Source organism: Lepidochelys olivacea, assembly GCF_965140295.1.
Source record: "Lepidochelys olivacea isolate rLepOli2 genome assembly, chromosome: 8".
In the NCBI taxonomy this organism is placed as follows: domain Eukaryota; kingdom Metazoa; phylum Chordata; order Testudines; family Cheloniidae; genus Lepidochelys; species Lepidochelys olivacea.
Window position 1 is genome coordinate 35,540,183 of NC_140418.1, and position 72,089 is coordinate 35,612,271.

Here is a 72,089-nt window from a genome sequence, read left to right on the forward strand (position 1 = left end):
ACCAGCTCACTTGAACTAATGAGCCATTTCCTCAGGTTTAGGTCTCCAGCTGGCTTGCAACTGTCACATAGGAGGAGGATCCTTGCAAGGGAAGTATCTTCTTCCTGAAGCACCATGGTGGCTCCCTTGCAGAAGGACACCACTAAAGTAAGTAGTGATAGGATTGCATGCCCCTAACCAGAAATCATACAGAATCAAATGGTAAGACCAATAAAGCAATTTGATTGTTTTTCTTTTCCTTATGCAAATGTAGTGACTCATAATATATAATAAGTCATGATTTCCACTGTTAGTGGTGGAAGTGCTAGGATCACAGAAAATATCACAGAAAAATCATATCTGATGAAGTGAGCTGTAGCTCACGAAAGCTTATGCTCAAATTGATTAGTCTCTAAGGTGCCACAAGTACTCCTTTTCTTTTTGCGAATACAGACTAACAGGGTTCCTACTCTGAAACCAGAAAATAACTGTTGCTACACAATCAGTTAAAAAAAAAATATCAGATACTTCCAGCTAGGCAGCTGGTTAAATAGCTGGAATTGCTGTTTTATTTCCATACAGCACATGACAAAGCTGAGAAAATACCTAGTGGTAGCCATTCTTCTCCAAAGCTGCTGATGACAAATTGTCCATGCTATAATTTAAACTATAGCAGCACTTTCTACACTTTCAACTGGACTTTCTCTGCCTTGTGTTAATTGGCTGTTTGCTCCCTCTCCCTCACTCTTCACCTCAGCTCCTCTCACCTGTCCCATTCCCCACCCGATTACCTTTTCATTTAGTTTATCCCCTCCTAAGTAAACCCATCCCACTCCAAAAATCACAGAACATGACACTTGCTGCCATCACCTTGTTCACTCTCCGTGCATGTCCTAGCCCTTCCCTCCCAGTGCAAGTGTCTTATCTATTTAGATTGTTAACTCTTCAGGGCAGGAATTGACTACTGTGTTTGTACAATGCCACTGGCCCTAAGGCACTGCTGTAATAAATGAGATGAATTACTGTTCAATAATACTGTAGAACTATGGTTGAGAACAATTTGCCAGAAGACTGAGTGCCACATGGCTTTCTGTGTGTATTTAACAGCTCAAACTTTGCTATGAATTTATCCCTTCAGGTACTCAATTGCATGATTTTTAATGTGTTCTTTTAACTCATTTTAAACTACTTGCAAATACTGATACATGGCATACTATGAACAAGTCACCAAATGTACATCAAAGAGGGCAAGCAACAGAAAAGCAGGAAAAGGAGAGGCACAGAGAACAAGAGCAACCCAAAGATGCATTCTTCCAGACATTTCACATTTTTTCAGCTGAGTGGCAAGAAATTATGCTATGTGGAAGAAAAGATAGCTTCTCAGCCTGGTCTGCATGATGACAGGCTCCCCTATTCCTGCTTTTCCCTACTGCAAGGTTACCTACAACCATGGGGGGAGGGGTAAGGAGAAGAACAAACAAGTATTATTACAGCCTTTAGAACATACATTTAAAGATGAACCTCCTCCCACCCCCTGTCCCCAACTAGGCCTCAAGTCCTTTCAGTACTGCCTGTAGAGCAGAAAGTCTAGACTTTCACAGGACCAGCCTTTGTGCAGACGCCCATTACTCCTAGAGACCTCCAACTTCTCCATTCAGCTGGACTTTCAGAGAAAGTCTATGAGAGGATCTATCTCCCTTGTCATCTCCATGGCTTAGATCATGTTGTGGTTTACCAGCCAAGAGGGCAGGGCCAAAGGCTTACCATTCAGAGCCCTTAAGGGGTAGGCCAAAGTGCACCTGACCTTGCCCACCAGCACCTCTGGGCACAGGCCCTGGCAGGAGCCAGGGGGAAGGAACCCTAGTGCATGCAGGTACTTGCTCAGGGAGCTAGAGCATGGCCTCCAGCCCGAAAGCGAGGAGCAGGGGGCCAGGGGGAACGGGGAAGAGGGGAGCGGGGGCAGCACGGGCCCCCTGGGGAAAGGCAAGGGAGGCAGGATGGTCACAGGCCCAGGCCACAGAGAGGGGACAGGGGCAGGGAAGAAGGGGGGAGGGGCGGCACGGGCCCAGGCCGCAGAAAGGGGACGGGGGCCCTGGGGGGGGAGAGGCAGCACGGGCCTAGGCCGGAGAGAGGGGACGCGGGGGCCCTGGGACGGGGTGAGGGGCGGCACGGACCCAGGCCGGAGAGAGGGGACGGGGGCCCGGGGGGGAGGGAGACGGGGGGAGGGGCGGCACAGGCCCAGGCTGCAGAAAGGGGACGGGGGCCCTGAGGGGGAGAGGCAGCACGGGCCTAGGCCGGAGAGAGGGGACGGGGGCCCTGGGGGGGGGAAGGGAGATGGGGGGAGGGGCGGCACGGGCCTAGGTCGGAGAGAGGAGGGGACGGGGGCTCCTGGAAGGGAAAGGGAGACGGGGGGAGGGGCGGCACGGGCCTAGGCCGGAGAGAGGAGGGGACGGGGGCTCCTGGAGGGGAAAGGGTGGCGGCAGGGGCATGGGCCCAGGCCGGAGAGAGGACGGGACCTGTCCCCGGACGGGGAGGAGTCGGCTCTCCCCTTTCCCTGCAGCGCCAGGTCCCGATACGTACTGCAGCCATGCGCGCGGCTACAGCCGCCAACCGGCCCCCGGCCCCCCCGCACCGCGCAGCCGCTCCAAGTCTCTCCGCTACTCTGCCCCTCTACTATCCGGAACCTCTTTATTTCTCTTCTCGCGAGCAGTTACTTCACTCCACCCCCTTCCCTCCCTGATCGTATCCTTCCGCTTCTCCGAGCCCCTTTCTGGAGAGTTCTGTGTGAAAGGAGAGTGAGGAAATAGTCCCTGTGCCCGAGCGGGCCCCATCACCAGGTGCTGCTGCCCCTCCGCCCGGCTGCCCCGCTGGTGACTATTGGGATGGTGGCGGAGTGATACGGCCTCGGAGGCGGCAGCGCATAAAGGGCCCGCGGTGTGATGCGGTAGCAGCTGCGGCAGCGAGCGAGAACCCAGCGGCTGCCGGGGAAACAGAGAGTGAGGCCCGCCCGCCGCACCGAGATAGCCGCCGCGCCGCCTCCCAACAGCGCCGCCACCGCCGCGCCCCTCCCCCCGCGAAATAATCCCGAGCGAGCTCCCCTCCCTCCCCCGCACCGCCCGAGCCGCGCGCCCCCCTCCCCGCGCCGAGCCCCTCACACACACAATGGCGCTGAAGAGAATCCATAAGGTAAGGGCTCCCGGGCTGGGGTGTCGCGCGCAGGCAGGGCCCGGTCGGGCTCCGGCTCGGCCGCCTAGGAGAGCGGCTCTCTCCTGTTCCCGGCCGCCACCTCGGGCTTCTCGTTCCCTCTCGGCTGAGCTCAGGCCGCAGCTAGGGGCTGGGCCTCGGCTGTGCGGTAGGCCCCGCGAAGGGCCTGGCCTCGCCCCCCGGGGAGCGCAGGGATCCGGCTCCCGTGTATTGGGCGGGGGGTGCTCCCTGGCTTCCTCCTTTGCTCCCCATCAGGGGGCTGGAGGCGGCCTCGTGGGGAGGGAGGCCGGGTGGGGGGCAGCCCGCCCCCCCTTACGTAACCTCGCTGGCAGGGGCTACCCGCGCAGGAGCTGGGCCTCCCCGGCTGCCCGTCGGCCCGTGTGAGCTGCGCCGAGAGGGAGCCTACTCGGGAAGGGGCTTCCCGCAGCCCCCGAGCGGGGCTCCGCGCAGGCGGCTCTGAATCGGGAGCCAGCCGACTGGCGTGGCCGAGGTAGAGGTGTTCGTTGTCGCTGTCAGCCCCGCGGGCTCTGGCTGGCCCTGGGCCGTCCCTTCTCAGCCATCGCGAGGCGAACCGGGCTGGCCTGAAGGGACCCCTGCACGGGGCGGTTTGGGGCTTTTGCATCTCTTTGTTGTTTGGAGTGTTGAAGACCCAAGTAGCGAGAGAAACGTAGCCTAGAGAGAGGAGTGACATTGTTAGAGCAGAAAGCGAAAGCTGAAAAAGTGACGCTGAGGGATTGTAGCCAGACTCCTCAAACCTGCGTTTTTATCAACACGTATTTAAGGTCAATAACTTTTCTTGACTAAAGAGAGCCATTATTAAATCTTGAACGCTTTGCCTTCTATTAGGGGGTTAGTGCTCAAATATGCACCCACAGAAGCTGAAATTTGTAATGGTAAACAAGTAGAAAAACCTCTTGATCTTTTATGAGTTGAAGGACCAAAATCAACTATATTTTTTTTAAACTGGGTGACAAAATCTGAGGCAGAAGAGAATCCTGTTTGCTCACTTAGTTACATGATCTCTGCGTAATCCTCAAGTGTAAAAAGTAAACTAATTTTGATTATTAAAGTTAAACAGATAAAACTCTAATACAGGGAGTAAGAATACTGAGTAAGAAGGCAGTATTTTTTAGTCACTCTAAGCAGAAAGCCTGTTAGGATCTGAGGAAGGCCCCAAAAGTCTCCCTCCTCCATGGAGGACATGTAAGGTGCTGCCCAGGAGTTTTCTTTTGAGGGTGAAGGTAATCCTTTTTGTAGGAGTTGTTATCTAACCCCAAACCCTGGAACTCAGGAAGTCCTTCACAGGTGTAAGTTTGCTTTTGTTTAACTTCAGTGTTGAGTGTGGCAACATTACTTGCTGTATGAGCTTGTATTTTTCCTCAGCTGGAAAATTTACCCAGTAAGAATTTTAAACCTTCTAGGGAAAGCCTTAATTGAGCTTTGTAACTGTTGTATCTAGTATATTGTTACTCTGCACAAACATTTTGGGTCTGCACAGTTTCAGTTTTAATTTCTGTTAATCAGAGGCTACGCTGTATCAGATTCTTGTATTTTGGAAGGTGGATTTTCATAATCTATTCCTCCCTTTTCATCCCCTATACCACTACTGGGTTGTCTGTTAGTGGAGGGTGAAGTGACCATAGTTGTCAAACTGATTAGCTGAATTCATTCAGCTAGACATAATAGTACAATGCTATTGTTCGTTTACAAGTTTAAATTCTTAAGTAGTCATCCCCATAGTACCTAATAAAGATCTGCAAAGGACAGCTATCCAAGAGTAAACTATTGAGGAATCTTTTGCTACCCTACTTAGTCTGCCAAACAAATGGAACACTTCTCCAAAACAAAATCCAGCCCTGAACTGACTTTTAAGTCCAAGCCCCATGTGTGCAACCTTCCTGTGTGTTTTCAAGTGTGGATTATGTGTTTCAATTCTAACTCAAAAGTTGGATAAAGTGTATAGCTGGTTTCAGAGTAGCAGCCGTGTTAGTCTGTATCCGCAAAAAGAAAAGGAGGACTTGTGGCATCTTAGAGACTAATAAATTTATTTGAGCATAAGCTTTTGTGAGCTACAGCCCACTTCATCGGATGTATTCAGTGGAAAATACAGTGGGGAGATTTATATACACGGAGAACATGAAACAAGCCACAAGTCCTCCTTTTCTTTTAGCGTATAGCTGGTGGCTGATGTGGAGATCTTTGATGCCATTTCTGTTCTGATGCATCGAGCAGTGGACTTGCATCACAGATGCAGACTAACTTTTTTCTGCTGTCATTGCATGGCATTTGTAAGTGTTCAGGAAGCTTTCTTTTAATGTCTTCCATTGATCAAATTAAAGTAGCTCATTGAGTGCCAAAAAGCACCACTTCGAAAAAGCTTGTAAGCTTAAGATATGTCTACATGGGGAAATTTATTGGCATAATTATACCAGGTTACCTACAGCAATATAATTCCCCCATGTGGACCTGTACTTAAGGAGTAAGAGTGCCTTCTTCTGGTATAGCGTATGTTGCTTTGGCGGAACTTTTGTGTCTTAAGATAACTTGGAAAAAGGCACTCTTCTTCTGGAATTAAACCACTATAGTTAGCTGATAATTTCCCATGTTGAAAATATCTGTGACTTTGCAGATATGCTAAGGGTAGCACTGGGTCTACGCATGTTCACCAAACTGATACACCTGTCAAATACCATTTGGATTACCTTTGCTTTCAGCTGGGTTAAATTCCAGTTTAATTGGTATCATTTCAGTCTGCACCAGTCTAATGCCCCTGTAGAAAGCACTAAAATGACAAGTGGTTCAGACAGTTCTCTCCCAGTGGCCTTTTCAAAGTCTCCTAGACTCAAGAGTCCACTGTCTCTGCGGGTTTGTGCCAGGAACTGAGACGTACCCAGAGGGAGTTCTGGCCAACTGTAGAACAGCACTAGCGTAAATATCATGCAGAACACTAGTAGGCATGGTTAGTGTAGACTTTATCATTTGTACTTGGCACTTTCAATGCTGAAGTCTAGGCTGAAGTGGTTAGGTCATAACATGGCTCATTCACTCAACCTTTAATTCTTTGTGTTTTAACAACTCAAGACTTGAAGAAATTTCAGTCCTTGTTACAGATGGAAGACTGAAACTGAATAACTGTTGTTTCATCTGTTCAGGAGGGTGTTGGTATGGTGGCTGCCCATGAATGCTGGTCTCATATTCCAAGATAATTATAATTTTGGGGAAGGATGGGGCACTTTAAAATAGCCATATAAGCCAAATGTTGGCCATAGACAATTTATCTCTATAGCAACTAAAACTACATATAGCCTTTTTATTCTAACATAGGAGGCATTCCAGTAGAGTGAAATGCACATTCTAAAATGCTAACTTTAAATAGGGGGTTGTTGGGAGGGAAACCAAATCCCTTTGTGTGGGAAGGGCTCCTAAGCCATAAATTTCTACAGAATTCAAGCTTCTATTGAAAAAGTTTCTAGCGCTTTAAAATATTGTGACGCTTAGGCCGTGTCTGTAGTGCTTTGCAGTTTGGACCATGGGGAGTGAATAGCAGTGTGCGCTAAAGTGCTGTGCAGTAATTCCTGTGTTGATGCTGCAGACGCTAACATAAAGGTTTGTACTTTGCACTGAAGTAGTCCTGGAGAAGCAGCAGAATTCTTCATGGAGAAGACCTCCCTTAAAAACCACCTCAGAAGCTGGAATAGCAAATTCTCTCTCTCAAACTTTACTAGAGGAGAAAGTTGTGAGAAGTGGCTAATGTAGCAGCAGTCCATAGACTTTGGAGTATGGGGTAAGGAAGATGAAAGTTCTTAGCTACATTAGGAAATAGGGGTATCGGTCTCTGGCCTGTAGAAAGATGTTCATTGTAGGTAAGGTGCTGTGAACTGGGATTTGAGATATCAAGGTTCAGTTCCTAGTTCTGCCACAGAATTTCTTTGTGACACTGGGCAAAGTCAATTTGTCTAATTTGTCCTTGCCTTGAAGCGGGGGGTTGGGTGGTCAGCTCACTCATGATACATTCTGATACTGTGGGGATGGGAGTTACAGAAGTACTTATGTTTGTGATCCAAAAGTTGAAGCCACTGATCAGTTTACAAGGACAGTCCCCTGGTGGGGTTATGGCCTGAGATGGCCTCTTGGGAGTCGGGTCACTTCAGAGGGAAAAGCAAAGTTGCTTGAAGTCGTGACTGTCAGGAGTTGTAGATGCTCCTAGAAGGTCTTATATGAAGTATGAAATCCGATACAGTGTTCACATCTCATTCAGCCCGTATCCACGAGAGAGACTTGCTTTGGAGTTCTGTATTCTCTAGTCAGAGTGCTTTGAAGAAATGTTAGTCCTAAAACAGATGAAGTCTTGGATAAATTAAAGGCTATAAGATAAACTGTCAGATCTCTTGGGTTGTGTTAGTCTGTTCCTTGCAGAAAATTTTCCTTCAGGTTGCACAAGGGGCAATCTCAGCAGACCTTATCTATATGCCTGCTGGCTTACATATCTAGAAAGTTTGGGAAGCACTTCCCTGTTGGAAGAAGCTGATCTTAGGACAAACCTGAGAATGTGCAGGATGACCTCAAACTGGTCAGGAGATCCAGAGTCTCCTCCTTCCTCCCCACTAACTGGGGAACACTTGTCCCAACTCTTTCAGGCAAGGGAAAATATTTTGCTTGACGTCCTGTTCACAGTAGTGTGCCAAATTCTAGCTCATCTGCTTTTCATGGATTCCTTATGGGAAACATTGAGAAATGATCTTAGTTCTGTTGAAGAAAAACTCTAGAAGCGATGCCTGAGCTTTACAAAGGGAAAGGACTTTTATTCTAGTATTTCCTTATCCCCAAGAGGATCAGTAGTCTGTGGCTAGACTCTGGATCACTGCAAACATCTGAAGAAATCAAAATCTGTAGCTTCTTTGCAGAGGATAATACCTACAACCCACCCGAAGGACAGCTTTAGGGCATCTCTGCTTTGGAGGTAACTTATCAACATGTGGAAGCACGGAAAGGCTCAAGTACCAGCTCTGATTCAAAGTGGACAACAGTAATTGCCAGCACAAGGTGCTACCATCAGACCTTGTTGTAACCAGAGAATTGAATCACTGGTAACTGAATGAATTGCTTGAGTTAGCTCAAGCGCAAATCACTGTGTGCACTAACTGTGCTGAATGAATTTAAATTTTGTCCTGTGTTCACACTATACTCAAACACTTTCACTTGTAATACCCTGTGGGTACTTATCCTACAACTCCAATTCTGCTCCAGAAGCAGTGCATTTTGGGAGACTTCAGAAGGCCACTGATGTATTGTGGGACAGTAGTGGAAGGACTAAGTGAACCATATCATCTGAACTGGTGTCAGTGTGGATTCAGATAAGTCTGTACTGGTTAAGCATTAACTGGTTATTTAGACTTCAATTTTATTAAAATTCAACACCAAAGGGAGACTATATAAAGCCATGTGCATTCTTGACATATATTGAGACCTATACAAGCAGGTAATAAAATTTAAAAACGGACCAAAGCAGCAGTATTCATCAAAACAAGATGTCTATATGGAAATAATCTGTTCTTCCCACTCCTCCATTCTGGAATCCAGGTCCAAAGGCATTTACAGGTGTAGAGTAACTTGAGTCAGTGGGAGAAGGAAGGTTATTTGTTATACCCTCAACCTATAGAATGTAGGGCTTGTCCTGGTAATGTGCCCATATACTGTCAACTAATAGTCGATGTTCTGTGGCCAGGCACATGAAATAGTTTCTGTACAAGTAATACGACTGGTATGTAATCCCTTATCTGTTCTTTCCAGAGAATATGTTTTTCAGAAAGTTGGAAGTTGCTCTGACCAATTTTAAGGTACAGGCAAGTTTCCTTCACTATTCTGTTTACCATACCAGCAACTTTGCCTAAACTTCACACTTGCCTAATATTAAATCCTTAATGAGAGCTACTCTTTACTAAGGCTGTGTGGGGAACAATTTAGTTATTTTGGCTGCATAACTTTAAACAGCTGCACCTATTATCTTCATAGATCTTGTTTAAATTCTGTTAAAGTGAACAGTAACTCGAATATCTGTGGGGTTGAAATTCAGTAAGTCAAAGCTACAGATGAAGGTGAAAAGAGAATTTGCTTTATGTCCCATGAGGGATGTTTCATGGTGATCATGAGCTATGACAGCAAACTGTAAATTTTCTGAGGTTTATAGTACATAGTACTTTAAAGCTTTGCTGGCAAAGCTGGTAGAGTTTGAAAGCACACAGAGAAGTAGATATGATTATTGACAGCTAGGCACATGCAGAGCTTATAACTTCTACGAGAAATAAATGTGGTTCCTAACTCTTACAAATAGTATATGTTGGCAAAGAAGCTCATATCTCCAGCTGATGGTATTAATGTGGTTTTAGCAGCAAAACTGGTGGACCCTGTGACTTGCATAAGAACGGCCATACTGGGTCAGACGAAAGCCCAGTATCCTGTCTTCTTATGGTGGCTAATGCCAGGTGCCCCAGAGGGAATGAACAGAACAGGTATCATCAAGTGATCCATTCCCTGTCGCTCATTCCCTGCTTCTGGCATACGGAGGCTAGGGACACCATCCCTGCTCATCCTGGCTAATAGCCATTGATGGACCTATTCTCCATGAATTTATCTAGTTCTTCTTTGAACCTTGTTATAGTCGTGGTCTTCACAACATCCTCTGGCCAAGAGTTCCATAGGTTGACTGTGCATTGTTGAAGAAATACTTCCTTTTGTTTGTTTTAAACCTGCTGCCTCTTAATTTCATTTGGTGACCCCTAGTTCTTGTATTATGAGAAGGAGTAAATAACAATTCCTTATTTACTCTCTCCACACCAGTCATGATTTTATAGACCTCAATCATATCCCTCCTTGGAAAAGACGACTAAGCTGAAAAGTCCCGGTTTTATTAATCTCTTCTCATACGGAAGCCGTTCCATTTCCCCTGATCATTTTTGATGCCCTTTTCTGAACCTTTTCCAACTCCAATATGTCTTTTTTGAGATCGGGCTACCACCATCTGCATGCAGTATTCAAGATGTGGGCATACCATGGATTTATATAGAGGCATATGATATTTTCTGTCTTATTATCTATCCTTTTCTTAATAATTTCCAACATTTTGACTGCCGCTGCACATTGAGTGGATGTGTGCAGAGAACTATCCAAAATGACTTCAAGATCTTTCTTGAGTGGTAACAGCTAATTTAGACCCCCATAATTTTATATGAATAGTTGGGATTATGTTTTCCAATGTGCATTACTTTGCATTTATCAACATTGAATTTCATCTGCAATTTTGTTGCCCAATCACCTAGTTATGAGAGATCCTTTAGTAGCTCTTCGCAGTCTGCCTGGGACTTAACCACACTGAGTACTTGTGTATCATCTGCAGATTTTGCCACCTCACTGTTTCCCTCTTTTTCCAGATCATTTATGAATATGTTGAATAGGACTGATCAAAGTACAGACCCTTGGGGGACACCACTATTTACCTCTCTCCATTCCGAAAGCTAAACATTTATCCCTAACCTTTGTTTCCTATCTTCTAACCAGTTACCAATCCGTGAGAGGACCTTCCCTCTTATCCCATGACTGCTTACTTTACTTAAGAGGCTTTGGTGAGGGACCTTGTCACCCTAGTTAGAGGAGAGACACCACTATTATGTTTTTGGGGCTTGGGATAGGACTGTACGACTGTGGGTTAAGTTGCAGAATACGTCTGGTCTTTTTACATCTGTTCTAGATAGACGTTAACCTTGATCAAGCTCTTGATGTTTTTCAGAAGTTATGAGGATTTAACTTAGGACTAGTGGTTCATGGAATCTCTTGCAGGTGAGCTGGCAGAACTTGAAACCACATTCCTCCTGGAGGCTAGAGGGTTCTTAAAAGGTGTTATAAAGATGAACTTTATTTCCATCAGCCCTTCATCTGAGGGTTTATTACACGTAGTGCAGGTAAACTGGTAGAGCTAAAACAATGAGGAGTCCAGTGCCATCATTAAGACTAACAGATGTATTTGGGCATAAGCTTTCATGGGTAAAAAACCCACTTCATGAAAGCTTATGCCCTAATAAATCTGTTAGTCTTTAAAGTGCCACTGGACTCCTTGTTTTTGTGGATACAGACTAACACGACTACCTCTCTGCTAAAGCTAGTAACCCTCAAGAACCATTTGTCAGGAATTAGTTTTAGAATTAGTGTCAGCAAGATGGCAGATTTCATTATTCATTCATCTTGGATCAAGGTGCTTAGAAACTGCTGGAGGCTTTAGTGGGTCTTGTATCACATGTAAGTCTCTGGCATACGTGGTGACAATTTTTGTGCCAATTGACCCATAACTGAGTACTTTGAGCATCTCGAGTTAAGATCACGCTTTATAGTCTTGAATCATTCGTTTTAGGTCATGGAAGCCCAAACAGATTCTCAGACTTGAAAAGTCAAAGGCATCTAGAAATGATGCACAGATTCTAAATTCTGGAACTTTGCTGGAAGTGCTTTTTAAGTATTGTGCACCATGTTTTCAAAAGGCAGACAACCACTTGGGGCAGGCCCATTTCTTAAGTGTGCCAAAAATATGAGCACCCACCAACACTGGTTTCATGTGCAATTGTAACTGCATGGGCAAATGCAGCTCCTCTCAATTGTGGGGAAAATGATTAGTGGAAATCAAACTGCCAGCATGCTGGTACGAACACAGTGGCACATAAAGATTACTAGTGCCTCTGCTTTCCCAGCAGATCTTGTAATCTTAGTCTCTTCAGGGTTCAAAGTCAGTCATTTGCCTACTGATGTTAATATGACCAGATCTCTAAAGAGAATGTCTTGTGGACGTTAATTCCTCATATTTATCATTCTAAAGGTTCAAGAACTGTGATATTACTTTTTGCTGAAGCAAGGTCTGAAATAAAGGACTTGGGTTACTTACATTTACCAGTTTCAGTGAATTTATGCATCAGACTGCCCCAGTAGTTTATGGCCTGTATGTGAAAACTCAAATAAGGCGTTGTAGTTTGTGAGGGAGGTATAGTAGTGGTCCAGCTATACAAGTGCATAGCTAAGATGGAGTAGGTGGGTTGAAGAGTGGTAAGAGGGAGGTCTAGTCTGGGGTAAAAGATATGGTTGTGGGGCTTAATTTTGAGTATGATCAGTCCTAGATTGGTTTAGTTACCTCATTCAAATAATGACACCATCATGATATAGACCCCCTGTCACTTTAAAGGTATCTCAGTCTTTAGTCTTTGTTTTGGGTTAATATCTATTTCAAAGTGAGATAGTCAGGATTGTATTAACCCCTAGGGTCCTCGCTGGGATTGGGGTCATGGGGTATCATCACATACAGCCTGAATGGTGTGGATCGAGCCCAGTGCTTGCATCAGAGCAGTCTGCAGTGCAGGAGGCCTGGGTGGCTCAGGCATTCAGCTAAGCACTTGAGACTTTGAGGGCTGCTGCTGCAGTTACAGTGGCTGGGGCAGAGTTGTGTGACGCTGCTGTTAGGGTGGCAGGGGCATGCAGCCACTAATACTTATAGGGCTTTATTGTGGGCTGCCAACACTATACCATACAAGCATTGGTGGTTCTGCTGTAGTGGTGCATAAAGGGGCCTTTCTTGTACAGGACATAAGAATGGCCATACTGGATCAGACCAAAGGTCCATCCGGCCCAGTATCCTGTCTACTGACAGTGGCCAATGCCAGGTGCCCCAGAGGGAGTGAACGTAACAGGTAATGATCAAGTGATCTCTCTCCTGCCAGCCATCTCCACCCTCTGACAATCAGAGGCTAGGGACCCCATTCCTTACCCATCCTAGCCTTCACAACTTCCTCAGGCAAGGAGTTCCACAGATTGGCTGTGTGAAGAAGAACTTCCTTTTATTTGTTTTAAACCTGCTACCCATTAATTTCATTTGGTGGCCCCTAGTTCTTATATTATGGGAACAAGTAAATAACTTTTCCTTATTCACTTTCTCCACACCACTCATGATTTTATATATCTCTATTGTATCCCTCCTTAGTCTCCTCTTTTCCAAGCCGAAAAGTCCTAGCCTCTTTAATCTCTCCACTGACAACAGGCAGTGGGTTTTCTACTGCTTGTCTTCAGGCTGGCCGGAGTCCCTGCAGCTCCCTCTTCTGTCCAGTCAAGGAGATGGAGGGGCAGGGATGGGACCTCAGTCCCATGCGACTCCAGAGTTGTTTTCAGACAGCATGAGGTGCATAAGTCCTTTTGCTGGCATGGAGTGGGGCTGAAGCATTGCTTTTCCTGAAGGGGCACAAGCTTGATGAGCAGCACATCTTGGAAACCCCTCAGCCTGGCCTGAGGAATGGTTGTAGGCTCCCCAGCAGATGGTAGAGATCACTTAAGCAAACTACCACTGCCCCAAGCACAAGTGGAGCCATGGGAGTCCCTGTGTAGGTATGTACATACAGCCTAGGAGAGACTTAATCCAATTTTGGAAGCATTTAAACTGTGGAATACTTGAGAACAGGATCTGATCTAAAAGCCTTTATTTGCCCCTTGTGTTGCAAAGTCACAGTACAGAAATGAAACAGCAAGTAAATCTAAATAAAGCTTCACTTCCTTTTGTTAAGTAGTATATTTGACCCTTAATTAGATGTGGGCTTTGTTAAACTGCCTCTCCAAAGATGGTAGGTAGGGGATAGATAGGGATTTTAAAATGTACTTTAACTTTTGAAAAGGTATTAGCTATATATCCATTGGTGGCATTTACATTGCAAGCTTTCCTCCCATTACAGCTACCTATCTTGATTCTTGCTCTTCAATACCACTGTTTCCACATAGGCCTCAAATACTGTCAGTGATCTGACTATAGATATTCAAATGTGGGTTAGTCCTACTAAGAACCAGAATGAAAGTTTTAGTGGAGCCAGTTTTGATTCAAGGCCTCTTTTTAAGGCTTGTGTATAAACCCTGGCAGGCTGTGCTATGGGAGGTAGAAGTTAAGTCATAAAGGATTTATTTTAGAGACCTATTCTAGTGACATTTATAGAGGAAACGTGCGTAAATAGGTTACTGTAAGTAAATCTTTGATGGAACTGTTTAATGCGAATATTTCTTGATTTATTAGATGACTGGTTTCAGTTCAGTTGTAGCTAAAAATGTAATCCAGTGTCAAAGTATTGATTAGATTAAAAACCCACAATACACCTCTACCCCGATACAACGCAACCTGATATAACACGGGTTCACATACAACGCGGTAAAGCTCCAACACGCTGTTCTGAGCAGCATGTTAAGGGTGCTGGGCCGGGACCAAGGGGTTGGCTAAGGGGCAGACGGTGTTGGGGGCAGTCAGGGGCTCTCTTCCCCTCCCCACGCCCCCAGGGCCTGGGGGGGGCAGTTTTGGGGGCCCCGCAGTCCCAGAGTGGCCCAGGGGATTAGCGGGGGGCTGGGAGCAGTCCGCTTCGCTTCCCTTGCCCCGGCTGTGTCGCTCAGGGATTTCTCCCCCCTGCACTCATCGGAAGCGGAGCAGCCTGGCCCCAGCCCACTCCACTCCGCCAGCTCCCAGCTGCTGTGCTCCGCTTCCCGCCGCAGGTGGGTGTGGAACCTATCCCCAACGCAATTCTCTCTCACACCACCACAACCACCAAGTGACATGGCTGGGGCAAGAAAAGCAGAGCTCCGCTTCCCACCGCCGGTGAGTGCAGAGGTCTTCCTTTCCCCAACCTCCCTGCACTCACTGGTGGCGGGAAACGGAGTGCTGCAGCTGGGAGGTGGCGGAGTGGAGCGCTGCTGGTGAGCGCCTGTTGGGGCGGGGGGGGAGGTGTAGATAGGGGTTGGAGCAATCAGGGGGCAGGGTGTGGGGGGTTGGGTGGGGTCCTGGGGGTGATTAGGGATGGGGGTCTCTGGAGGGGGCGGTCAGGGAACAAGGAACAGGGGGACCAAAGCAAGTTGGATATAACACGGTCTCACCGTGAGATTTTTTTGTCTCCTGAGGACCGCGTTATATCGGGGTAGAGGTGTAACTTCTGGATTTGCCAGAAACTTGCAAATAGTAGAAGGTTCTTAAAGCTGAGTTTCCATATGAATGCTTCCTGGGCGATGCTTCTTTTCCACTTGTTCTTGGCTGTTACAACCTGAACAATACTTCAGCAAAAGATGATTTATATTCTGTAAATTTCATGGAAAACTGTAAGCAGCAGAGGTATAACTGAATTTCTGAGGAGGCACAAAACCCTGGATGTGAGGAGGAAAGGAAGCTCTGTTCCTCTCCCCAAATTTGTTGTCATCCAGAAAACAATAGTCCGATGCTGCACTTCTCTCAGCAGTAGGGGCTTGGGAGCTCTGAGTTTTCCAGACTTGGGTATGAGAAGGAGCAGAAGTTCCAAGGGGAAGACTGACCTCTCTTTACACACACACACAATGAACCCTCTGTTTATGGGGTAGGGTAGAGTGTGCTGGATCTTGGTACTTGGTTAAGCATAGTCTGACTAGAAAGAAGCGTGGTAGATGTTCCAAATGGAAAATAATTTCATGATGTTTATGTAGCATTCTAGGCAATAAACCAATGCTGCCAAAAGTTAACTAAAAGCACAATACCCTAACCTAAAATTCTCAAAACCACCTTAATGCTTAATCAAAACAGCTAATTTATAACACCTTGAAATTAAGGAGTTCAGTAAATGCAGGGAAACTCGTAACAAGAACCCCTTTTGGCACTAAACCTCTCCAATCTACCTAACACCTAGCTCATAGCACCTTTCTTCAGTAGATCTGAGTGCTTGACAAAGGAAGTCAGTATCTATCCCCATTTCACGGGTGGGGAAGCTGAGTCAGAGACCTAAGGTCACCTAGCTTGTCTGTGGCAGAGTCAGAAATAGAACCCACATCTGAGTTTGTTAGTAGCTCTGTCTACTGGGCGGCACTGCTTCCTGCTTAAATCCCCAATACCCTGAACTGTAAGAGAAAGTGTCTCAAACACAGTAAGATGTCTAGGAAAATCTAGTGGGACCAACTTGTTAACATTTGGATTATCCATGATAATCTATTACTTACATAAAATGTAAATCTGTAATAGTCATTTTTGGAAATCTTCATAAAGCATGCAACTTTTAGGATTTTTTTATTTGTGTTCTGGACTGAAGTTCAAAATTCTGTGGCTACTTAAAACTGTATTGAAATTCCTTCAGAAATGTTCTGAACCATGAAACGCTGACTCCAGCGCCCATGGGAGCCTGAGACTTCCAAAATGAGAGTCTTCAGTCTAACTTGACCATTGGTTGGGCATTTAGTACACACTCTTTACTTTCTTTAAGTTTGAGGGCTACATGCTTGTCAGCAACTTCATGCATAACAAGTTCAAATTCTGAAGATAACATTCTTTCCCTAGTCTGTGGGAGTGAAGGAGGATGGGCCAGCAAAAAGGTATCTCTGTCCTTAATGCTGTAGATCGTGCAGGGAAGGTACTGCTACTTCATACACTGAACTAATAGCTGCTGGTCACTACAGCAGAAGCATGCAGGTAACTTTCATTTCCCTATTCGTAGGCCATTTTTACCTTTTGGGTAAAGGTCTGATTTTTGGGAGGTCTGGTATGGATTAAGGCTGTGTTCCTAACGTCCTTTTTGTTACATGGCCCAGGCTTAAAAAGTGGGATTTAATGTCACCTATTTTAACTTTGTGAACATTTAAGAATGCCCTATCAAAGCACAAATAGCTAAATGGAAATAACTTGAAGCAGGATAATCGACTTTTCAGACCTGATTAGTTTCTATATTATCTGAGATCCTATCCCTAATTTATTAAAATGGTAGAGAACAATCTAAAGGAAGGAACTGAAGATGCAAGTGCAAGGAATTTAAGGCTAAGATGGAACATGGTCTTCTGAGTATGTTGGCTGAAAAGGAAGCTAGTTCAGCACTGCTTACAGGGGACAAAAGATTGATGTCATGAGTGTAGGTTTTGGTTAAACTTCAAAACCAACTTCACATAGTAAGAAATTATCCTCACCAGATAAACAAAGTTTCATTTGAAGTTTAGGAATACACCATTGAGGGAAAAGTGCTGCTGAAGTACCACTGTCAGTCTTTTGTTAGGGAGGCAAAATGTGATTTGATTTTTGGATTAAGTGAAACATCAACTGTCCATCCATTCTTTCTTTTAGGAGTTGAATGACCTGGCACGTGATCCCCCAGCACAGTGTTCAGCAGGGCCTGTTGGAGATGACAGTAAGTACTGCCTGAGTAATAAGGCATCTAGCATGCACATTCATAGGCAATACTGGCACTGGCCTCCACTTTCTTATCTCTAAAATGGGAATTCCTAACTCACAAGAGTACAAGTATTTCCTGAAGCTGGAGAAAGTCTTATCTGAGTGGAAAATCGTAAATAATGCTAGATGTTACTCCATGTACGCTTCCAGATACTACTCCAACACCTTAATATTTTTCTCCTGGTAGTGGAGATCTTCCAGTCACTCTTTAATTATTGCAGACATCTTAAATTCTCTTGTATGAACAGTGGAAAACATGACTTACTGCTACAACAGCAGGTAAAATGCTGGAGTAGCTATCAGAGTTCCTATCTAAACCAGCAAGATACCCAGACTTAACATCTCTTGTGATGCGTTATCTGCCTTTATATAGAGGATGCAGTCAGGACTACGGTGTATACAGGAGCAGCTTTGAAATAAGGTTGTCACACTAAATATAACCCTTACATAAAATAATATAACCTTTGCACAAAAGATGCATGACAAGAATCTTGGCTTAAAAAAACCCCTTAAAGCATTAATAACAGAAATGCATTGTTGTAGTTTGATACAAATTGCACATCCCCAGTTACCTCTACTTTAGCCTTGAAGAGGGCTCCATATCATCCTCTCTGAGGAAGAATGTGAGGGCACATTCTTAGTGTGGTCAAACAACTTAGACACCGAAAGAACCTCCATCCTCAATCTCCACATCAAGCTATGGTTGTATTAAGGGGATATCTGGGTCATACTTGTGTTTTTTTGTTTTGTTTTTTAAAGTAGGGAAGAAAAATTGGGGATCCACCATACATATTAAAACAGGATGTTAACATCTAGGAGTCTGACTTCTTTTAGAGCAGTGGTTCTCAACTGGGGTATGTGTACCCTTGGTGGGACGCAGAGGTCTTTCGGGGGTATATCAGCTCATCTAGATATTTGCCTACTTTTGCAACAGGCTACATAAAAAGCACTAGTGAAGTCAGTACAAACTAAAATTTCATACAGTCAGTGACTTGTTTATACTGCTCTATATACTCCTGAGGGTATTCTGTGCCAAAAAATTTTAAATTCTGCACACCATATTTTAAAATTTGACAAATTTTATTTGTCAGTAAATAAATGTGGAGGCTCCAGCATGGCAGTGGGGAGCACAGGCCACTGGCTCTACACTGGTAGATCACCCTGTGCTCCCTCTTCCCCCTCCCGGAACATGGGTTCAGTGGTAAAGTTGCACCTGACCCTGACACAGTACAAGGACCAGGACTGTCCCAGAAACACCCTGGGGCCCTGCCCCTCTGTGCCAAGCATGCTAGATGCAGGCAGGCAGGCTCAGCCGAGCAGGGTCAAAGTATGGATGGGCTTAGTGAGGGGAGATCCGGGTGACCGGGTTCTGTGTGGGGCAGTATGGCTGTGGGTGGCCTGGTGGTGGTGGGGTTCCAAGTGCGCGGGGAGATCTGGATGAACGGGCTCGTTGGGGGTGGGGTCTGAGTGCAGACACAATAGGGCTCTGCAGGAGGGTCCTGGTGAAGGTGGCTGGGGCTTGGTGGGGGGTGGTGTCTGGGTTTGGAGGGCTCAGCTGAGGGAGGGGGGGTCCAGGCACTGGCTTGATGAGGTGCAGGTCTGGGTGCTGGCTTGGTAGGGTTCAGTGAGGTGGGAGTCTGTGTGTGGGGAGCTAGTGAGGGTCATCCAGGTGCCTGTGGGATGGGACTTGTTGGGGTGGGGGTTTGAGTGCAGGGGGCAGTCTGGCTGCAAGGTGAGGTCCAGATGCAGGGAGGTAGGGCTTGGCAGGGGTGGGAGGGTCTAGGTGCAGGGGAGCTCCAGATGCAGAGGGTGAGGCTTGTTGCAGTGTGAGTTCGGGGTCAGTGGTGGTTCTGGGTGCAGGGTGTGAGGCTTGGCAGGGCAATCTGGGTATGAGGTGGGTCCAGATGCACTGGGGTTGGGTGGATGGGGGAGCAGGTCCCCATACAGTGACCCCCTTCCCTCCCCCCCCCCAGCTGAGGAGCGATGGGGGCAGGACAGACTCCTGGACAAATTCCTTTCCACACAAACATACACATTCACAGGAAGGTAGGATATCAGACTAATGGTGGTCTAGTCCAGTGTCCTGTCTTGAACTCTGACTAACATCTTGCAGAGGAAGCAAGAAATGCCAAAGAGAATATTTTATTAAATCTCCTGTGTGGGAGAAACTTCTTTCTAACCCCATAAAGTTTTTGCCTATGTCCTACAGCATGCGGTCTTATATTCCTTTATAGCAGGGTTTCTCAACCTGAGAGTCACCAGCTGGGCTCCCTACTCTGAGCATTGCGACCTGTTGCACATAGTTGCAGCGCTGCTTGGGTTTGGCCAAGCTCTCTCTCTGGCTCCGCATCATTATGAAAATCAGGCCAAATTTGTGTGAGTGGTGCTCTGACCCCCTTTGCCAGGTCACAATGCCACTCTCATCAATCCAGGCCTAGCCAGCTCCTGTCAGGGGATCTGGGTCAAACCTGAGTGGTGCTGTGACCTCAAAGGTTGTGATACCTGAAGCGGGGAGCTGAGCCCACCCAGACCCATGGGACAAGAGCAAGGAGGGGGCAGCTGGGAAATACTGGCCCCGATGTAACCCCTGCCCTGCAACCCTGGCAGTCTTCCATATGCCTGCCCCCATCCCAAGCCCCTGAGGTGGTTCTCCCTCATAGTTGGATGATTCCTTCTGTCATACCACCTCTTTACCCTCTGCCCCCATGGGCCTTATGTGGGGGCTGTATTTTTTTGGGGAGGAGCTATTGGCTCGCCACCTCTTTGCCCCATTCCTTCTCCAAACCCACAACTCCTTCCACACTATACCCTAATCTCCCCACTTCACCTCCAGGTCCCCAAATCTCACCTGCCCCATAATGCCATTTGCTTCCCTGGGCTATGGGGGAGAGGCTATTTTTGGGGTATCTCAGCTTGCCACTCCCAGTTGCCACTGTATGAGGTCCTCCGCTGTTCACATCTGGCCAGAGCATCTGGAATCTTAGCTCTGAGCACCCTGATGGACCCCTGCAGGGGAGGGGGGACATCTGGTCTGGGGTAGCCTCGGCATGGGAGAAATCTTTGGGTTGTGACAAGCCATCAAGGTTTACAAATGTATTTTGAGCCCAAATGTTGAGACTTGCTGACTTTTTAGCAGTCTTTTATCCTGGGCAACTCTAAACACTCTACATAATGTACAACCAATAGTCAAGTGCATAACCTGAACTAACCATATACGTTCTTTGATCTACAGCCAACTTACAATCCCTCTGAAATATCAGTCTTTCGTATACTCATACTCTTCATGTTTGTTGCCATTGTCTTAACACTAAACTTAGACCTAGAGCTTGCAAATAGACCCATGCAGGCAGACCCTTACGCCTGCCTGGAGCCCCAGGGCTTCTGTCTAGATACTGTCTTCCCACACACCTCCCTACACATCCAAAATTGGTCTAGTTTCACTGTTAGGGCCTTATTAAGTCTGTCTGAATCTTGTATTCTAAGTTGTTACTTGTACTGGTACCATGGTACTAGAATTAATACCTCAGTATCATTAGAACTGAAAGAAGCTAGCAAAAAGTACTAACTTTGTGCAGTTGATAACTTGTACAGTCAGTTTCACTCTTTGCCTGTATAGTCGGTCAGGCTTTTTTCTTGCTCAAACTTTTCTTTAGATTTTTTTTAAAGATTATTCACTCTTGTAGCTTAAAAACTAGTTTAAAAAAAATCTTGTCAACTGTCCCTATGTAGTTGAATATTTGACCTTGATCTTGTACAATTGGATGTGTAGCAGTGTAGATTTGTACTGTAGCAAAATGTATGGTGTCTTATAGGATGGGAGTATGGATAGATGGTATGTGAATGGTTTGATTTAGACTTCTAGGGATTGCATTGCTGGTGTGGTACTAAGTATTTCAGCTCATGTAAGTGTGGAGTCTTGGGCCTTCATGTAGGAGTTTCCTGGCTTACTACACTACCCCAGGGGTGAGCAAACTACAGCCCATGGGCTGGATCTGGCCCACAGGCCGTTTTAAGTCGGTCCTCAAGCTCCAGCTGGGGAGCAGGGTCTGGGGCTGCTCCTGGAAGCAGTGGCATCACCCTGCTCCTACAAGTAGGGGCAGCCAGGGGGCTCTGCTCTCCACACTGTCCCTGCCCCAAGCACCACCCCCGCAGCTCCTATTGGCTGGGAACTGAGGCCAATGGGAGCTGCAGGGGTGGTGCCTGCGGATAGGGAAGTGTGCAGAGCTGCCTGGCCACCGCTCCCCGTAGGAGCCGGAGTGGAGACATAGCCACTGCTTCCAGGAGCTGCTTAAGGTAAGTGCTTCCCGGAGTCTGCATCCCTGAGCCTCTCCGCGTGCCCCAACTCCCTCTCCCAGCCCTGATTCCCCCTCCTGCTCTCTGAACCCCTCTGTCCCAGCCTGGATTACCCTCCTGCACCCTAATCCGCACCCCCATCCGGAGCCCTCCCCCTCCCTTCGCATTCTGTTTCCCTGCATGAGCCAACTCCTGCACCCTGAACTCCACATTTCTGTCCCCACCCTGGAGCCTGTGCCCTCACCCGCTGCTGCACCCCAACCCCAATTTTGTGAACATGTATGGCGGGCCATGAAATTTCTATTCCCAGATGTGGCCCTCTGCCCACCCCCGCTCTACCCCTTCTTCAAAAGATTGTTTTACATATGCATACGGTTTACTGACCAGTGCTTTGGTGATTAATGGCAAATACTTGAACTTTTTCAGATTAGAAATTATAGTAAGTAACTTGTTTTCCTCTTTTCAGTGTTCCATTGGCAAGCTACAATAATGGGACCGGTAAGTATATGAATTTCACAACTCCATGTAAAGTTGATTCTCTTGAAGTTGATTCTCTTCTAATAATGATTCTTTATTTTAACAGAATGACAGTCCCTATCAGGGTGGAGTATTTTTCCTGACAATTCACTTCCCAACAGATTACCCTTTCAAACCACCTAAGGTGAGTGGCTTCTATAAATCTACATGGTGGTATGTTGTATAGCCTACATCGGTGAGCCTAAACTGAAATTTCCCCTCTTCTGCAGGTTGCATTTACAACAAGAATCTATCATCCAAATATTAACAGTAATGGCAGCATTTGTCTTGATATTCTACGGTCACAGTGGTCCCCAGCACTAACTATTTCAAAAGGTAACTAAATGAGCATTGGAGGTAATCTTACTTTTGTTAAATTATCGATTTGGATTTATTAATGTGAAAAACTGTTGCCTGCCTATTACTGATTACTCATGTGGTCAACAATTCTAGCTCAATATCTAATTCCATGAGTGCTGCATATACTTTTCATATAGAATCTTAAACACTGTCCCTATGGTCCAGTTACACCAATGAGTCCTTGATTTATCCCAGTGATGTAAGCAGAGGTAACTCTTATCTCATTACCCAGTCTTGCTCGTCTCTAGCTTTTGTTCAAATCCATTTGAACAATGAACTTATGTTTAGGAGTTTAAGAACATGGGGCGGGAAAGTGCCTGTAGTGATGAATTTTCATACTACACTGATGACTAGTATAAGCACTTTCCAATAGTGTGCTTAGCAGTGTGACTATGCATCTGTCATGTGGTTTTGGTTCTCTTATCTTTTCTCCATGGGGAGATGCATGTGCATTGGAGAGTCTGTTGTTTTGGTAGGTTTTTTACTTGGAAGGGAATAATTCATGGTGTATAGGTGCTATTCTAGAATAATATAGCCATATCTAACAAAACAAGCTGTTAAAATCAGACTACTTAAGTCAATTTACATGAGTAAAACATCTTAAAGCAGACTTCCTTTATTCAGAGGAAAACATACATAGGGACAAACTCTTATCTTTTAGTGTGACTCGATGATAAAACCATGGAGGCATGGGTTTGCTAAGATCATTGTTCGAAAACAAATTGTCTTGCAATATTCTCAACTACTGCCCTATGTGTCCTGAAAAATCTCAGCTTGGTATGTCCTGTTTTTATGACCATCTATGCCATTGTGTGGGGCACATTTTGCTTTCTCTCAAACTAGAGGATCATAATTTGTGAAATATTGGGCAAGTAATACATCACATGTTAAAGGGCTATTCATGTTCAATTTGACATAACCTCTCTCTCCCACATCACTACATGGGAAGAATGAACCTGGAAACCCTTCTCTCTAAATGTTCACCTAATGCTGGTGGTGGTGGTCCATGAAGGCAGCTCCTGCTACCTCTTCTCTTGTGTACTGAAGCTCCTAATGGGGGCAGTTAGGCTAGCTCACTTCCAGATACTCTATAATATATAGTGTGGCCTTCAAGAACCTGTATGTTTGTTTGCAGAAGCTGTTGGAAACAAAGAGCTAGTACCACATGACCTGCTGGCTCACCAGGGATCACGATTAGTTCATGAAGCTGAAAGTTAAATTATCACTGCTATGAAGTGAAGATCCAGCATCAACAGGGAAAATAAGCTAGATCTCAGTCTTCTGACTGTCAAATTAAAATCCCAGTTTCCTTACTTATGACCTTTGCCTACAGAAACTCTGATCACCATCTAGTTTTCTTTGTGTACTTTAGCACACAGAGCTCAGTCTTCTCCAAAGCTAATACATTTTTCTCTATACAGGGAGGATTCTAAAAGGAGCAAAGAGTATAAATAGCATATATAAAGTAGAAAAAAGGAAACTAGAGAAGCTGGAAACAAAACAGTTTAAAGTATAAGATAACAGGACAATTGCAAATGGCTGGTTTATGTTTAATATGTGTAAAATAAAAGGCAGGGTGTGACAGCTCTGGTAAAACTCCTCAGGCTGCTGTTTGGGTGCCAACATATTGGAACCTATACACTTCTTAAGCTTCCCTGGGTCTCGGTGAGCTCCAACCACCATCTCTGGCTCAATATTCCCTTGCACGCTTCCTCAAACAGATTGTTTAATTCTTCATGGAAGTGGGTCTTCCAGGTCCAGCAGGTCTAGGGACCAGGTCTGTTCTGACCCCCAAGATACCACAGTAGCTCAAGCACACCCTTCAAGAAATCCAACCTTTTGAGCACTTTAGTTTACAGTACCTCTCCAGGGGCACATAAGTGAAGCACATAATACACAGGCTTTGCAAAGAGTTTGAACGCAATTATTCCTTATATTGATAAGTACAAGAAATATACATCTCTAAACAGTCATAGTGACGATGAAATGCTATCAAAATAAAGAACTCAGTAATAGTGGGGGATTTCAGTTATCCCCATATTGACTGGGTACATGTCACCTCAGGATGAAATGCAGAGACAAAATTTCTCAATACTTTAAATGACTGCTTTTTGGAGCAGCTGGTACAGGAACCCACAAGGGGAGAGACAACTCTCTATCTAGTCCTGAGCGGAGCGCAGGATCTGGTCCAAGAGGTACCTATAACAGGACCACTTGGAAATAGTGACCATAATATAATAACATTTCTGTGGTGGGAAGAACATCTCAACAGCCCAGCACTGTGGCATTTAATTTCAGAAAGGGGAACTATGCAAAAATGAGAAGGTTAGTTAAACAGAAATTAAAAGGTACAGTGACTAAAGTGAAATCCCTGCAAGCTGCATGAACACTTTTCAAAGACACCATAATAGAGGGGTAACTTAAATGTATATCCCAAATTAAAAAAAGCCACTGTGGCTTAACCATGTAAAAGAAGCAGTGAGAGATAAAAAGGCATCTTTTAAAAAGTGGAAGTCAAATCCTAGTGAGGTAAATAGAAAGGAGAATAAACACTGCCAAATTAAATGTAAAAACGTAATAAGAAAAGCCAAAAAGGAGTTTGAAGAACAGCTAGCCAAAAACTCAGACGGTAATAACAATGTTTTTTTTAAATACATCACAAGCAGGAAGCCTGCTAAACAACCAGTGGGGTCCCTGTACGATTGAGATACAAAAGGAGCACTTAAAGACGATAGTCATTGCAGAGAAACTAAATGAATTCTTTGCTTCAGTCTTCACGGCTGACTATGTTAGGGAGGTTCCCAAACCTGAGCTGTCTTTTGTAGGTGATAAATCTGAGGAATTGTCACAGATTGAAGTGTCACTAGAGGAGGTTTTGGAATTAATTGAGAAACTTAACAGTAACAAGTCACCAGGACCAGATGGCATTCACCCAAGAGTTCTGAAAGAACTCAAATGTGAAATTGCGGAACTATTAACTATGGTTTGTAACCTGTCCTTTTAAGTCAGCTACCATACCCAATGACTGGAAGATAGCTAATGTAATGCCAGTATTTAAGAAGGGCCCTAAAGGTGATCCTAGCAATTACAGATGGGTAAGTCTAATGTCAGTACAGGGCAAATCAGTTGAAACAATAGTAAAGAATAAAATTGTCAGACACATAGAAGAAAAATTGTTGTGCAAAAGTCAACATGGTTTCTGTAAAAGGAAATCATGTCTTACTAATCTAGTAGAGTTCTTGGAGGGGGTCAACAAGCATGTGGACAAGGGGGATCTAGTGGACATAGTGTACTTAGATTTCCAGAAAGCCTTTGACAAGGTCCTTCACCAAAGGCTCTTACATAAATTAAGTTGTCATGGGGTAAGAGGGAAGCTCCTTTCATAGATTGAGAACTGGTTAAGACAGGGAACGAATGGTCAAAATAAATGGTAAATTTTCAGAATGGAGAGGGGTAGCTAGTGGTGTTCCCCAAGGGTCAATCGTAGGACCAATCCTATTCAACTTACTCATAAATGATCTGGAGAAAGGGGTAAACAGTGAGGTGGCAAAGTTTGCAGATGATACTAAACTGCTCAAGATAGTTAAGACTAAAGCAGACTATGAAGAACTTCAAAATGATCTAACAAAACTAAGTGATTGGGCAGCAAAATGGCAAATGAAATTTAATGTGGATAAATGTAAAGTAATGCACATTGGAAAAAATAACCCCAACTATACATACAATATGATGGGGGGCTAATTTTAGCTACAACTAATCAGGAGAAAGATCTTGGAGTCGTCATGGATAGTTCTCTGAAGATGTCCACGCAGTGTGCAGCAGCAGTCAAAGTACATGGGATGTTAGGAATCATTAAAAAAGGGATAGAGAATAAGACAGAGAATATCTTATTGCCCTTATATAAATCCATGGTACGCCCACATCTTGAATACTGCATACAGATGTGGTCCCCTCATCTCAAAAAAGATAGTGGCATTAGAAAAGGTTTAGGGGTTTGCAACGGGTCCCATGTGAAAAGAGATTAAAGAGGCTAGGACTTTTCAGCTTGGAAAAGAGGAGACTAAGGGGGGATCTGATAGAAGTATATAAAATCATGAGTGGTGTGAAGAAAGTGAATAAGGAAAAGTTATTTATTTCTTCCCATAATAAAAGAACTAGGGGCCACCAAATGAAATTAATGGGCAGCAGGTTTAAAACAAATAAAAGGAAGTTCTTCTTCACTCGGCGCACAGTCAACCTGGGGAACTCCTTGCCTGAGGAGGTTGTGAAGGTTAGGACTATAACAGCGTTCAAAAGAGAACTGGATACATTCATGGAGGTTAAGTCCCTTAATGGCTATTAGCCAGGATGGGTAAGGAATGGTGTCCCTAGCCTCTGATTGTCAGAGGGTGGAGATGGATGGCAGGAGAGAGATCACTTGATCATTACCTGTTAGGTTCACGCCCTCTGGGGTGCCTGGCATTGGCCACTGTTGGCAGACAGGATACTGGGCTGGATGGACCTTTGGTCTGACCCAGTATGGCTATTCTTATGTTAACAGATTTGTGTATGCGTTTCCCTTCTTCAGTTTCCTCACCACTCTGTGTTCTTTGGGACTTGAGTCAGTCTTCTATCACCTCTGCCCTCCTGTAGATGGCTTCTTCTCTGCAACATGGAATTTCTCTGGTCTCTTTTCCATCTCTTTCCAAAATTGCCAGAGATCCTTTCTTTGATAACTTCCAGTCCCCTTTTTTTCAGAGGACTCCTGATCAGTCTCATGAGATGCAGTCCCCAACTAGATAATCTATTGTTTAGTTATGTTCTCCTGGAGTCCAGACTTAAAAAACTGGGATTTACTGAGTGATAGCTGTTTGGTGTGTTTTTTTTTTTTTTTTTTTGTTATCCCAGGGAGCCTCCATGTGACTAGAGATCATCAAGATTTAATGACCCTCCCTTGTTAGCCCTGTCAATATCCCTTGGAAATTCAGCTTAGCATGGAAGTAAAAATCAACAAAGCATTCAGCCCCACATTCAAGATGGAGTTGTTTGATAAAGAGCTCATCCTCCCAAACTGGAATTCATAAATTTACACAGCTTACCCAAATGGTCATACAAGGACAAACCACCAAATGCCTACTAAAAAGGAGGCAGTGGAAATATTAGCTCTGCCATGTCCTCTCTGAATGCCAGTTCTCAATGTAGAGGCAGAGTGGGGAATTGACTAAGTTCCCTGGAAGACGTTCAGGGACCTTAGAGAAACTTTGTTCTTAGTACACAATTAGTACAGTTCATCAGGAAATAGAAGGTGTTCCATGGAAATTCCAACATTTTTGAAGTTTGTTGTGTTCCAAATTGGTTAAGAGCTTAGCAGAAAATAGTGTATAAAGCTTTATTCACCGTGGCATAAGCCAACCACTAACTGATGGAGATGAGGGGAAGAGTTAGGAAGAATCTTTGCCTAGGTCAGGTTCTAGCTTAACTGCGCTACAAGACTCCTTACATAACGTTCTGAGTCATCTGGCACTGATGAGACTGCAGGGCTAGACATTACTGGTCTGGTCAGGCATGTTCCCAAAGGTACTTTTGGGTATTACACCTTGGAGATGTCTTGCCAACTTGCAGGGCAGTGGCTTGTCTTAATTTCTCTTCCCTGTTTGTATAGCTTTCTTTAATTTTTCATAAACTGAAATGGAGAAGCTTTCTGTAAGCTGTTTTATAATATTTGGTCTAGTAACAATGGTAGCTGTAGACTCAGGCTGCAAGTTCTTTAAGTTGCGTGTTACATCAGCAACGATATGTAGATTTCAGTTACAGTAGAACCTCAGTTACGAAAATCTAAGGAATGGAGGTTTGTAACTCTGAACAATATGGCTCTTTCAAAAATGTATTGACTTAGTAAAGTTTCAAAGCTGTATTATGCAGAAGAAAAATGCTGCTTTTAGCCATCTTAATTTTAATGAAACAAGCATGGAAACAGTTTCCTTATCTTGTTAAATCTTTTTTTTAAACTTTCCCTTTATTTTTCAGTAGTTTATATTTAACACAGTACTGTATTGCATTTGCTTTTTTGTCTCTGCTGATGCCTGATTGCATACTTCTGGTTCCAGATGAGATTTGTGGTTGACCTGTCAGTTCGTAACTCTGGTGTTCATAATTCTGAAGTTCTACTGTATAGGTGGACCTCCTTTCTTATTAGCAATTCCTATCACCATAGGATATAAGGGAAGGATAAATGAAGACCTCTTATTTTGGACAAATTTAATGCAACTTATCCTTTAACCACTTCTGGGGCTTTTCTTGCATGTGCTGAGTGCAATGACTTCACTTGCCAAATTACATTCTTTTCATGTATGAGTTTTTTGTTAAGGCAAATGTCAGTGAAGGTTGCCCATGCGATCTTAATTCAGTCCCTGTGTGTGTGTGTGTATTCTGCTACAGTCTTTAAGTACATGATCACATACAGTCCCACAGGATCATTGCCTAGTGCAATGCACGGTATGGACTATACCCACTGAATGGGTAGCTATTCAATATTTCTCTTTAACCTCTTTCAGTGTGGCTCTGCACATTACTTCACACCATTTAAAACCTGCACTGAATACTAAGCTCTGTCTTAATATCTTAATGAGTTATCTTCACACAACCCATGTGAAGTGAGACGACATCCCCATTTTATACATGGGGAACTGGTGCACAAAGATTAAAGCCAAAATTATTAATGCCCACTAGTTTTGGGTGCCCCATTTGAGAAGCCTAGGATCTGAATTTTCAGAATACTCGGCATTTTATGATTTTACTAATGGTTGAAAGTCTCTGCTGTCACACAGGTATAATTTGTAAATTCAAAATGTCTGAGTATTTAAAAATTGGATGGTAACAGACCATGAATCCCAGTGTTTGAACCTGGTGATATTCTAAACAAAGAGCTTTCAGCCATGCTTGTAGCTCAGAGGTTCTCAGTTTTGTACTGGTGACCCCTTTCGCATAGTAAGCCACTGAGTGCGACCCTCCCCGCCCCTTATAAATTAAAAACACTTTTTTTATATATATATTTAACACTGTTATAAACGTTGGAGGCAAAGCAGGGCTTGGGATGGAGGCTGACAGCTCGTGACCCCCATGTAATAACCTCTTGACCCCCCTCAGGGGACCAGACCCCCAGTTTGAGAACCCCTGTAATGTAGCTGTTTCCATTGCTTCATACTGACTCAGCAGTCACTCTAGGCTTCAGAGTGATAATCCTGGAATTTTTATATATAGATATGTTCATAGCTTCCAATGATGCCAATGGGAGTTGCAGTTGAGTGCTCACTCAGCACTTTTGCAATTCAAACCTCAGGTCTCTCAGATTGGGCACCTGGAAAATGAACACACAATTATTGGCCACCTGTAAAACATCAAAACTTTCTCTTGCTCAGCATCACAAGACCTCTGTGGCAGATGCAGGAATAGAAACAAATTCCTTACGGCAACATTCAGCTATCTTAACCAGGAGATCATCCTCTCTTCCTTCAACATCCTGCCAAATTCACTACACATCTTCCAGTTTCCTCAACAAAGGAAGCAGAAGTCCTACAGTCTCCTTCACTATGCAACCCTGATTCATTCCCAGAGGACAGTACCTGTGCATTGAATTAGGGAGGGGTCATGGGAGGAAGGGATTCTTTGTGTTCATCTAATAAATATTCTAGCATAATGCATATACACAAGGGGGCTGAACTAAGGTTGCATGGGCAACTTTGATTCTCTGGCATTTCTTAGCTTTTGAGTTGATTTAGCAACCTTAATGTTTTTCACTGTAGTTTTTTGTGTAATTTCTTAAGTATGAAACTTAACTTGAAAAGATAATTGATTTTCTTTAACTGTGTAGAACCTTACTGACCTCTCCTTCACATGAGTAATTATTGGCGTTGGGATCTTTATTTCTTCAGCACAGCATTCTGTGATTTGAGCGAATTAAAGTAACTGATAAGTTTTCTCCTGCTATCTCTGCATGGAGCCTGTGCATGCGTGCGCTCGCGCTCTCTCTCGCTTTGCCAGTGGGTTTTACAGCTCTTTGCTTGACAGCAGCAAAGGAATGTTTAAACTGGGAAATGATGGGTTTGACTGCAAATTCTGGAAGGGGGTGGGCTCTAATGGTAGGTAGTCCCTTCTGCCCCAATCCTCCTCTGTATTAGGTGAGTTCCTGTGTACTAGCAGGCATGGGAAGCATTGAAAGCACTGCACATTCTTGTGCCCAGCACCACAGTGCCCCTAGTGGTGTGGAGGAGCAGTTGCAGGGAGTATCCCATTCCTGCATCCCTGAGCTGGAGCATAATCCGTTATTTAGGGCAGTGGTTTTCAAACTTCTATTCTGGGGACCCAGTTGAAGAAAATTGTTGATGCCCGTGACCCAATGGAGCTGGGGATGAGGGGTTTGGGAGGGGCCCAGATCTGTGGGGTGGGGCTGGGAATGAGAGGTTCAGGGTGTGGGAGGCTCAGGGCTGGGGCAGGGGTTTGGGCTGCAGGAGGGCAACAGGGCTCTGGGCTTGGGGTGCAGGCTCTGGGGTGGGGCCAGGGATGAGGGGCTCTGCATTTGGGGGGGTTGGGGTGCAGATGAGGAGTTTGGGGTGCAAGAAGAGGTTTGGGGGACTCAGGGCTGGGGCAGGGGATTGGGGCACAGGGATGGGGTGCAGACTTGCCTCTGGCAGCACAACTAGGGTGCAGAGGCAGGCTTCCCACCTGTCCTGGTCCTGCGCTGCACCTGAAAGGGCCAGCAGCAGGTCCAGCTCCTAGGCAGAGATGCGCAAGCGGCTCTCGCCTGCAGACACCGCCCTACCGCCCCCCAAGCTCCCATTGGCCAGGAACTGGAGTGCGGTGCTCAGATTGGGGGCAGCATGCAGAGCCCCATGGCCCCCTTGCCTAGAAGCCGGCCCTGCCGCTAACCACTTCCAGCGTTCAGCATGGTGTTGGAACAGGTAAGCACTAGCCTGCCTTAGCTGGCCAGCCCCGCCAACTGGACTTTTAATGTCCCGGTCGGCGGTGCTGACCAGAGCAACCCAGTGCCTTATAACTGAGTCGCAACCCAAACTTTGAAAAATGCTGATCTAGGGAACGTGCATGCTCACTACAGATAAATCTTTGAAGAATTTAGTTGCCATGCTCTTAACAAGTTTTTACTGAGTATGTGTAAGCTGAGGTTTTTCACCATTCCTATAAAAATCTTCCCAAATTTGACTGACATTAAAGTGATCCCTTGTCAGATTTCAGTATGGCGGCACTGGCACTTCTCAGTGAGGTAGTTGTAATGTTTTTAAGCACAGGCAAAACTTTCCCCTAATCTCATTCTCATAAATAGCTGAACTGTTAGCTGGAGATCTCACTGAAAATACATTCAGCTCTTGAGGCAGATACCTGTCATGAAGAACTTCACCCTAAATGGCTGGTTTAACAGAGTTAAGACCCTATTTTCCATTTCTGATACTGAAAGTGCTGGGCAACCTTTACTATAGGCATTACTATCTGCCCCACCTATAACAGAATTTCAGTAATAATCCAAGATTTTGTTCACTTTTCCTTTGGCTTGAGTTATCGGTAACATGAATTCATGAGGTTTTTTGCATCATTCTGTTACAACATTTGGCTAAGGCTCTCAACTAGAGCTCCATGAATTTGAGGGCCTTCAGGAAAACGCTGCCTCTAGCTAGCTCCTGAAACTTTCACCCTTGTACCCTTATTGCTACAGCATTTGCAGTGGGTGCAGCTGTCCCAGTAGGGAATGAATGTCATGGTGGTCTGACATTGAAATTCAGAGCCCACTGGGGCCTTCAAGAATAGGATCAAGTTTTTTAATTATATCCAGAAACTCTTGGGAGGCCTCTGTGGGAGGTGGGGAGCATGGAGCACTTGTAAAATAATCTTAGCAGCTCTCCTCTGAAGTGGAAAAAACTGCTGCATTATACGAACTGGAGCTTGTATGTTGTCTTTTAGCCCCACGTAGAGTGTATTACAATAGTCTAACTGGGGGCGTGATGGACACACACAAGAGGCTGGATACTCACCTTAGACAAATGAGCATAGTATGCCAGCAATCATAAAAAACTTATTCCCCTTAAATTCCAAGACTCTGATTCCAGGATTGTTCTCTGTTTGAAAGTCCTTTTAATTCATGACATGGTCAGTAAACCTGTTCACTTTCCGAATGTAACTTGGACATGGCCAGAATAGCACAAATGTATCTTAACTTGGTGTAGGAGGGTTTGGAAATATAGCTAAAAATCTAATTGCAAGGGAGGCTGTCATACCATGCAACCATTTGGCTGGGATGTGGGAATGGAATCTGTAAGCTTATAACTGATATTGGGGGTGGAACAAATGGTGAGACCATAGCCAGATTCAAGAGGACTTGGATGGTTTTAAGTTACTGTCAATAGCAGGCAAGTGTAATTCAGTGTAGGCAGAATAAAAATAGCCTGTCCTGAGAAGAGCTGATGAATGTAATAGTGCTCTGCTACTTTATCACTGTACTTCTCTGTATTGGGGAAACTTATTTCCAGTCTGTCTAGTGGACAGCAGCAGGAAAAAGGCTTTAATAGGATGGGTGATGGCAGCTTTAAAATGCCTTTAGACAATTTGAGACTCATTAGTTTTTAAACTGATACAGTAGAACCTCAGAGTTCTGAACACGAGAGTTACAAACTGACAGATCAATCACACACTTCATTTAGAACCGGAAGTATGCAATCAGGCAACAGAGACAAACAACAAAGAGCAAATACTGCACAGTCCTGTGTTAAATGTAAACTACAAAAAAAGGGGGGTGGCGGGGGTTAAAAATAGACAAGGTAAGGAAACAGTTTCTGTGCTTGTTTCATTTAAATTAAAATGTTTAAAAGCAGCATTTTTCTTCTGTAAAGTTTCAAAGCTGTATCATCAACGTTCAGTTGTAAACTTTTGAAAGAATAATCTTAATGTTTTGTTCAGAGTTATGAACAGCCTCCATTCCTGAGTGTTAGTAACGCTGAAGTTCTGCTGTATGTTAAATGAGGGAGAAGGAGCATGTCCAACCTAAACTCCCTTGCTGCAATTTAAGCCCATTGCTTCTTGTCCGGTCCTCTGAGGTTAAGAACAGTTCTCCCTCCTCTTTATAAAAACCTTTTATATACTAGAAAACTGTTATCATGTCCCCTCTCGGTCTTCTCCTTTCCAGGCTAAACAAACCCTTTTCTTTTTTTTCCCAATCTTCCGTCAGAGGTCATTGTTTTCTAGACCTTTAATCATTTTTGTCACTCTTCTCTGGACGTTCTCCAATTTGTCCATCTTTCCTGAAATGTGGCGCCCAGAACTAGACACACTACTCCAGTTGAGGCCTTATCAGCGTGGAGTAGAGTGGAAGAATTACTTCTCATGTCTTGTTTACAACACTCCTGCTAATACATCTTAGAATGATGTTCACTTTTTTTGCAACAGCATTACGCTGTTGACTCATATTTAACTTGTGGTCCACTATGACCCTAGATCTCTTTCCACAGTACTCCTTTCTAGGCAGTCATTTCCTGTTTTGTATGTGTGCAACTGATTGTTTCTTCCTAAATGGAGTACTTTGCATTTGTCCTTATTGAATTTCATCCTGTTTACTTCAGACCAGTTTGTCCAGATCATTCTGAATTTTAATCCTATCCTTCAAAGCACTTGCAACCCCTCTCAGCTTGTTATCGCCTGCAAATGTTATAAGTGTACTCTCTATGCCATTATCTAAATCATGATGAAGATATTGAACAGAACCAGATGCAGAACTGATTACTCTCTGGGAACAGTTTTCCAACTAGTTTTGCACCCACCTTATAGTAGCTCCATCTAGGTTGCATTTCCCTAGTTTGAGACTGTCATGTGAGACAGTATCAGAAGCTTTAGTGAGGTCCAGATATACCATGTCCCCCCTATTCACAAAGCTTGTTACCCTGTCAAAGAAAGCTATCAGGTTGATTTGATGTGATTTTGTTCTTGACAAATCCATGCTGACTGTTACTTATCACCTTACTATTTTCTAGATGTTTTCAAATTGATTGCTTAATTATTTGCTCCATTATCTTTCCAGGTACAGAAGTTAAACTGACTGGTCTGTAATTCCCTGGGTTGTCCTTGTTTCCCTTTTTATAGATTAGCAGTATATTTGCCCTTTTCCAATCTTCTGGAATCTGTCCTGTATTTCAAGACTTTTTTTTCCCCAAAGATAATCGCTAATGGCTCAGATATCTCCTCAGCCAGCTCCTTGAGTATTCTAGGATGCATTTCATCAGGCCCTGGTGACTTGAAGATCATCTAAGTAATTTTTAACTTGTTCTTTCCCTATTTTAGCCTATGGTCCTACCTCATTTTCACTGGCATTCACTGTTAGAGATCCAATCTCCACCAGCCTTCTTGGTGAAAACCAAAACAAAGGAGTCATTAAGCACCTCTGCCATTTCCACATTTTCTGTTACTGTTTTTCCCCTCCTCATTGAGTAAAGGGCCTACCCTGTCCCTGACTTTCCTCTTGCTTCTAATGTATTTGTAGAATGTTGTCTTATCCTTTATATCTCTAGTTAGTTTGATCTCGTTTTATGCCTTGGCCTTTCTAATTTTGTCCCTGCATACTTGTGTTATTTGTTTATATTCTTTGTAATTTGACCTAGTTTCCACTTTTTGTAGAACACTCTTTTGATTTTTAGATCATTGAAGATCTCCTGGTTAAGCCAGGGTGATCTCTTGCCATACTTCCTATCTTTCCTACACAGTGGGATAGATTGCTCTTGTGCCCTTAAAAATGTCTTTGAAAAACTGTCAATTGTTTTTCCCCTTAGGACTTGCTTCCCATGGGATCTTACCTACCAACACCCTGGGTTTGCTAAAGTCTGCCTTCTTGAAATCCATGGTCTTTATTTTACTGTTCTCCCTTCTACCATTCCTTAGAATCATGAACTCTACCATTTCATGATCACTTTTACCCAAGCTGCCTTCCACTTTCAAATTCTCAACCAGTTCCTCTCTTTGTCAAAATCAAATCTAGAACAGCATCTCCCCTAGTAGCTTTCTCCACCTTCTGAAATAAGTCTCCAATACATTCCAAGAACTTGTCGGATAATCTGTGCCCTGCTGTGTTGTTTTCCCAACAGATGTCAGTAGTTAGATTGCTATGGTGCTGGAGGATTCTCTTTCTTGAACAGGTCATCATGGCCAAGAAATAGGACCTTCATAACAAAGTATTTCCTGCACTCTGAATGGAAGCACTTTGACTCTGAGCTTAAAGAATTTACCCTGAATCATATCCATCTGGGTTTCATTTTATTCGTCATCACTGTGCAGAAATACCACCCTAATAGACAGTAATTTCATTTTGTCATATTCCTGTTCAGATGGCCTCTTGTTAATTTCCTCATGAAATTGTTCCTGAAAAGGTTAAATTTGTAAACCTAAGTTTGAAAGCCTGAATATTTTCAGACTCAAATTTGGTGCTTGCTAGGCTTGTGGAAGGGTGTTTTGAATCTGTTTTTCCTCTTCCGTAGTGACTGTAACATCATCCAGCAGGATTTTGGAGCTACTGGTTCTTGCCTCTTCTTTTTCCTTATGAAAACTACAGTAAAATATCATTAGACTTGTTTTGTGTACCCTCCCTATACATGAGATCTTACTTAATGGGAGCTTGCTTTAAGTAAGCTTGGCTAAAATATCTGGATTCAGATATAGTAGGTTGAGCCTACTATACTCTTCCCCTATGTTTTTTTTTAAAAAAAATAGCAAATTTAAAGTAGACTACATTCCAATTTATAACTCTTGAAAGTTTCAAGTCAGGAAATTAAGTTGTCCTCGCAATTGAGCTTATTCCCTCAAATTAAGAAACTGCAATTTTTAACACTCAGATTCTTTGCTGTGCTCAATTTGGTCTTGCTTAAAAAGAAATAATTATTGAACGGAATTCTGCCAGGTGCATCAAGCATACTTTAACTGATGTGGTATAGAGAAGCAATGTTGTGACACCTTAAATGGTTTTTTAGAACAGCTAGCTCCAGAGTATGAGGAGAAGCTGCTTCTTAGTCCAAAGTAATACACAATAACTGGTTCAGGAAGTAACTATGGTTGAGCACTAGGTAATAATGACTGCAGCATAATTAAGTTCCTCTTCAGTGAAGAAAATGACAAACTAGCATGCTAAAGTTTAGAAGGGGAGTGAGGGGGATTAAAGTTAAATTCCCTCTAAACAAAAAGTAGACAAAACCCTCATCCTTGAAACTGATATGGAGATTTCTTAAATGAACCATAAGTGTCACAAAGGATGCCTACACTTAACAAAAAGAAGAAAGGGAAGTGGAAAGCCACATAGTAAACAAATATGGATAAATAGCTATGTTCAAGAGGTTACTTGAGCAAAACTGTTATCTTTCAGAAAATGAAAGCCAAGCCTAGTGAAGAGAAGAACACTTAACTTCAGTAGACAAAACACCTAGGAAGGAAATTAAGAAAACTAAAATGGACTATGAAGAGCAAATAGGCTTTTTTACATGAGCTAACAATGTACCAGCAGCAGGAAGTTTACAGGAGAACTAGGAGGTATCCTGGATCTCCAGAGATTAAACGGAACAATTGAACAAGAAGGATATGGTAGGGAAGCCAAATGACTTGTTTGCATCAGCGTTCACCACCGAGTAGGGTTGCCAGTTTTGGCTGAATGTATTCCTGGAGGTTTCATCACATGTCATAATCTTTAATTAAAAAGATTAAACTTTAATTTCTGGAGACTCCAGGACAATCCTGGAGGGGGGAACCCTACCACTGCAGTTTCAGAGAGATCCGCTCATCTCAAGTATTGAGGTGCTGTCAAGAACTGAAGTGCCTGCACCAACTTGATTAAAGTAAAGCACAAGTCACCAGGTTTGTCTATATCCAAGAGTTCTGAAAGCACTTAGGAATGGCAGTGCTTGAGTGCTAGCAAACCAAATGACCTCATTAAAACAGCTACTCAGCTGAGGGATTGGAGCATGGCAGATGTGTAGGTTTGCCTTTTTCTTTTAAAGGCCTACAGGCTATATTGTGATTAAGACCAACAAAAAGTTAACAATGGTGTCCTAAGGGTCTATACAAAGACCAGTGTCTATAGTAATGAATGATCTACAAAATCAAGACAAAGAATAAGGGAGAAAAACTTGCAAATGTCTTTGTCAAAGACCGACCTAACCAACTGATGTGAATGGGCTGCATAATGGCAGATGAAAGTCTTAACAAATGCACAGTGGTGCAAAATGGGAAAAACCTGTTCATGAACCTTGCTGGGTTCTAAATTTTCTAACAACTTAAGTATTTGGGGGGAAATCTGAAGATCATAGAATATCAGGGTTGGAAGGGACCTCAGGAGGTCATCTAGTCCAACCCCCTGCTCAAAGCAGGACCAATCCCCAATTTTTGCCCCAGATCCCTAAATGGCCCCCTCAAGGATTGAACTCACAACCCTGGGTTTAGCAGGCCAATGCTCAAACCACTGAGCTATCCTCTCTCCATTGTGGACAGCTGAAATCCAATCTCTGCTGTTGCGAGGATTAAAAGGTAATGTTAAAATCCTTAGGGGAAAGGGATGGACAACACTGAAAACAAAAAGAAAAGGAGTACTTGTGGCACCTTTTCTTTTTGCAAATACAGACTAACACGGCTGCTACTCTGAAAACTGAAAATAAAGCTACTATATAAATCAATGAGATTACCTCACCTGGAATATTGCGTTCTATTCAGGTCACACTTTAAAAAAAAAAAAAGGGGGGGGGGGGAGGGTTTGGGGAAGTGGAATAAGTTGAGGCAGTGAGTGACTACAGCCAAGCAGAAACTTCATGTGAAGAGATTGAAAAGACAAACTACTTCAGAAAGGAGGTGAATAAAGGGCTTGATATTCAGAACAATGGCATAGAGAAGATGGAACTGGCACTGCTTTTCACCATCTTATAACAGCAGAATAAGGGAACATTGAATGAAATTGAAAAATTGATAAAAGGAAATACTCTTTCACATAATGTACATTTAGCCTATGGAACTACAAGGTGAGTTTAGCAAAATTCTGAAAGGGCTGGATGTTTTATGCATAACACCCAGATCTTACAGTAATAAGGATATTAGTTTTTTGGAAAGGATAAACCATGTCATGTCAAGCCAACCTCTGACATGTATTAGTCTGCTTGTATGGGAAGTATTTTTCCTATTCCATAACTGCCTGCTACGGAATTTCTTGGACCTTCCTCCAAAACATCGGGTACTGACTGGCCTGTCAGGATATTGGACCATTGGGACCACTAGTCTGAAACAGTGATTATTCCTGAACTTTTTAAAGGTTTTTAAAATTGCATGTACAGATACTGATGAGGGTGCAGAAATTCTGTTAATGCAGAATACTGTTTTGTCATACTTTTTCTCACTGACAACTACTTTAAGGATTTTGTTTCCTGAATATAGTGTGTCCAATGAAAATTCAACTAATCTGTTGGAATATCACAGGTATTATAACCCGGAAACGGCTGAAGAGTGACCTTTAGTAGACTTGTAACATGGTGCTGGAGGAGAAGAGGTACTAATCTAACCCAGAACAAGAAATAGGTTGACCTTTTCAGAGACCCCACATCTGCAGGAATTTATCCAATACAGAACCTGAATTTTATACCAATCAATAAATTTCTTTCCTAAAATAGTTCTAGAAACCTGGGATTATAGTTTGACATTAATATACTCCACTAGTAAAGAGTCTACCATAATACAGTGAAAACTGCATTAACTCAAGCATCTGTGATCACCTCTTGTTTTCTCATCCCCACCCAATACAACTTTGCTAGTGAAAGCACCTGGCCCAAATACCTGGGATCATTTCTTTTTTCACTCTAGCTATGAAGTTCATCTTTAATTTGTCATGCTAAGAAGAATGTGAGAAATCCGTCCTACTCTTGCACTCAGCGTATGGGACAACAGTATGTGCTGTCTTGTAGAAGACCCTTTTGTACAAGGAGTTTCCAAAACCATCATGGAGCAAACATCAAATAGTACGATTAGACAAATATTTAATTTCATTTTGCACTCCAAGCTGCTAGTGTAGATACAAAGTTTAAGATTTTCCAGCACTGCTAATGTCATGTCTAAACTTGCCCAGAGCAGGCCTTGTGTGTACTAAGACTCATTCTGTTGCTACCATGAATGGAGCTGAGCTGGTGGTAGGAATTATGGGACATCTAGGAGGCAGGGGGAGCCTTTGTCTATACTACTGTGGCAGCATCAAAGGATAAGATGGACAAGGTCATAGCAAGATGTAAAGATGTGTATTTTTAAAAACTTGCTTAATATTATTCCTCTGTATTAATAAGTTCAAGATTTTTTTCCTGCTTGTTTTTAAACCTCAGAAATATCAGAATGTCAACTCTGTTCTTTCCTGGCTTTGCTGGAGGGTCCATTGGATGTCTCAGGCTATGTCTAGTCTTGGAAGATTAGTCATATTAAATACTTAGCGAAAGTTTTAGCAAATGGCTTTAAGTACGACTTTGCACTTAGTTCAAACAGGGAAGGTTGTGCTACATTCTAAATATGATTTTCCCTGTTTACACTTGATGCAGAGCAGTGTTTTAAAATTGTTCAAAACGTTGGCAAATATGATGGCTCTTCCTGTTCTAGACATGGCCTCAGTTGTCTAATCTTAAGTTTAAATGAGTAGCAATATGGACAAAGAATATTGAAACATTAAAATGAAGTTGTGAACAGTTGGTCTTAAAATCTCATCCCCTTCTCGGTTGCTCTTTCACTCTTTGACTATGTCATAACATTAGTTCTCCAGTTATCTTCCAGGCAAATCAGGACCTAAATTTCTATTAAGTGGTGTGGTTTTTCTTGTTTTAAATCTTGTCTTAAGACCTTTCTGGCAATTTTATACATAATATTTGCAAATTTTTTTTAATTGCATGACACCTTTTTAAAGGTGATTCCAACTTGTAATTGAACAGTTCTGTCCAGCTGTCTCCATACTGGCCTGGTGTACTCAAAATAACAATGTTATGGTCCTGCAAAGCCTTAGTTTAGGTGTGAAATGGTAATTACTTTAGTATATAAAGTAATTTGGCTAAATTTTCTGGAATTTACTATTAGAGTTTAATGTCTATTTTGTTGTGGTGGTCACATCTTGACTCCAGACATCAAGGGTTAAAATAGCAACCAAGTAGGTTTACTTTCTACAGGTGTTTTCAGCAGCACTTAAATTCTAATGCAGTGTTTTTTTCTCTCTAGTACTTTTGTCCATCTGTTCTCTGTTGTGTGATCCCAATCCAGATGATCCTTTAGTGCCTGAGATTGCACGGATCTACAAAACAGATAGAGAAAAGTGAGTATGGAAGCCAAAAACCTGTTAAATGCTTCAGTTAATATGAAAACAGCAGAATCTGTACTCAGAGCCAGAGGTAAAAGAAAATGGGATTACTTTACAAAAAACTAATCTCTGAATTTGTTAAAGTAGTCTTGATCAGTTGGAAGCCTTGGTCTTCTAAGGATATTGCTTAGAAGAGGCACTGTAGATACAGTGCACACTGACACTAGTCTTAATATAGTAGTACCTAATGGCATTGCTACAGGGAAGTCTGTATTTCCAGTTCGTCTGTATTGAGGGACTTCTAAGTAAGCCATAACCCCCCACCCCACCAAAAAAACAAAACAAAACCGTGTACTAAATTCTCAGCCCATAAGCAAATCTATATCTGTTTAGTTGCTTTAACTACAGGATTACCTTCATGATTGATACCCTGATAAACCTGTGAAAATCTCACAAATGTAATCTGTACTAAGAACCATATTTTATACAGATTTTGCAGCATCAGTTTGAGTCATACACTTCAAAAGCCCTTCACTGTCTGTGCTTCAATTCTATATAGTTGGCAGAAGGAACAAGCTAAACACTATTACAGGAAGCACTAATGTTCTAGATAGTGGGGCATGAACACGGAGGTAACCAATACCTCTGATTCAGCTTCATTGACAGCACACTTAGGGTGCAAGGGAAGGATAAAAGTGGTAGAGAGATGTGGGGAAGACTTAAAAGCTTTTAAGGAGCAAATTGCAAAAATTAAAAATTGCATTAATGTAACTCAAACTGCTTCAGTTTAAAAGGGAACTTCTTGTCTGAGCAATTGCTTGATGATGATGATTGTAAACTAATTCCCCACCTTGAGCTGTTCCCACTCCAGAACTGATCAGCAGTTCCCTTACACGACCATCTAATGAAGTCAAGACAGCACTTCAGCAACCTGTGAGTAGGGAGGGAGGTGAAATTAAGCAAATTTCTGGATAATATGTTTGGTAATTCAGAAGCAGATACTGGGCAAAGTCAGTGATTCTTGTCTGCCATCAAAGCTGCGTGATTAGTATTCAGCAGTTCGGCAAGAGGTACAACTGTAAAAGTGACAAATCCGCTGAGTTTATATATTCCGTTCTGTTCATATATTCTGGGAAGGAATATGAAAATATATTAGTCTTGTGCTATCAACACATTTGAACTTGGCTTTTGAACAGTTTAAACAATGTTGAAGTTGATATAATGGGTTGTCTTAGTAAAACCTGTTATGTTGCAAAGAACCATTCTTGGGTTAAGTTGACTAAATAGCTTTATTGGAACAAAGATGCAGTTGGAATTCTGTATTATAAGGCGGCCAAGTGTCCTCTAGCTAATAGAATGTACTCTCTAGAGTGAAGTGTTTGCAAAAGAAATATATCTCACTTTTTTTGTGACAGGTGGAATTGAGATGTCCCAAATATTAGTAGTGCATTGAACATGATGGTATTGCAGTTTTTACTGAAGACTCTATCCAAAATGTTCTGTGTACATAATTCCTGACCCCAGTGGATGCACTGGGTGCAAAAAGACTGTAGGATTGGGTCTGTAAGGAGCAGGTTGCACCTTGAAAGTTGTCATGGCCCAGGTTTCGTCCCTCTTTTGCTCTGTCAAATTAGTCAACCATAATAGCTGGAGGCAAAATAAACAAATGCTGTAACACTATTTTGAATCTGGCAATATCTTGCAGCTCAGCATCTATGGGAAACTATTACTTTTTCCTTACAACTGATGAAGGTTGGAGAGAAAGCAGAAGCAAAACATTGCAAAGTAGTTATTACATCATACTGAGCTTTCAGACTATTATGAAGATAAAATTTACAACAATAACATACTGTTGCCCAAAGATAGTGGTTAGAAAACATGTAAATTTAAGTCTTCCTGTCAAAACACTAGATCTTTTATGTAATTCTGCCCCAAAGACTTTGTTTTGTTGCTGCTTGCTGAAATAATTATAAACACAGCAAAGATTACTCTCTCTGCCCTGATAAAGGGTTAAGTTGTGTCACTTATTTGCATGAAACTTTATTTTGCTCTTCAAATTACCTGCCTGAAAGCTCTGATGTTGCTGAAGAGAACTTAACTGAAAGGCATGTGTAGAACATTCCACTGGAGTTAAAAATAGCTCTTGCATTTGAGTGGATGATATATGTTAAGCAAATCCTCTTTTTATGTATACAGGTACAACAGAATAGCTCGGGAATGGACTCAGAAGTATGCGATGTAATTAAAGAAATTATTGGATAACCTCTACAAATAAAGATAGGGGAACTCTGAAAGAGAAAGTCCTTTTGATTTCCATTTGACTGCTTTCTATGAGCCCACGCCTCATCTTCCCCTGTGCACATGTTTACCTGATACAGCAGTGCTGCGTGTTGTACATACTTGGAACAACAAAATAGAAATACTGTATTTCCCCGTACCAACATTGACTCCTAGCAAAGAAGTGTGTGTGTGAAAAGCCAGTTCTTCAGTCATAACTTAGTTGTGAGCCTAAAAGCATTCCTTAATGATTTAAATTGGGTAATAAAATGAGTGGGGAGGAGTGGTGGGTTTCATCGTTTTTTCTGGAGACAGTTCACTGACTTGTGGGAGGATTTTTTTTTAAATGGAATCCTTTTAAACTCATAACAGTTATGGAAAACCAAGGTGAAGAACTCAAAGCTGTTTCTGTATTCATTTTATTCTGAAGGATCTACATCTTAGGTAAAAATTACGACCAACAAGATTAACCTGTACCCACATCCTGTGTTTAAGGTCTAAGTTTAAATGGTCAACATTTAAATGGATTGGAGCTATTAGTGCATCAAGTGATGTTGATTTATTTCAACTCTTCTCTCCCCTCCCTCATACTTTTTTGGTTTGTATGTGGTTTCTCAGTTAATACATAGCTAATAGCTCTTATTTTTCTTAAGTTTTTTTAACTGCTTAGGTCTTTCTGGATGTAAGGGTAAAAATTCATTTGACAGAAAACTCGTGTATATTTAAAGACCCAACTGCTCCCCTGGGGCTTGTACGTTCAAGAATGATTAATCTGTGTAATAAACTGATTACTACAGTCATTACATATAACTTTGTGTGAATAGGCTTTTAATTTTAAAACCAGTTTGTTACAGGCTAAAATTAATGGTGGCTTGTCCTTAAATGTCTGCATTCACAAACAGTTGCATTTCAGAATCATGGAGCAATTCAGTTTGCATCAGAAAAGGCTATTCGCCTGAACAAGACCAACGTAAGGTTAAAGCACTTACATGAACTCCAGAGATGTAGTGTGCCAGCAACTTGACTGTTAAACCAAAAAAGCAGTTTACTTAATGAAGATCTGAGCAACATTTTACAAAACCTAATGGTATTATTCCCATTTGCATGGGACTTAACACAATGCATATGTAGGTAAGTGAAACCTTATGTAACTAAAAGTAATGGATGTAAAAGGGTAAAAATGATCACACATCAGCACAAACTTTCATAAAATGTAGCTTTTACATGCTTACTTTGCACTAAACATTTGCAAATGTTCATATGGTTTTAAATTGTACTTGTATGTGTCTTTTATTTGAACAAAGTCTTCACTTGAATTTAGTGAAAATGTAGTTTGAAATTTTACTTTGTAAACAAGTGTATTTGCCAGCAACATTCATGTGAAGTAGGTGAGTCTGCAATTTTATCTCCTTTAGTATAACTGTAAACCAAGCCATCAAAATGAAGGAGAGGCTATAGTCTCCAGCCACAGGGGTCTGTCCCATCCATTTTCAAATGCATCTTTACGCACTTGCACAAATGAGGAATAAATGTCCACTGCGTTTGGTCTAAATTTGTTCCAGTTGTCTCATCTCTCAATGTCCTTGGTTATGCACATCTGCATGTAAATGTTAGCAGCCTCTGGAGTTTTCTGTGCAGCAGGCTACAAGAAAAACTTGCATATACAAATGAGTCTTGATAGCAGGCACATGGTAACTGCTATGGTTTACACTTGGAGGTTTTTATAGTTATTGCATGGGGAAAAAGAGAAGTATTCTGATTAAAATGGCTCTGAAACAGAGCAGAGTTTCACTTGCAGAGAACTATAGAATGTATGGCCATATATTGAACAGGTGATGTGCTAAGAACATAGATTGCTTCTTGGAAAAAGTACAGTGGTGTACAATTTTATGTGAAGTAACTTGCACTGAAAGGACAAAAGAACTTGGGAAAGGCTTGCATTATTGAAGCATTCTCCAAGAGCATAATTGCATTTGCCTATGTTCATATGATATTACGGCCATAGAAAAATGAGCCATAATGGGGGCCTTATATTTAATAGTAATTTAAAAAAAAAAAAAAGCTCCAGTGTGAACTGTGCTGGTAACCTACTGTGGCACTTGGGGGAAAGCACAGGGTACTGTGAAGTCACCAGCACAGCTTCCTATACCATGTTTGATCTTCCTTGCCACCTTCAATGATAAGCATAACTAAACAACTACTTGCCTTTAACCGCATATCTGTTTTGAGTATCTTGTATAAAGTCTCCATAGTCTGCTGTAAGTGCCAGAGAGTGGAATATATAATCTAAATCAATCCTTTTTGTGGTCATGGATTAAATTACTGATGAAGACCAAAGTGTGTGTGGTGGGGGAGAGATTGAGGGGCAAGGGTAGAGGAGGGTTATAAGAAGAGATGAAGAAACAAAGGGAGCCTGTTTCAAAGCTGTGATGAAGCTCTTGCATGGTCAGTTGTGATAGAAAGGGTGGCAGAAGTCTGTTCTAGGTAAAAGTAGATAAGATCTAAGCTAATGCAAAATCATGGGGGTGTTCAATCTTCTGCAAAATTCGAGCTTACACATGGATATCATCGCTTGTAGTAAAGTGACTTCTACCCTCTGTAGGCGAAGTGAAGGCTTTTAATCTATTGGGACCTGAGTTCATGCAACCGCAGGTGTGAATAGCACCTTGTGTAGATGTGTGCATGCTAGTTGTATTCTAGCTAACTCATTTAAAAATAGCAGTGAGGATGCTATGGCATGGGGCTTCAGCACAGTTACGCATGTACTTGTGGAGGCCAGCAGGCTGGTGCACCCTGTGCTAAAAGCCCATTCCATGATGTACACTTAAATTAGCTTGATGCAAATTGGAGTACAGATAACCAACGTCTGTCTACATGGGCTTGCATTCACATCCCTGGCTACAAAGTAGACCTATACTGAAGCATTACATGTAGCAAGAAGCTTTTGTTTCTGGGTTTTTTTGCAGCAGTTTGCCCAACCAAGCAGCTAACAGAGAGCTTGTCATGACTTTACAGTTTCAGTTAACTAGTTCACTTTAACTGATACAACTGTGACTTATAGGGCTGTACCTTCAGAAGCACTCTGCATCTAACAGTTTCCATTTTGCTGCGTGCTAATGTTTACTTATATAAAAAAAAGGCCACATTGTGGGTGTCTGAGCCTTCTTGAAAACTCTGGCTGTAAAGATATCTGATCGAGCTAATCACTTAAATGTTTTTATGAAGACTGGGATATACTGCAGTAAACCAGATTAAAGATAAATGGTTTCAGCTGGTGAACTGTCACTAAAACGTCATCCAGCTATCTTAATTTCAGCAGCCTCATGAAATCATCTGCCAATTCTCTACCTGTAGCTTTAACAATGTGTTATGTTCTATAATTGTAACTCCTGAGAATTCAGTCAAATTGGTGCTTTATTCTGTCACTTCTGGATAAACCTAAATCACACAGTTCTGGATGTTGAATTGTGAAAACTCCACTTTACAGAAGAACTCCACTTGGTCTGTTGTATTAAATGGTTATAATGATTTAGTCTGAATTTCATTGTGGAATACTTGTCTTGGAATGAATCTGGATGTTTTTTCATTAGGGTTTTTGGGGGTAGGATAGCTTAAAACAATCCTGATTCTTAAACCTCTTCACACTGGGATTTGCTTTTAAAGGATTATATTTAATACCTTTAAAAATCTGGGCTTTGGTTATCTAGGCACTGCTACATTTAGCATTGCAACGCTTAACTGATTTAGGAGTCTACAATCATTTTTAAAAGGGGCTTAGGCACTTCAGTGGGATATAGATATTTTGAAAATGAGATGTAGGCTTCTAAATCAGGTGTAGCTGTGCTCTGTGTTGCAATGCCTAAATAAACTTACAAATTTTAGCCTAAATCTATTCAAATCTTCCTAGTTACTTAACTTGAGAAGATGGGATTTGCATGTAACAGGATGAAATTGTCTCTAGGGTAGGTTCTAAACTTTTAACACAGGTATCTGTGTTATATCTGGTATATCCTCCAATTTGTTCCTAAATTGTAGGACACTGCTGCGCTTCTTACCAAACAGTAGTTAAAGGATGATCTGCTCTGGCACTTACAACTGAGACTATTAAGTAATTGGGCTGATACTCTAAAGCTGCATGTTTGAGTGTGTGTTTAGAGACTTTCTATTAAAATATTGTCTGCACTAGTCAAGTAATGTACCATAAAATGTCCTTGTCAGCGTCCATCTAGGTTCTTTCCTTATATCCACCACTGTATTAGAGTAGGTGTTAAGCAAATGGTGGTCTCGCCCTTGCTACTGCAGGCCAAGCAGTAGTGGTTTCCACACAGACTGCAGCAGCCAGTCACAGACATATGTCTTGCCCTACTTGCCTTCTCCATGATCCCAGTCCATGTTCCTGCTGTTTAGAGCAGTTAAGCAGCTCCAGTGATGCCCTGCTGACCTGGAGTTTTGATGACGTGGAGAACAGATCATATGCCTCTTTGTCCCATCGCACTTCACCCACATGCACTTGTGGGAGCAGCACTAGCTGCCTGCTCTGGCACCTGGGCATGTGAGAGGTGCAGTGGAAAAGTCAGTGCATCTTTTTGCTCAGAGCAGTTAGGAATCTGTCAAAATATCGCTTTGCTGTAGAGAGTTTGAAGGGCATGACACAAGCTTCGCTGCTGCTGACAGTGAATGTAATTACAGTGCAGCTAGCAGAGGCCTGTGGGTGACATCTTATTCTAGCAGAGGATGGCAATTTATCTTCAGTAACATCTTAGTTCCATAACTTTTTAAACAATGAATAACAAGCCTGTCTTCTCTCTTCTGCCCCCAACCCCCTCCCCACCCGTGCTCGGGTTAGCTACTCCGAAGCTCTTAGATTCCCTCGCCTATAGATCCCTACCTCATGCATTGCCCCTGTCTTTAATACTTTTAACCAAAATTGATTCTTCTCCCCTCCATCCCTTCTGTGAGTCCTGAGCACTTTTCGCTGTTGGTGTTGTAGATGGAAGTTGTTCCAGGTGACCACTTCTGCCAAAGCTACAAGGAGCAAGACTTTTTTTTTTTTTGAAGGATCTAAAGTTATTCTTGTGGGAATTTTAAAAAGAACCTGCCATTTTAGTACAATCTTGAGCATTCTGGAGGTGCAAAGGCCAAACCAGGCATGAATAACAGCAGCCACAGACAGAGTACGGGGGAAATCCCTATTGTCACTGCCCCTCTGAATCAGGGAGTATGTTCATAAATCTGCATGTGTGATTGTAATGTCTTACAATGCCTCTCCATTAAATAATTACATTAAATTTACTGTGGCTTGACTGCTTCTTTTGCTTAACTTTGGTGTTTTCCTTTTTTAAACTGGTCTCTCATTCCTTCTGTCTGACTAGATTCTTCTACCTAATCCATTCACTTCTCTACATTCACTTATATCCAATCACAAGCCCCTTCCTTCCTTTCATCCATCATTGGTGGTGTTGCCATATCCAGCAGTCCTAATCTGGTTCCACTTCCTCCCCCAATCTAGGATGTCTTTCAAAGACGAACAGTGCTTCCAGGGCTGAATGCAGTAGCACTAGCTAGCTGCCTGTAAATCCAGTTTCTGCCTGGTCCCTGTGCTGTGGGGAGTTACCATAGGCATTCCCTCCAGCTCTGTGCTCTCCTTCCCCAGGAAGAAAAGGGGGTGGAGCTGAGAGCAACATCACCCCCTAGTACCACCCCTTACTTTCCAGTGAGCAGCAGGGAGGCCAGAGCTGATAGCTGCCTTCTCCTTTCAGCATAAGGCAATTTTTACAGGCCCGCTCACTGCAGTAAACCCATGCTTTGGAGCACAGAGCTATCTGTGGCATCGCTGGTGCCCACAGCAGGCCTCATGATGCCCCCAACCACAGTTTGAGTTCTTGCCTGACGGTTCCCATTCTTCCTCAAAAGTTTGTCATGTATTGGCATCAGTCTGAGATTTGGCATGAGTGTAATAGATAACTCAGTAGCCTGATAGTTTAGCATCTCTCCCTTGCCTAAGTTAGTCTGTGTCCTTTTGACTGTCCATGCCCGCCCCAGGGGAGATCTGTTTCTTTTGGGGCCAGTGGACATTCTTAATGGGTCAAGTTTGCTTTATAGAACTCATTTACATGGTGCGCACATCTCTCCACCCCTACAATACTGGTGTCCCAAATCTGTTAATCTGTGGTGGGGGAAAAAAGTTGTCATTTTAATCTTCTGGAAATTGGAGCCATGAGTGAATCACAAATTCCTGAGGATGTGTTCCAGTGCTACTTAGTCCCCATGAAATTTGCAGGGTCTCTCCAAATGGAATCTTTGGATGCAGACTTTGTGCCACTACCTGAAGAATCAAGCTGGGAGAGGTGATCTTTTTGTATCTACATAGAAGGATCCCTACTTTCATACCCCTGTTTTGCAATCTCCAACTAAAAGTCTTTAGTTCTCCCTGGGCCACTTGAATTTCCTGTATCATTTTGTTCCCATTTGTCAGCTGCAAGAACATTCAGAGGGCTAGCAATGCTCACAGTTGTTCTTGGGGGAAAACAGGGTCTCTGCATTCCCATTGGGTAGTTGGACCATTAAGAGCCACATCTAGGCAACTCTCTCCACATGTCTGAGCCACCAGCTGAAAGGCTTTCCCCCTTTGTACTGAAGGTGAAGTCTGGAGAAACAGTTTAACCTTAAAAGATAGACCAAGACTAGTTGTCCATCCCCTCTTTGGTGAGGGGGTATAATGGTTTCCCTTTTAGACCTGCTTCTTGGGGTCCATTTCATGAATGGATTTAAGTGTTGTGTGGAGCCATCTTTGAGGCATTGAGGGAAAACTAGTCCTTAGGATTCAGACCAGAAAGGAACTTGGATCTCATTCATGTGGTGCTGAACCCCACATGACCTTCAGTAAGCTCTCACCATGATTTGAACTACTCCAGGTGCTGGTCTATCAGGGTCGAGGCATGTCACACTGTGTAGGGTTGTCACTCAAACCTGCAGCTGCATGCTGTCATACTGGTGGTGCCTGTCCTAAAGGATCACTAAAAAGTTGAACATTGGGGGGAGATTGGCCGACATGATAGTTGTCTATCTGTTGACATTGGGGCATGAGGCAGGAACTTCATTAAGTAAACAGGTCTGTTTAGGTTAGCTGAGGCCAAACTCAAATCCCTCGAGACTCTCCGGGTCCTGGAAAGCTCAGTCTCCAGGAGCAGTGAATTTTTTTTTTTTGAGAGCAGTGGGCAGAGGACTCTAGCCCCATTAGGCAATCAGTGGGCATCTCCTGTGACTTCTCTATTTTTGCATCTGAGAGCAATACAAAGGTTCACCAATGAACTTACTCAGGATACATTCTCCATACCCTGGCATTAGCATACATCTTTCTTCCCCTTTCTCTGATTTGACAAGACATTGTATGGTTAATTTCTCCTCTTAACTGCATATTTGGTCTCTGGGTCCTGCCCAGATGGTTACAGGCACTACTGCCCCTGAAGTCAGCTGAAGGCTGACTCACAAGACTAATTCAAGATGGCTAGCAGCCTGATCATCGTTAGGGGATTGGGTGTGGTGCTGTGGGCTCTCTCAGCTGTACAGCATTCAGCTGGGCTGATGAGGGGAAACAGGGAAAAAGTGAGCTAGGGTCATGGAAGTGGTTTGAGGCTCTTGTTTGACAGGTTGCCTAACCAGGAGAAATTGCAATACTATGGTCTGTTCTGTTTTAAATACAGAAAGCAAATTAGCATGTAAGAAGGGTCCAATGTGCCTCAGATTCTTTAGAGGTACAGTAATTTTGAGAAAATAGTCTGAAGCAATTCTGTTCATAGCTGTGGAGAGTATTAATGCTCGTTCCCTTGGGCAACAGAAAGGAGTATGAGGTGCTTGTTATAAATAAAACTGGGATCTCTCTAACCAGACAGGTTGGTTTTGTTTGAAAATTCCACAGTAGCTCTCTGGTCTAGGGTGTTGGATTTCCATTAACATGGCGCTTATCATATTGTATCAAAGCGCTCCTATAGCTTGGGGATTCCCCCATTTGAATCATTGCCTAACACCCTGTCTCACTACAGCTTTTAACCGTGTTTGAGCTGCTAGTGCTGTGGTCTGCTTTAAATGTGGCAACATGCAATGTGGATAATACTCTGAGGCCTCAACTTTGCAAAGTGTTCTGCACCTGCTTTATTTTATGCATTTGAATCGTTCCATTGAGGTCAACAGGACTATGGAGGTGAGTAAAGCATGTACATAACTTTGTAGGGGCCTGGGTAATCATGGCAGCTCATAGTTTTGTCCTCCTGGGCAGCTTGTTTATCTTATAGGTTGTCTCACTGATTTGCAGTGTAGATAGGCCTGTGTAACTATATTGACTGGTCCCCCGTCCACCCAGCTGCCTATGAAGAATGGCATCCAGAATGTGTGACCTGATACGCTACTGGTGCTACTTTGTGTACACTCACCCACTAGCCTGCAGGCACTCTTTATCCTACAGTGCCTCAGCCAAAGAGCTTAGATTTTCCCAGGATGCGTGCACAAAGTTGAACAGAGTATCTGGTGTAGATGCACAAGCACAGGTGACACTATTGTGTTGTGTGGTTTTTACAACCTAAACCTGTGGCATGAACAGAGCTCAACTGTACACAGGCAGGTGAGAGTCAATCTGGTTACGAGGATAAGGTGGTGCTTACAGCATAGATGGTGGTCCTACTTCTCGAGTACGTTCTGGTAGCTGTTGACTATGAAATTAAATAGCTACATTTATAGTCATCAGTTACTAGCATTGTTGATTTATAAACATGTGACTCCTTTGAGTTTGGTTGCCAAATCAAGACTGGGTGCCTTTCTGGAAGATATGCTTTAGCCAGAGGGGTCCTGATCCATCACTAAGGCTGTTAAGACTACAGCTATACTGATAATAGGATCTGTAGGTAACAGTGAAATTTTAATAGCCGGTGACATACAGACAGACTACATGATCTGATCCCTTCTGGCCTTAAATTCTGACTCTTTGGAACCTTCACCTATGTTTATCTTGTGATATTCAAATACCTCATTTCATCTGATGGGTGTTCAACTGGCTTTTATAAAACACACAATAGAACTCTCTCTCTCTGTGGACGGTAAGCATGTAAGGAACAACCTTCCAGCCCCAAGCACAAACACTCCAAATCCTCTAGAGAAGAGAGGGGCTTTGCAGTGTGTCTGAAAGGCGGACAAATATGAGCTCTGATGAGCAAGTAGTGAGTGAAGTCCAGAGTCCTGGCACTGAACGCCTTGCAGAGCAGCTCCATCCGATGCCTACCAAGGGAGATGCATCTCCAGCACCTGTGCTAATGGCAATTGACCCATTATGTCAAGAAAGGATTCCATGGGTAAGTTGGGTAATGTGGAATTCCCTGGTTGGACCTGATCCAGTGCTTAATGAGAATTTTTCCTTTGATTTCAGTGGGCTCTGGTGCTGGACCCTAATTGGCTGTTCCCAACCCATGTCTGACAAGGCTCTCTGTGATGTGAAGTTCTCTGCTTTAGGAGCATCTTAATTTTTTTTAAGTCAAGATCTGCTTTCAGATTTCCGTGCATTTGGTCCAACTCTTCTTTTTTGCTGCAGTATCTTTTTCTTTTAAACTAGCTTTGTTGTTCCTTATCAGTAGTAACATACTTTATTAGATGTCATTCAGCTAGCTTACAAGCTATACTTAAGGCCCCATGTTCTCTTTGGCAAAATAAGCCCAGCTTCTGCTGCAGAGCCCCAGGCTCCCATTGCGCTTGGGGGCAGTAGATTAAAAATTTTGTGGCAGATTTAGGAAAACAAACTCAAGGTAATAGTTGACTCCAGCATGAAACTGGACAGTGCCATTGGTACATAAAATTTGTAAGTGTAGCAGAATTTTATATTGACAATGTACAACTGTATTATGGAAGTTTGGGAATGAAAGAAGCTGCGTGGGGGACAGTAAAGTTGTATGTGGTGTTTTAAGGCAGAAGGGACCACCAGATCATCTAGTCTGACCTCCTGTAGATCACAGGCCACCAAACACTAACTAGCCACCCCTCACACCAAGCTCCCAAACCAGAATTAGACTAAACTATTGTGTATCTTAAACAGATAACAGGGAGGACAAAAGGTGCAGCAGAGCCTGAGGCCCCTGCAATGGTAGGAGGCACCTGGGAAGGTGGTCTGGTTTTTTGGTACCCAGGAATCAATTGAAACTTTTGATTCTCAGGAGGGGATGCATCTCCTTGTTCACTCTCCCTCTAGTCGAGGGCAGAGGTGACTGTTTCCTTTTTTCAGACAAGAGTGTAGAAGTCCTCATCCCCACTCCAGCAACCAGTTTCCCACCCCAGTATCTGTCACAGTATCCAGCAGCAATGAGTAAGGATGGTCCCTGGCCAGTGGTACTAAAATGAACAGCTGTGCAATAGATAACAATGGTGAGCTATTTAAATAGAGCCATAAGGCCCTTCTGAGTATGGAAGTAGTGGGATAGGGTTGAATGCCATTGGTGTGCTGAGAGAGACAGCGGAAGGAACCTATTTATGCACAGCCTGCAATAATGTCATTAGGTGGTTCACTAGTTGTATAAATTTGAATGAATGGATTTTATGTGACATATACAATATACTTGCACTCTGGAAAAGTAGTTCCTAATAAAATGCTGAAAAATCATTGGAGAAAAATAGATTTTTCTCTGCTAATTTGGAGATATTGGTGCTTTTTCTGTTTTATAATCTTCTTGCTTTTGTTAAGATATCTTGTATTATTTGGACCCCCTTCCATCCCACCACCCTGTATCCACAGAATCCCAGCTACCCTTTTCAGCAGTAATCCAGCAACTAATTGTAGTGCACTGTCTCTTATATGAGTTCAGGCTGATTTTTCAAAGCTGCCAAAGGGGTTTGGATGCCTGGAAATTGGATATCTACAGCCCTTGAGTTGCTTTCTAAATCTCAGCCTGAATTTGGAACAGGGAACAGCTCCCAGGTTTTGGCTTTAACTCTAGCAAAGGAGTTTGAAGTGGCTCAAGGACTATACTGTTGCAGCTTGGCATTTTGTGATCACTTTAAAGCTCTGTTTTCCTCTTCCAGCTGCTCACTATTCCAGCCCTGTCACCTGCCGCTTCAGCCCCATCCTCACTGGGTGCTGCCTGAGATGTTACAAGTGAGAATATTTGTTTTTTCCAGCCGTGCCCTGTCACTAGCTCCATGCTCCTGCCAATGGAAATTCCAAATGCCATTTATGGGAAATTAATCTATCCGGTTAACACACTTGCTTAAAAACTGAAAGATTTAGTCTTTGTTCCTTCAGTGTTACTTTGTGTCTCCAGTTTTGTAAGAGGAGAAAATGGTGGATGCTAATGATCAAATGAGAAGTGCTCTCATGAAAACCAGAAGCAGCTAAATGGTTAATTGTTTATATCATTAATACAGAGGGAAGTATTTTATTTTTTCTTTTTTAAAAATCTGTGGCCTCATTCCTCTCCCTCCCTCATTAAATATAATGCCCCTGACTCAAGAAACCCTATTCAGGGTAGCATTTAAGCACATGCGAAAGTGTTATCCTGAATTGTGGGGAATAAGTGTAGGAATATTATATGTTTGAGTCCAAGGTGCTACCTTTAAACTCCTGTGAGTTGATGCATGACGTGACGACATTCAAAAGGCCCGGCCAGCCAAATCAGAATATAGGTTTAGACAATCAGCAGCACCCCAGCCATACTCTGATTAGATTTGAGTTCACAGTGCTGGAAGGTGGAAGTTTACATCTCTCAGAACTATTGTTTCAAGCTGTCTATAGCTGCAGGCAGATAGCATTATAGTGGTTTATATTCAAGTTACATTTGGAAGTTTTCCTCCTCTGTGTGCTTATCCATATTCCACTGCTGTCTGAGTTTGGAGTCAGATTTTGGCCAGGGCTGTCCATTGGGCCTATGCCTGCACCCCAACTGTTCTTGTGCCTTTTGCCAAGGCCATAAAGGGTGGGGCAACCCCAACTGCCCCTCAGTTCCTTCTTGCCATCATGGCTGTGAGTTGGAACTTGCAGTGTCTGAGTTTGTTGGCTCACTGTGTGTTTTACCCATTGTTCTGTAGATAATTGTAAATAGATATTTAGCTGTGAGACTGTCCTTAGTGTTAGATTTTCTGATAGTCTTTCTTTTCTTCCTTTTAAAAGGAAACTTGTTTGTTTTGCCTGTGAGTTTGCCCCAGTACTGAGACCAGGCACTACGACTGAGCTCAAATCTCCAGGTTTTAAAAATCGCCTTTCATGCGAGGCAGTAATGCCTCCCAACAATGGGCATGCCAGATGGTTACTGTAGATAGCTGTGCCATGTGTAAATCCTTTTCCTAAGAGAATGCAGAGAGCTAAGGAATCTCACTTGCATATAAAAGAAAAGGAGTACTTGTGGCACCTTAGACTGACACGAAAGCTTATGCTCAAAGAAATTTGTTAGTCTCTACGGTGCCACAAGTACTCCTTTTCTTTTTGCTGATACAGACTAACATGGCTGCTACTCTGAAACCTGTCACTTACAGATGTTCCTGCTGGAGAGTTCGATGCATCTCTCTTCAGACCCAGAGATGCCTGAGGCAGAAACTCCTGAGCATGTATCAGAAAGTGCTCCTCCTGGCTCCTCAGCTCTTGGGGTTGATTGCTGCTCCTAAAGACCCATCCTTCTCTAGGAAACTTCAGGGGACAGGGAGAAAAGAGCCCTGAGCCCACAAAGGGATGAGAGCCAGGTCTCCTTAACCAGGTTCTTGCTCCAGGAGCCACAAATCCTATAAAATCTCAGCTGAAAAGGGTAGCACAAGGCCCCAAGAAGATCCCTCTGGTTCCCATTCAGGCACCAGTCACTGCCACTAAACTGGTATCCTAGGTGCTACAAAACTTGCCTGGCACCCACCTCTCAGAACCGAGGCCCCTGGTACTGACAGTCCTGGTACCAGTGTCATCTAACTGTCTGACTATACAGCATCAACTTACACTGCCAAAACCCTACATGCCATCTAAAGATCTTTCTCTTCGTTATCAGACTCCCCATTGTTGGCAATAGTAAAGGTACCTTCTCTGGTACCAGCCTGCACTGATCCTACATCAATACAGACCACATCAGTGATACCAATCCAAGCACACTCTGAGTCAGCACTCCAGCTGAATTGGCTCCCCCTCTCCAAGAAGAGTAGTCATTCCCATCCTGAGGCTATGGTGACAGTAGGGAGGTATCACTGATTCATTCCCTGGGCCAGGATACTCTGAGCCAGTGTACAGAGTGGAGTTGAGGGCTAATCTCTATTACCTCAGATACAGGAGCCTGAACAAGGAGGCTGCTCTCTATGATCCTCCCCCTTTATGCCTACAACCTCTTTGGCCTTACAGGGCTGCATCAGGCTAGAAGGCCAGTGTCTGCACCCCAATCTACAGCTAGATCCCCTGCTCCACAACCTCACAAGGCGGCTTTACAACCATTCCAATCTGCTGCACTGCCTATTGAACAGACTGGTCAAGGCTCGGAGGAGGAATTGCAGACGGTACCAAGTGCCTTCCCATTGCTTTGAGCAATTCTGTATGCACCCTTCACTGAAAATCGTTGGTTGTCACTCTGGCTAACGAGACAGTGAGTAGAAAGCAACACCTCAAGACAAGGAGTCCAAGAAATTAGGTTGTCTAGAAAAATTATTCTACATCGAGTCTCCAAAAAAAGAATGGCCAACGACCTGTTGAAGTGCAGTTATCAGGACTCCATAGGTAAGTTTGCAGATGGGCTTCCTCAAAAAAGCAGAAATTAATTTAAACCCTTAATCTCTGAAGGGGGCAAGTACATTCCTCCAGGACAGTCCTTTATTCTGTGGCCATAGCTTTCAGATCTATGGCTGCCTCAATTGCCATGAGGGGACTCTCTTGGCTTCAGTCACCAGGGATCCATAAGGAAGTACAAGGTACAAGGGGGGATCTTCCATTTGAGGGCTGTGAACTTTCTCAATGAGAAAACAGATGAAGCTTTATGCTCTGAGGGACTGTAGGTGACACTGAGGTCCTTGGGAGTCTATACTCCTGCATCAAAGCAGAAGTACTGTAAGCCTCAACCCCAGCAGAGGCCATCATTCTCTACACAATATAGGCACCAAGAGCCATTTCTACAAAGTGCCAAAAATTTCCAGAGGAAGAAGTCATCCACCACATCCCCTCATCAGACCTCATCGCCAGCAAGGTAGCAGATGTGACTCCTGGCTGGGAGCAGTGTACAACTTTTTTGGGGAAACATTTAATTCTGTACATAAAGATTTTTGATCCAATTCATCCCTGGACTGTGACTCTTTCTGGCTCTGGCAGCATAAAGGGACCATAAAGCCAGGGGATTTGGTCCCTGGGGAATTCCCTGCAGAAGCAGTGGCTTCTTTGGCTGGTACAGGAAGGATGAATCACTATGTGAAGATAAAACAAGTCCTTGTGGCACCTTAGAGACTAACAAATTTATTTGGGCATAAGCTTTTGTGGGCTAAAACCCACTTCATCAGATGCATGGAGTGAAAAGTACAGTAAGCGGGGTGGATGTGTGTACACAGCACATGGTAAGGCAACTCCCATCTTTTCAAGTGGGAGGTCAGTACTAACGAGGCCAATTCAATTAGGGTGGAAGTGGCCTAATCTCAACAGTTGACAAGAAGGTGTGAGTATCAGCAGAGGGAAAACTACTTTTTGTAGTGACCCATCCACTCCCAGTCTTTATTCAGGCCTAATTTGATGACGTCCAGTTTGCAAATTAATTCCAGTTCTGCAGTTTCTTCAAGTCAGCGACACTGCTATGGGTACCCGCATGGCCACACAGTATGCCAACATTTTTATGGCTAACTTAGAACAATGCTTCCTCAGCGCTCGTCCCCTAGCACCCCTCCTCTACTTGTGCTACATTGATGACATCTTCCTCATCTGGACCCATGGGAAGGAGGTCTTTGAGGAATTCCACCAGGATTTCAACAATTTCCCCCTCACCATCAACCTCAGCCTGGACCAGTCCATACAAGAGATTCACTTCCTGGACCGTACAGTGAAAATAAGCAATGGTCACATAAACACCACCCTATATTGGAAACCTACTGACTGCTATACTTACCTACATGCCTCCAATTTTCATCCAGACCACATCAAACGATCCATTGTCTACAGCCAACCTCTAAGATACAACTGCATTTGCTCCAATCCCTCAGACACAGACAAACACCTACAGGATCTCTGTTAAACATTCTTAAAACTACAGTACCCACCTGGTGAAGTGAAGAGCCAGAAGGGTACCCAGAAGGCACGTACTACAGGACAGGCCCAACAAAGAAAGTAACAGAACGCCACTAGCCCTCACCTACAGCCCCCAACTAAGACCTTGGGACACAAGCCAGTCCTTGCCCAACCTGAAGCAAATACTCACCAGCAACTATACACCACACAACAAAAACACTAACCCAGGAACCAATCCCTGCAACAAACTCCATTGTCAACTCTGTCCTCATATCTATTCAAGGGACACCATCATAGGACCTAACCACATCAGCCACACCATCAGGGGCTTGTTCACCTGCACATGCACTAATGTGATATATGCCATCATGTGCCAGCAATGCCCCTCTGCCATGTACATTGGCCAAACTGGACAGTCTCTATGCAAAAGAATAAATGGACACAAATCAGACATCAAGAATTGTAACATCCAAAAACCAGTAGGAGAGTACTTCAGTCTCTCTGGACACTCAATAACTGACTTAAAAGTGGCAATTCTTCAACCAAAAAAACTTCAAAAACAGACTCCAATGAGAAACAGCAGAACTGGAATTAATTTGCAAACTGGACACCATCAAATTAGGCCTGAATAAAGACTGGGAGTGGATGGGTCACTACAAAAAGTAGTTTTCCCTCCGCAGATACTCATACCATGTCAACTGTTGAGAATAGGCCACTTCCACCTTAATTGAGTTGGCCCCATTAGCACTGACCCCCTACTTGGTAAGGCAACTCCCATCTTTGTGTGTATGGATGGATACTGCTTACTGTATTTTTCATTCCATGCATCTGATGGGTTTTAGCCCATGAAAGCTTATGCCCAAATAAATTTGTTAGCCTCTAAGGTGCCCCAAGGACTCCTCCTTTTTGCAAATACAGACTAAAATGGCTACCACTCTGAAATATGTAAAGATAAGTATCCCGGGATTAAGAGCCACACACCAGTCATGTGGATAGAAGACGAACTGCTGAGGTCAGAGTTGCCATCCCAGTGCTCTTCCGTAATAATTGGTACGGACTGTTTAATATCTCAAAGCATAAAATATACAGGGGTAGTGTGATAGAACTGGGCATTGCTTCTAAATACATGCATCTTCACAACAGGAAAAGGGGAAAAGTCACTTCTTCCTTTACCTACCTACCAAGACCCAAGTTCAGGGCTTGTCTTGCTTCAGTTGAGACACTGTTTAAGTAGCCACCCATTGTCATGTGACTAGCTGGGAGTTAATTCACCTGAGGCTGCTGAGAAGTTTGCAGTGTTGTAGCTGTGTTAGTCCCTGGCTATTAGAGACACACAAGGTGGGTGAGGCAATCTCTTATTGGACCAACTGCTGTTGGTGAAAAGAGATAAGCTCTTGAGCTTGCACAGCTGCTCTTCAGGGAGGACACAGAACCTGCCTTCATCTCAAAGAGATCCTAGAATGCTGGTTTCCCCCTAGACTTTGGTGTGCAAGATTCACTGGGTCTGATCTTGCCACCCCTTCCTGCCCAACGTATAGGTAAGGTCACAGGGATGTATGAGGCATTGTGATGGGAAACTGTTTCATCAAACCCATAGGCTGTAGTCTCTGTGCTTTCCCAGTGATATGACTGGGCACTGGGAGCAGAGCACTGTGACAGGTGCCTAGCCTAGAGGAGGTGGAAGTGATGCTACTTGCTTTGGGGAGCATCTAGAGGGATGGGCAAGAGCTGGATCTGCACTGGCTTTGGGGGTTGTATCGCTTCCCTTTTCAGTATAGCTCTCAGCCACAGGACTCTACTGACAGCGACCAAGGTGCTTAGTTTCTCTCTAGGGGTGGCTAGGAGGCAGTGCTCCTTCCTCTCTGCTGCAGGCCTCCCTGCAGTTACCCCACATCTGTTGAGGATGGGTTGCTGCACTGTGCTCCACCTCTGGCTACCACTGAAGTGTCAGGAATGCAGAGGGGCAGAACTTATCTGCTTTCATAGAATATCAGGGTTGGAAGGGACCTCAAGAGGTCATCTAGTTCAACCCCCTGCTCAAAGCAGGACCAATCCCAATTTTTGCCCCAGATCCCGAAATGGCCCCCTCAGGGAATGAACTCACAACCCTGGGTTTAGCAGACCAATACTCAAACCACTGAGCTATCCCTCCCCCCTTCGGAGCAGAGCAAGTTAGAAGCGGCACATAATGCTAGGGCTCCAGGCACTGCATGTCAGGCTGTGATGCAAGGTATTGGCCAGAGCCCATGAGCCCCTACCTGCTCTGAGCCCTGGTAACAGACAGACAGCACTTCTCTTCCTCCCTCCATCCCAGGAGCGGCTGCTTGCTGGAGTGCTCAGTGTTCATGCCTGGAGTTGCACTGCCTAGTGCTTGGACAGCCCACCCATGCCCTCATGGCTACATTCACGATGCAGCGTCAGGCTCTCCTGCTCACTCTGTCTCCAGCATCACAGCTAGCACTGGCCTGAGTCACCCTGTGTTTGAATGGGCGTTGCTCAGGTGTCAGGGCAAAACACACCCTACTATCTGCTAAGTATAAATGTACAGGACATGTCTTTAAATTTAAATGGGGACACTGTCCTTTCTACATCAGTGCCCCCCAACTCCTCCCGGGGCTGAGGAGTGCTGCTTCCTGTCTTGATTTAGGGTTCAGTGGGAGCAACACCAGAGCGGAGAGCTCAAGCTTGGCAGATGAATTGCTGTAGCACCATTAGGTAGGAGCAGAAGCTAGCACAGGGCTATTTGTGCCCTGCGCAGTTTAAGGCCAGCTCTTCCTCCCCGTATGAGTCTAAACTTAAACTGTGTGGAAAGGGAGGAACATATCCCTCAGCTGGCTGGGGAGAGAGGCATCTTACATTTACATTTAGGAGGGCAAGTGTCTCCAGTCTTCACATCTTCCCTGGGAAATACAAGGAGGGGGACACGAAAGAGATTTGATTAATGCTCATTTCAGCTGAATCTTCAAATAGAGCAGCAGCTAGCCTCAGTGGAGGGCTCAACCAGTGGGACATTTGACTGGCTCAGGAATGGGCCCAAGGAGAAACTGACAAGATCTCAAACAGCTTTAAAAGATAGGGCCATTAAGAACACAGCCCCTAGATTCCACACCATCTATTGTTAAATAAGGCCCTGATTCAGCAAATAAACTGAAGCATCTGCCGAACTCCAAGCACAAGTCCTATTGAAGACTACTCACCTGCTTAAAGTTAGGCACATACTTAAGTATCTTATTCACAAATAAGGCCAGAAGGGACCATTGTGATTCTCTAATCTGACCACCTGTATAATACAGGCCTTAGGACTTCCCTGAATTGATTCCTGTTTGAACTAGAGCAGATATTTCAGAAAAATATCCCATCTTCATTTAAAAATTGCCAGTGATGGAAAATCCACGAAGACCCTTGGTAAACTGTTCCAGTGGTTAATTACCAGCACTGTTTAGAAATAAGGTACAATTTTTTTGGTCTGTATTTGTCTAGCTTCAACTTCCAGTCACTGGAGCTTGCCAGACCTTTGAAAAGCCCCTTATCAAATTTCTGTTCCACATATAGGTGCTTACAGTCTGAGATCAAGTCACCCCGCAACGTTCTCATGCTGAATTGAAGCCTAAAGCTCTGCCTTCTGCAGTTCCTAGGCAATTTCAAGTAGAGTAGTGAGGACCTTTCTGTAATGGAACCGAGAGAGAGAGTGTGTGTGCGAAATCACCTGATCAACATCCTCTACAGCAAACAGGGAAAGATTAAGAATGAGCTCTCAAAAATGGATACTCTCATAAAAAACCAACCTTCCACACAAACTTCCTCGTGGCTGGATTTTACTAAAACTAGACAAGCGATTTACAATGCACACTTTGCTTCTCTACAAAATTAAAAGGACACTAAACTTTCTAAACTACTACATGCTACAAGGGGCCACAGCAATGGTTCCCTCAACCCACCCAGCAATATTGTTAACCTATCCAACTATACTCTCAGCCCAGCAGAAGCAGCTGTCCTATCTCAGGGCCTCTCCTTCTGCCCCTCCACCCCCAAACACCATCCTGGCCACTTTGGATGTAGAAGCCCTCTACACCAACATTCCACACAAAGATGGACTACAAGCCGTCAAGAACACTATCCCCGATAATGTCACGGCTAACCTGGTGGCTGAACTTTGTGACTTTGTCCTTACCCATAACTATTTTACATTTGGGGACAATGTATACCTTCAGATCAGCGGCACTGCTATGGGTACCCGCATGGCCCCACAGTATGCCAACATTTTTATGGCTGATTTAGAACAACGCTTCCTCAGCTCTCGTCCCCTAAAGCCCCTACTCTACTTGTGCTATATTGATGACATCTTCATCAACTGGACCCATGGAAAAGAAGCCCTTGAGGAATTCCACCATGATTTCAACAATTTCCATCCCACCATCAACCTCAGCCTGGTCCAGTCCGCACAAGAGATCCACTTCCTGGATACTACAGTGCTAATAAACAATGGTCACATAAACACCACCCTATACCGGAAACCTACTGACCGCTATTCCTACCTACATGCCTCCAGCTTTCACCCTGACCACACCACACGATCCATCGTCTACAGCCAAGCTCTGCGATACAACTGCATTTGCTCCAACCCCTCAGACAGAGACAAACACCTACAAGATCTCTATCAAGCTTTCTTACAACTACAATACCCACCTGCGGAAGTGAAGAAACAGATTGATAGAGCCAGAAGAGTTCCCAGAAATCACCTACTACAGGATAGGCCTAACAAAGAAAATAACAGAATGCCACTAGCCGTCACCTTCAGCCCCCAACTAAAACCCCTCCAACGAATTATTAAGGATCTACAACCTATCCTAAAGGATGACCCAACGCTCTCACAAATCTTGGGAGACAGGCCAGTCCTTGCCTACAGACAGCCCCGCAACCTGAAGCAAATACTCACCAACAACCACATACCACACAACAGAACCACTAGCCCAGGAACCTATCCTTGCAACAAAGCCCGTTGCCAACTGTACCCACATATCTATTCAGGGGACACCATCACAGGGCCTAATAACATCAGCCACACTATCAGAGGCTCATTCACCTGCACATCCACCAATGTGACATATGCCATCATGTGCCAGCAATGCTCCTCTGCCATTGACATTGGTCAAACTGGACAGTCTCTACGTAAAAGAATAAATGGACACAAATCAGATGTCAACAATTATAACATTCATAAACCAGTCAGAGAACACTTCAATCTCTCTGGTCACACAATCACCGACATGAAGGTCACTATCTTACAACAAAAAAACTTCAAATCCAGACTCCAGCGAGAAACTGCTGAATTGGAATTCATTTGCAAATTGGATACTATTAATTTAGGCTTAAATAGAGACTGGGAGTGGCTAAGTCATTATGCAAGGTAGCCTATTTCCCCTTGTTTTTTCCTACCCCTCCCCCCCCCCCCAGACGTTCTGGTTAAACTTGGATTTAAACTTGGAGAGTGGTCAGTTTAGATGAGCTATTGCCAGCAGGAGAGTGAGTTTGTGTGTGTGGGGGGGCGGAGGGTGAGAAAACCTGGATTTGTGCTGGAAATGGCCCAACTTGATGATCACTTTAGATAAGCTATTACCAGCAGGACAGTGGGGTGGGAGGGGGTATTGTTTCATGGTCTCTGTGTGTATATAATGTCTACTGCAGTTTCCACGGTATGCATCCGATGAAGTGAGCTGTAGCTCACGAAAGCTCATGCTCAAATAAATTGGTTAGTCTCTAAGGTGCCACAAGTACTCCTTTTCTTTTTGCAAAGACAGACTAACACGGCTGTTACTTTGAAACCTGTATACACACTCACATTCATGGGGTTTGCTGGCTTGTGGTTTTCAGTGGAAAGCAAAAGGAAACTCAGCAGTTTTTTGTGCTTTGAGATTCGGGTTCAAAATTTGGACCTCACATTCCAAAGCAGAAAATGATGCATCCAGCTACAGGCAAAGAGAAACACAGCTCTAGAATTAAGCCATCAGTTGTCCAGCAGGTGACCTGCTAAGGAGCAAAATCTGTACTTGCCTTCCTCACTGCACTCTCCATCCACCCCACCCCACCCCACCCCTGGCCGTTGTTTCATGAATATCTGAAATTTTATTTTGGTATTTTTCCCCAAGGTCAGGAATACTAAGTCTTTTCTTTCCTTCTTGCTGGAAGACTCTTTTAGCGGAATTGAAGTGGGAGCTCCCTTAGCCCTTGCTGAGAGCTTTTCTCCTCTCTGTGTGTATCTGATTGTTTTCATTAACCACCTTCAAAGAGTTTTAAGCAGTATGACTAAAAATCCCTTCTTGTCTTAGGTTTTCAATCTCTTGTGATGTCATAATCTCACTCTTAGTATCCCACAGACTCCAGCAAAGATTGGGAAATTGACCTGATTTTTTGAACATTAAAAACCAAGCAGTATCGGAATGAAACCTGTGGGGCAGGGGAGTAAGGTGTGTAAAGAAGGAAGGGGGAGTGCCAAACTTTCAGTCCTCCTTGATGCATCAAAACCAAGAGCGTGTGCACAGACACTGTTCTCCCTTTTCAGGTCACCTTAAAGCGATCGGATTTTTAACCACCAGCAGGGGGAACTGAAACACCTGCAAACCCTCGTGGCTGTGGTAGTATGATCCATAAGCAACGGGAAAGGAATGCTTTTCAACATCTTTTTAGGGTCTAGATCTCATGGAGTTTTTCTGCTAGGCAGAGAGGATGAGTCATTGCTAGGAATGAGGAGTTCACCCCTCAGGTGGGCTAACACTCAGAGTTCACAGGCAAGCGGGAGTGGCAGACAGCTCAATGTTTTTGATGGAAATGTACCACTCTATTGGTCTCATTGGCTGCTGGTGTGGGTGAGAGTTAGAGCTCCTGGCAGCTCTGGGGCTCTCCAGACTGTGTGATCGCCAAAGGCCTGGCCCTTTCACTGTCTAAGGGTGTGCCCAGACATAAGGCATTTCTGGGTAACTAACTGTCTCTACTTTCAAGTGGCTTGACCTCAAGCATATGTGGACTTCAACTACTGGGACTCACAAGCACAACAAGCAAGAGGTCACTGCTACACAGGTAGGTCACTGCCGCACAGGTAAATACTATTGGATATGTGTATATAACACTTCACATCTAAGGTCCCCCAAGAGATTTACAATTAAAGCTCAGAAGAACCTCATGTAATAGAGGGTAAAGTGAAGACACAGAAGACATCATGTTTTCAAAAGTGCCCACACAGCCTGGGTGCCCACCTTATACATACCACCCAGCAGCTGGTTTCTAGAGGTGCAGAGCAGTAGCTCCAGAGGAAATCAGTGGGGGCAGGGAGTGCTCAGAAGCTCTGAATGAACAGGCCAAGGGGCAGCGTTGCTAACATTTGTGATTTTTATTGCAAGTCTTGTGATATTTGATGTTTTTCTTGAAGTCCCGACTCCCGGAGTGTTGTGCTTAGGTGAGAATTGTGACTTTCACTATTAAAGGAAAGTGATAGGCTTGTGATTGTGGAGAAAAGCTTGAAACTGCAGCCAGAGTGCACTCTAAAAGCTCAGCCACCTGAAGGTGAACCCACATGGTATTATTTAAGTCCTGTGATATTTTTTTTTTAAGAGGGCCTGACTCCCAGTTTTTGAGTGTTGGGGTCTTGAGCTGGGCACCTAGAGGCACAGCAGTGAACAGCTGCAAACTTGGGCTCAGTGCGATATTTGTAAACCAGTTACTTGCAGAGACCAGCCATGAAAGGGAGATTTGATCGCATGCACTAGGCCAAGTGCATTCCATGCTCCCCAGTCAAGTTAGCTCACCCCTAGTGAACACACATGCTCCAGTCAGCTGATGCTGTTGGGGCATTGAAGTAGATGGAAGGTGATCACGCGTAGCTACCCACCTGGGCTGTAGCCAAGGGACTGGTGCTATCTGGGTGCTATAGTGATGCAAATAACAATTGTATCATCTACATGCTTGCATGATGGTATTTTTAGTGCTCGTAAATAGGGCTGTTGATTAATTGCAGTTAACTCATGTGATTTAACTCAAATTAATATCAATTAAAAAAATTGTGATTTAATCTCAGCGCTAAACAATAGAATACCAATTGAAATTTATTAAATATTTTTGGATGTCTTCCTACATTTTCAAATATATTGATTTCAATTACAACACAGAATACAAAGTGTATACTTCTCGCTTTATATTTTCATCACAAATATTTGCACAGTAAAAATGGTAAAATAGTATTTTTCAACTCACTTCATACAAGTATTGTAGTGCAATCTCTATCATGAAAGTGCAATTTATAAATATAGATTTTTTTTGTTACATAACTGCACTCAAAAACAATACAATGTAAAACTTTAGATCCTACAAGTTCACTCAGTCCTACTTCTTGTTCAGTCAATCACTCAGCCAAACAAGTTTGTTTACATTTAGGGGAGACAAATGCTGCCCGTTTATTATTTATAATGCCACCTGAAAGTGAGAGAGGCATTCGCCTGGCACTTTTGTAGCCGGCATTGCAAGGTATTTACATGCCAGATATGATAATACCATTGGCCTGCTAAACCCAGGGTTGTGAGTTCAATCCTTGAGGGGGCCATTTAGGGATCTGGGGCAAAAATTGGCGATTGGTCATGCTTTGAGCAGGGATTGGACTAGATGACCTCCTGAGGTCCCTTCCAACCCTGATATTCTATGATGAACATTCATATGCCCCTTCATGCTTTGGCCACCATTCCAGAGGACATGCATCCATGCTGCTGATGCTCGTTTTTTTTTAAAAAAAAAAAGCGTGAATTAAATGTGAGACTGAACTCCTTGAGGGAGAATTGTATGTCTCCTGCTCTGTTTTACCCACATTCTGCCATATATTTCATGTTATAGCAGTCTTGGATGATGACCCAGCCCATGTTGTTCGTTTTAAGAACGTTTTCACCGCAGATCTGACAAAACACACAGAAGGTACCATTGTGAGTTTTCTAAAGATAGCTCCAGCACTCCACCCAAGGTTTAAGAATCTGAAGTGCTTTCCAAAATCTGAGAGGGAGGAGGTGTGGAACATGATTTCAGAAGAGCTAAAAGAGCAACACTCCAATGCAGAAACTACAGAACCCAAACCACCGAAAAAGAAAATCAACCTTCTGGTGGTGGCATCTGACTCAGATAATGAAAATGAACATTCAGCAGTCTGCACTGCTTTGGATCTTTATCCAAAGAAAGGGAGAGAGAACCCTAGCTCTTGGGGATCCTTCTGGTTTAGGCTCTGGAATCTGGCCCAGAGATGGGGAGGGGGGACAGGGGCCGATACCTTGGAATCAGTTTCGTACTCCCCGCCACTCACCTGCTGACTCCTTGGCTCTGTTGATTCGCTACCATGCTTTCCCTTCTGGGCAGTGGAAGCCAGCCCATCTTTGCTGACTTGCACCAGAAAAAGACATGATTCAAAAATTGTAGGTGGTGGTGTAGCTGTGTCAGTCCTTGGTTGTTAGACTCGGTGGGTGAGGTGATAGCTTTTATGGGAGCAATTTCTGGTGTGGGGAGAGGAGCTGTCAAGCCCCCTAGGGCTCCTCTTGAGGTCTGAGAAACTTCCTCAATGTCACAGCTAAATACAATAATAAATGATAGACACTGGCTCTATGGCTTCCTACAACAACCTATAACCCACTAACAGACCCACAGATGCTTCACCACCCCGCCCCCCCCGCCTTTCTTCCCTACAACTGGAGGTGTATTAATGGGCTACTTCACCTTGAATGGTCCCTGCTTATGCTAACCATCCTGTTCCACCTTGTATTTAGCTGGGTCACTCTGAGGAAGTGGCAGAGCTCTGTGTAAACTTGAAGACTGGTCTCTCTCACCACCAGAAGCTGGTCCACTAATTACCTCACCCACCTTGTGTCTCTGATTTAACCACTTTTTCAAAATGAGCCCGATCTCCCTGCCCCTGCCAGTGAGCCGGGCTGCCCTATTTGCTCCCTCAGCCTCCCCCTGCTGGGTTAGTGGCATGTGTGGATTAGCCTCTGTCCTAGGGTTGCCAGGTGTCCTGTTTTCAACCTGGTCAAAAAGGGACCCTGGCAGGTCTCGTTGGCACTGCTGACCAGGCTGCTAAAATTCTGGTCAGTGGGGCTAAGGCAGGTCCCTGCAGCTCCCAGAAGCAGCTGGCATATCCGGCTCCTAGGCGCAGGGGCAGCCATGGGGGCTCCACATGCTACCCTCACCCTGAGCACTGGCTCCACAGCTTCCATTGGTTGGGAACAGCAGCCCCAGGGAGATGCAAGGGTGGCGCCTGTGAGCAAGGGTTGCACATGGAGCCTCCCTGGCTGCCCCTTCACCTAGGAGCCAGAGGGACATGTTGCCACTTCCTGGAGCTGCCTGAGGTAAGTGGCACCTAGCTGGAGCCCTCCCCCCTTCCTGCACCCCAAATCCCTGCCCCAGCCCTAAGCTCCCTTCTGCACCCCAAACCTCTCATCCCTGGCTCCCACTAGAGCCCGCACACCCAGCCTGGAGGCCTTACCCCCTTCCTGCACCCCAGCCCTGAGCCCCCTTCCTGCACCTAAACTCCCCTCTGAGATCCCACAGCCCAAAACCGCTCCTGCACTCTGAACCCTTGGGCCCCAGCCCGGAGCTGCCTCCTGCACCTCAAACCCCTCATCTCTGGCTCCCACCAGAGCCTACACCCCCAGGTGGAGTCCTCACCCCCCACACATCCCAACCCCCAGCTTGGAGCCCCCTCCTGTACCCCCCCCATCCCTGATGCCCAGCTAGAGCTCTCACCCCCCCTCCCGCACCCCAACCCCCAGCCCTGGTCTCAGGAAAACAAGTGAGCGAGCGAGGGTGGAGGAGAGTGAGCGATGGAGGGAGGGGGTTGGAGTGAATGGGGGGTGGGGCCTCAGAAGGGGCAGGACTGCAGGGAAGGGGCGTAGCAGTGCGTTTTCTGCAATGAAAAAGTTGGCAGCCCTACTCTATCTCCATGCCCTGGCATCAGCACCCAACCATCACTGAGCACCTGGAGGGCTTCCTGCTGCCAGTCTGTGTTTCAGCCCTTGTGCATAGGGGCTCTGCTCCTGCACCAGCAAGGACAGTTTTGCCCTGGTCTTGCCCAGGATTGGGTCCCCTGGGGGAAGACGCACCCCACTCAGCTGCGAATGCAGAGGAGCCTTTTCCCTCTTTGGCAGGATGGGAAGCAGTGACGGGGGGAGGGGACCCCAAAACTATGAGGGAATGGGGGAGAGAGCTGATGGCTCCTAGCAGAAGGGAGGGGGCTCGAAGGGCGGCTGGAGGGGACCAGCTCACAAGCCACGTGAGCGATGTGGGTAGCGAGGAGAGGCCTTGTCTCCGAGCTCAGGCTGACAGATGTTGCTGGCCTCAGCCGTTCTCTGGGAGACAGGGCTGGCTCCACGGGGCGGCAATGCAGGGTGGGCCCAGGCCGGGCCCGCAGGGTGAGCTCTCCAGTGTCAGAGCACAGATACTCCAGTGTTCAGTGTTTGCCCGGGACACGGGGTTTCTGCAAACACCTGGCTGCTGGCTCTTCCAGGTGGCTGGGCCTCAGCCCCAGCCCAGTCCTGCCTGTCAGTTTGGAGCCGTGGACGTGCGGGGAGGCCAGTATCCTACTAGTCTCAGTGGGCTGGAGTCTGAGACCCAGTGAAACGCCATTTCCACTGCCCAGCCAGCCATAGCAAAGGACAGGCCTCAGCCCGGGTGTCATTCCAATGGGCCCCACATGGTGGCAGCAGAGCCCCAAATAAGGAGCCTCTCTCTATTTAAGGCTGGGAAAAGTCCCCAGCCCTGGTTCATGTTGCAGTGTTTCCTGAAGATTTCCTTTGAAAAGGTGAAGGGCCTGCTGCTTCCACCCTGCGGTGTCAGTCACACACAGGCAGCCCGGCTGTTGTCACATTCAGCCTCTCTGCACTTTCAGCTACACCTGCATTTTCCTTTTACCTCCTCTCCCTTCCTGTGTTCCTGTTGGCTCTTATAGCTCCCCTGCATGCCAGCTCAGAGGTGGCTGCATGGCAGCCTTCAAGCTAGGTGTGCACGTGTCCCCTGAATTGTGTACACAGGTGGCGCTGAGTGTTTCCATTAGCCATGGGGCTACGCTGTGCTCCCAGCTGTTTGACAATGTGGCCTATGACTCTGGGATCCATCAGCTGTAAGGCGAGGTGTAGGAGAGCGGGCGCATGAGCTGTACTCCAACATCCTCCAGTGGATCAGGACAATAGGACAATGAAGGTACAATCGGCCTCTTACTTGGTCCCCTTACTCAGCACATGCAACTGCAGGACTGATTCCTTGGCAGGGAAAAGCTGCTTGTTTTCTTCCCAGCAGAGGAATGCAAAGGCCAAGGGAGTCCCAGAAAACAAGGCAAGAAGGGTGGGGAGCTGAGCTGATGTGGCCAGAACTGGAAAGGTCAGCTGCGAGGCTGCTCAGGAGGGGTCCGCTGGCGAAATAGCAGGGAGCAATGTTTATGCAGCCCTGTGAGCCCGCTGGGTTTAGAGTGACTCCACTGTGAGGTGCTGGAGCTGGGCTGTGTAAAGATGGGTGTGAATGCCACCTGCATGGGGCATCTTAGTGCCCAGGATGGGCCAGCTCCCATTGACATCAGTGCTGGTCTGGCTCCTGCTTCAAGGGGGTGGCAGGAGGCTGGGCAGGAAGGGAGCCTGGCGGAGGAGGGAGCTTGTGACAGACAGCACAGAATGGATCACGTGCAGCCAAGCCACAGCACACGGGCCCTCTGGAAATTGCAGCTACACCTGGGATGTGGCACTGTAGCCCTGGGCCTTCACTCCCCAAACCACGGCCTGTTAGCAGCCTCAGGGCCCTTACCTGCCACTCAAGGGCAAGATCACCCCCACCCACGTAGCTCCAGCAGCCAAGACACGCTGAGGTTGCTGGGATGCCCTCCAAGCCCAGCTCCCATCTGATCCCACCTTCCTGGGCCAGAAACACTCCCTCCTTCCCAGAACAGTGCCCTCCTCTGGCCACTGTAGCCCTTGAGAACTGGCCAATCCCCACACACCTGGAGATTAGTTGGTGTCCAGAGAGAGCCGGGAATGGGGCTGACAGAGCTGGGTACAGCTCCTGAGCCATTTGGCTGGGATTTGGGAAATATTCCCCATGGGCAGGGCAGGGCTCTCACTGCAGTTTACAACATGATCTTCTTTGGGGTTTGAAACCCACTAGGTTCCCTGCTGAAGCAGGAGGGTGTCCTTGGCTGGTTCACACCTCCAGGCCCTGACGGCCGGGCCAGCTGGCACTCCTGCTGCTCAGCGGCAGGTCCCTTTGCTATGTAGTGGGACTGGCTGACCCCAAGGTCCGACAGGAGGGCAAGGGGAGGCTCGGGCAGCGGCAGTGTGGTTCTGTGCCGTCTGAGCTGCCTGCCTCCCAGCATGGCTTCTGGGCGTATTTACAGCTGCACATGCAGCCTCGAAGCAGGGAATAATAATAGCTCAGCTCTCCTGCTAGGAGATGTGGCATGACTTGGCGTCATCATCAGGGTGACGATGCTGCTGTTCTCCCCAGAGTCAGAGGGGAGGGAACTCAAGGGCCAGAGATGCAGGAAAATGAAAAGTAACGGGCTGGGGAAATGGTAAATGGAGAATACTGAGCCCCAGGAATGGACTGGTTTGAGGGCAGGTACAGGTAAAACCAACCCAGCTGGGGCTAGCCTTGGAGTTTGAATGCTGGCACCTGGGAAGTCAAAGGCATGAGCTGCTACCACTCACGCTATGGGCAGCGAC

General features: G+C 44.4%; 1 protein-coding gene across 3 annotated transcripts; it reads left to right on the top strand.

Annotated features, from left to right (window-relative positions):
* Positions 1-2,817: 2,817 nt before the first annotated feature.
* Positions 2,818-48,461, top strand: UBE2D2 (ubiquitin conjugating enzyme E2 D2). 3 transcript variants are annotated; one of them, XM_084636969.1, is made up of 7 exons: positions 2,818-3,165; positions 17,303-17,366; positions 22,170-22,201; positions 22,287-22,364; positions 22,450-22,555; positions 40,814-40,907; positions 43,089-48,461. In XM_084636969.1, exons 1-7 carry the CDS (start codon positions 3,142-3,144, stop codon positions 43,132-43,134), a joined length of 444 nt encoding a protein of 147 aa, XP_084493095.1. In that variant the 5' UTR covers positions 2,818-3,141; the 3' UTR covers positions 43,135-48,461. The 3 variants fall into 3 exon arrangements, with proteins under 3 accessions (XP_084493095.1, XP_084493097.1, XP_084493096.1); XM_084636971.1 differs by lacking the exon at positions 2,818-3,165 and adding an exon at positions 3,531-3,673; XM_084636970.1 differs by lacking the exon at positions 2,818-3,165 and adding an exon at positions 16,531-16,660.
* The last annotated feature ends 23,628 nt before the right edge of the window (positions 48,462-72,089 follow it).

Excerpts from the sequence above, each read along its gene's own strand:
- UBE2D2 (XM_084636969.1), top strand. The coding sequence starts at position 3,142 with ATGGCGCTGAAGAGAATCCATAAG. Across the intron at positions 3,166-17,302 it reads CGCTGAAGAGAATCCATAAG|GAGTTGAATGACCTGGCACG; the intron begins GTAAGGGCTCCC and ends TCTTTCTTTTAG. Across the intron at positions 22,556-40,813 it reads AGCACTAACTATTTCAAAAG|TACTTTTGTCCATCTGTTCT; the intron begins GTAACTAAATGA and ends TTTTCTCTCTAG.